Source organism: Girardinichthys multiradiatus, chromosome 19 (genome assembly GCF_021462225.1).
Source record: "Girardinichthys multiradiatus isolate DD_20200921_A chromosome 19, DD_fGirMul_XY1, whole genome shotgun sequence".
Classification (NCBI taxonomy): domain Eukaryota; kingdom Metazoa; phylum Chordata; class Actinopteri; order Cyprinodontiformes; family Goodeidae; genus Girardinichthys; species Girardinichthys multiradiatus.
This window is the reverse complement of record NC_061811.1, coordinates 36,042,648-36,111,124: the sequence shown is the minus strand read 5'-3', so window position 1 is coordinate 36,111,124 and position 68,477 is coordinate 36,042,648. Positions and strand designations below refer to the sequence as shown.

Here is a 68,477-nt window from a genome sequence, read left to right as displayed (position 1 = left end):
AAAAAAAATGGTTCCTTCACATGTAGGCACGGTCCGGTTATTGGTGTCAAGGTATGTGAAACCACCATTGCACTAGAAAGGATGGGAGGCACAACACCTTAGGAAAACAATGCAGTATCCCCTTCCTGTACATTTAGCACACTCGTGTGCCTGGTCAAATCTCAAATCACCAGCTAGGCCAGTCTGCTTTGGATTTTCTGGACATGGACCATGCATGTATCACATGTTGACAAATTATACAGAATCAATGCAACTGTGAGTAAGATATCGCAGCAATGACCCAGTAGTAACATTACTTAATGTCACACTACACTATGCTATGTCTGCACTAGTGAAGAGTCACTCATCTCTGCATGCTGGGTGCTTAAAAAGTTATATTGATAGCTTGCTCTATTGTGTTCCCTAATTTGGCCAATAATTATCTGAGCAGGTGAGGGCATTCATGGTGCATAGTAATGTTGTGCTGAGATGGTCAGTTGATTCTTATTTTTTGTCCATTGGACACAAGCAGAACCAAAGGAAACACCTAGTGGGAGCCAAGCAGGAGACTTTTCAGTCTGTTGTATTCAACGTCTTCTACGTTGTTATGAGTGACTTTCGTCCTGTGTGAAGTTTTACCAGTTCACTCTCTAGAATTGTGCCTGTAAAGACAGGAAAAACGTTCAGTAGTGTTAAAATGCAGAAATGTGCTGTGTGCTTCACCAACATCTTCATCATTTCCAACTCTTAAGTTCCTACTGGACTTTCACACACTCAACTATTAAAAATACTCATAAAAATTGTAAAAATGAAACTCCTTGCTTGAGACAGGGAGTCTCATACTGAATGGTGTGAAAACTAAAGCAGAGCCACCCATCACTCTTAATCCCAGGTTTTTAATTACTGCAATTTCAGGGAGCGTACAGGACTTGAATGCCTCACACTGTGCAAGCTCAGTATGGGATAAACTCTCAAAATGCATGATGGAAGGTGCTGCATAACATGCTGCTGCAGCAGAATTACTGATTACAGAATCAGTCCATCAGTTAATTAACACCAGGTTACAGGTCTTCATCCTCTGGTGCCAGACACTATTTCCCCCTTCCATGGGCTCTACTTTGGCCGGCTCCACTCCACTCTGCCTGTTTTGCGATCGCTTCCACTACTGGCTTTTCCAACTCAGTGCTGGCTTTTTTGGTACCTGCTCGGAAGCAGGTTCTGTTGGAGCTGAGCAGGGCCAAAATGTCTTGTGAACAGATTGCTGTTCACTGATATGCATGGACGTGGTGAGCAGTATGATTCTGACTGCAATATTCAGCACAAAAAAAAAACAACTAATGGCCGGAGCGGGTCAAACTGAAAGCCGTGGCAGTGGTTCGAAATTATGGTCGCCATTTATGGCCATTATCCCACAAGCTGTGTTCGGGAGGGTGGTCTGGACTCCACAACCTCACTGTTGGAGGACATGATGTGCAATGGTGACACAACAGGTTTCGTGCCGAGTAGAGCGATGTGGACCGTAATGGAGCCGTAATGGAGCATTGCTGGAACTGTGAATAAAATAGGAAGAACAGGAGACATCAATAGAAGTGTTCAAAGCTGGGCAAAAGAAGACAAAGGACCGTACATAGTGGTAGTCTGCAACATTTTCCCAGGAAATATCAATCTTGATATTTGTAGAAGTTCATCTTTGGTTGAGAGGCAACTAAATTGGTGCATGTGTCACGCTGAATTATCACAGAGCACCGATTTGAGCTTGCAACCAGAGTTTTCCGCTTATTTGATCTTTCAGAAAGTTTTTCTTAAAACAGCGGATAATCACACAGTGAGAACCTGGCTTTATAAGGCTAACACTGTTTAAAAACTGGCTGCAGGTTGGCTGCCGGAACAGATAGCCCAACTAGTTAGCCTCCTGATATCAGCCTGTGTTATTCTATAAAGAGCACAACAGCTAAACGGTAGAATTTTCTGGATAATAGGGATGTGACACAACAACAGAATATAATGGGTGTTTATTCAAAAAATTACTGTGTGTATATCAAAAGAACATCTCTCATAACCAATGGTATTATACCTTTAATAATCAACATGTTTTTAGCAGCAGTAACAATAATTGTTGAGTGTGTGTGTGTTCCTGTTTTGGCATCACAGTGAGAGCCAATTTGTACCAAAGTGAGGACAATTTGCTGGTCCTCACGACCTGTTTTGCTAACGGTTAGGTTTAGGACTAAGGTGTGAATTGAGTTTAGGTTAAGGTCAGGGTTAGGCATGCACTGGTAATGGTTAGGTTTAGGGTTATTGTCGGTTAGGGCATAGAAAGGGTTGAAAATGACTGAAAATCAATGGAAGTCAATGGGAGTCAACACATGGTCCTAACTACATATAGCAAAACAAGAGTGTGTGTGTGTGTGTGTGTGAATGTGTGTGTGTGGGTGGGTGGATTGCAAGCAATCAGCAAACTAGTGGAGCAGTTGACCACTTGTGTTCATTATGTGTTTCATTGTTCCAAAGACTACATATATATTTCTATATGAATCTGTACCATTTCAGAAAGTGTACAACAATCAATTTCTCCTTTTGTCTGTTTCTAATAAATTATATTTTTAATGGAATTATTTAGTTAAGATGGTAGAGAGCCCAAAAACAACTTTCTCTTAAATTCCTGAGGTATACTGAGCAGACTGTGCTAAAAACAGAAATGTCATATAGAAGATTTTTAATTGTTTATTTTCCCTCTGAAGTATTTAATCTTTTATTTGGTTTTGCATTGGGTTTTTTTAATCAATAAAACATTCCTGTCATTAAATGGTATTTTGGAGATTTCTTGTATATTTTGAGACTCCTCCATGAATATGTCATGGGTTAAATTATGAATACATTAGAAAAATAAGAATATCCTTCCCCTTATCTCATAGTTTCTAGGTGGCTGATTTAAACCGATCCAAGCAAATGATAATTTAAAACACAGTTTATTGTAAAAATATTTCCTGCTCATTCTTTAAACCAGTAGCCATGTGTTGTTTCTGAGAACCAGTAAAACCCCGCAGCTCTGATTGATTCTGCTGCAAAAATATAAAGCAACATTCAGATGAATAGGAAGACTAAAGGGTTTCCAGCAAAACTTTCCCATATCTGTGTTCTTGTTGGTGTTCCAGCAGACAACCACGAGAGCATAGAAACATTCTACTAGAACCACATGTTCATATGTATTTAACTGTTTAAAGAAAACAAAAACATTTTTATATTTCAACTATATCAGATTTTTTCATCGTATTCCAAAAAATGTATTCAAATACAAGTCTTTAAAGTGTGATGTGCATTTGTTGGCACCCCTTAAATCTTATGCCTCTAAATAACAAAATGGTGGTAGTAGCATTATGCTATGGGGATGCTTTTCTTCAGCAGAGACAGGGAAGCTGGTCAGAGTTGATGGAAAGATGGATGAAGTTAAATCCAGGAAAATCCTATAAGAAAACCTGTTAGAGGCTGTCTAAGTCTAGAGGATCCCAGCTGTTCTTAATCCAGTCTGACTAAGCTTGAGCTGTTTAGCTCAAGCAAACATGTTTGCACCTAAATGTAATTAGTGCAAATGCTTAATGAATCTGGTGCAGAACAGTTCCAAGTGGGGTAGGCACTTTGTCAGATTACTGCAGAAGACTTGGGACAGGGGTGGAGGTTCACCTTCCAGCAGGACAATGACCCTAAACATACAACCAGAGCTACAAGGGAGTGGTCTAACTCAAAGATATTCATGCGTTAGAATGGCCCAGTCAAAGTCCAGACCTAAATCCAATGGAGAATCTGAGGATGCTTAGGGTTCTCCATAATATTCTTCGTTTTATGAAGAATCCTTCTTTCCACAATGATTTCCAGAGGTTCCAGAGGAGTCCCCAGAACAGAGCCAGCCTTCTTTATCAGCTTGTTGAGCTTTTTTAAGTCCCTGGCTCTGATGCTGCTTCCCCAGCAGATGATGGCAGAAGAAGTCTCACTCTCCACAACAGACTTATAGAAGATATGCAGCATCTTGCTGCAAACACCAAAGGTCCTTAGCTTCCTCAAGAAGTACAGTCTGCTCTGTCCCTTCTTGTAGATGGCTTCACAGTTGCATCTCCACTCTAGTCTGTTGTCCAGGTGAACACCGAGGTATTTATACTCCTCCACCACCTCCAGTTTGTCTCCCATGATGGAAATAGTGTTTGACCTATTCCTGCTTCTCTTAAAATCTACAATCATCTCCTTTGTTTTATTTACATTCAAGATGAGATGATTGTTTCCACACCATGCCACAAAGCGGTCCACCACCTTCCTGTACTCAGTTTCTTGTCCATCTCTGATCCACCCCACGACTGCAGAATCATCCGAGTATTTCTGCAGATGACAGGAGTCTGTCTTGTACTGGAAGTCTGAGGTGTACATGCTGCTGACTACCTTGTTAGATCTTCTGGTGTTTCTGACAAAGCAAATCAGATTGGATTGTATTAAATGCACTGGAGAAATCAAACAACATGATCCTTACAGTGCTTCTGGCTTTGTTCAGATGACATTGGGTTTGTTGAAGCAGGTTTATGATGGCATCTTCAACTCCAACTCCATGACGATAAGCAAACTATAGGGGGTCCTGATAGATTATTCTTTGCTTACTCAGGGAGGTCAACAGCAGTCTCTCTAGGATCTTCATAATGTGGGATGTCAGGGCAACAGTTCTATAGTCACTGAGGACTGATGGGTGAGTTTTCGTTGGTACCGGAACAAGACAGGAGGTCTTCCACAACACTGTAACCTTCTTCTGGGTTGAAGGGGTCCTTCAGAATCCCACAGAGCTGCTCTGTACAGACATGCAGGACTCTATAGCTGACACAGCAGCCTTATTCCTGTTCAGTCTCTCCAGTTATCTCTTCACTTGACTTCTAGAGACGCAAGGGTGGAAGGGGGTGGGGGTGGTGGCAAAGGGAGCAACAGCATCTACACATTTGGTTGAAGACAAACATGGATGAAACATGGCTCAGAGTTTATCTGCTTAGCTGTCTTTCTCTCCTAGAAGAAGCCACTAAAGGAGCTACTACAGCCTTTGACATTTTATTTTTCTTTAACATAGAAAGTATTCCTGGATTAGTACTTCTGTGTTCTTTTTGTGTGTATGTTCTGTTTTCTGGGTCTCCTTATATAGAAGACTTTTTAACCAATTTGAATAATAAACTGAACTTGGGCTGTATAAATAAACTGAATTTAATTTCATTGAATTTTTGCTCCACTGCCATGGCTACCTGTTCAAAATTGATTTTAAAACGTTGTTCGTTTTTAAGTTTTTGCCCTGTATATCTTTCTGAGCTTTATGAAGCAATTTCAAACTTTGTTTTAAAAAGTGTTGTAGGAATAAAGTTTTTCATTACATTATTACTATTATTACCCCTCCTTGGACCGCCACCAGCCCTTCCTTGTACCGCCACCCTAACGAGGTGGTTTGAGTGCTCAAATGATCCTAGAGGCTATGTTGTCCGGGGCTTAAATGCCTCTGGTAGGGTCTCCCATGGCAAACAGGCTCAGACAGGTCAGACAAAAAGGGGATCAGACGCCTTCATCAGAACCACCAGAACGAGGCACGGCAGAGCTGAGGTCCCACCCTGGAGCCAGGCCTGTGGTCTAGACTCGTTGCCAAGTGCCTGGTGGCCGGGTAACTCTTTGCGGGACTCGGCCAGGACAAGCCCGAACAAGAGGCGTTAGGCCATCCCCCAGTGGGCCAACCACCTGCAGGGGGAACCATGAGGGACCGGTGCAAAGAGGATCGGGCAGCGGATGAAGGTGAAGACCTCAACGACCCAATATCCGGATGCTTAAACTGGCTCTAGGGATATGGAATGTCACCTCACTGGGGGGACAGTGCCTGAGCTTGTGCGGGAGGTCGAGAGATATCAGCTAGAAATAGTTGGGCTCACCTCCACGTATACCGTGGGCTCTGGAACACAGGTCCTCAAGAGATGTTGGACTCTCTTCTACTCTGCAGTGGCCCGTATGGAGAGGTGGCGGGCTGGGATAGGTTTTTCTTTGTGGACCCCCGGCTCAGGCGTCTCGTGTTGGGGTTTAACCTGGTGGATGAGAGGGTCGCATGCCAGTGCCTTCGGGTCAGAGACAGGTCTCTGACTTTTGTTTCGGCCTACGAGCCGAGCGGTGGTGCGGAGTACCCGGCCTTCTTGGTGTCCCTATCGGGGGTGCTGGATAGTGCCCCTTTCGGGGACTAGTATAAACAACGCCCACGTGAGAAATGATAGTGACACTAGGAGGGGTGTGATTGGGAGGAATGGCCTCCCCGATCTGAACCCGAGTGGTGTTTCCTTATTGAACTTCTATGGCAGTCACGGGTTGTCCATAATGAACACCATGTTCAAGCAGAAGGGTGTTCATCAGTGCACTTGGCACCAGGACACCCTAAGCAGGAGGTCAATGATTGACTTTGTAGTCGTGTCTTCTGACCTTCGGCTGCATGTCTTTGACACTCGGGTGAAGAGAGGGGCTGAGCTGTCCACCGATGAGTTGGATCCGCTGGAAGAGGAGGAAGCCGGACAGACTTGGCAGGCCCAAGCATATAGTAAGGGTCTGCTGGGAACGTCTGGTGGAGCCCTCAGCCAGGGATGCATTCACCTCCCACATCCGGGAGAGCTTTGATCAGATTCCGTGGGAGGTTGGAAACAAAGAGTCCGAGTGAACTATGTTCTTCACCTCTATGCTGCTGCCCATAACTGTGGCCATAAGGTCTGCGGTGCCTATCGCAGCGGTAATCCCCGAACTCTGTGGTGGACACCAGCAGTAAGGGATGCTGTCAAGCTAAAGAAGGAGTCCTATCAGCTGTTCTTGGGTTGTGGAGCTTGTAGGATGGGCTGTGGCAGAGGCAAAGACTCAGGCCTGGGAGGAGTTTGTTGAGCCCATAGAGAAGGACTACCAGTCGGCCTCGATGCGATTCTGGCAAACACTGTTTACAGTGGGGGTGGGTGAGCTGCGGACCTCAACTTGGGGATTGTATCGGGTGGTGAAAGGAGTACTTCGAGGATCTCCTCAATCCTGCTGTCACGCCTTCCCTGGTGGAAGCAGACTGTGGACTTGGAGTTGGACTCTTTCATCACCCAGGCTGAAAACACTGAGGTGGTTAAAAAGCTTCATGGTGGCAAGGCTTCAGGGGTGGATGAGATTCCCCCCTGAGTACCTCAAGTCTCTCAATGTTGTGGGGCTGTCGTGGCTGACACGCCTCTTCAACATTGTGTGGTGGTTAGGGACAGTGCCTCTGGACTGGCAGACTGGGATGGCAGACCGGGGTGGTGCAAGAAGGGGGACTGGAGAGTGTGTGTTTCAACTACAGCGGGATCACACTCCTCAGGCTCCTTGGTAAGACTTATACCAGGGTTTTGGAGAGGAGTATCCAGCTGATAGCTTCAGATGGAGCAGTGTGGTTTTCGTCCCGGCCGTGAAACACTGGTCCAGCTCTACACCTTCTACAGGGTGCGCAAGGATTCATGGGAGTTTCAAGGGGTTTGGTATGGGGAACAGTGGATTTCATCTATTCTCAAACCACTCAGGTTTTAACACTAACATCTAGAATGTTTCTGCTTTGACAACATATTTTTATGATAGTCATCAATTAACATTATTTTACATTATTTCTCTTAAACTCACTTCTCTCTCACTGTAATTATTTGGAGTGATATTTTGCAGGTCCAGGCCTTGGAACCCACTGTCCTGCATGTTTTGGATCTTGTTTCAACACCTGATTCAAACTGAGGAATACAACAGGAAAACATTACAGAATACCAGGTACCAGTTAAAAGAGCCATAATAGTTTATCCAACAACCTGGACATTTTGTCTTCTTGGTTTAGGATTATGGCAGATACACAGTAGCAGGATACCTTACCCCATCCTCCAGCCAATAACAGCACACTAATTAAGTTATGTTTATTTTTTTTCCACAATGGCATCAGTGAATGAGTTAACAGCTTCATCTCCAGTATACCGCAAAAACGGTCTATAGCATGTTTATACTATAAGTCTTAGCAGAGGAAAAACCTACTTTCAAACAAATAAAAACAGTATGTTGATGGATGCTGGTTATTTTTCCCTTTTGCATCTTTGGTCAATTTATACCCGACTGTTTCAGAAAACGGAGTGCTATGTTAGGAATATATGGGACAATCAAATCACTGATGTATGATGAAGCTTGATCATTAAGTGCTTTATATGTGAGAAGGAGAATCTTAAATTCTATTCTGGATTTAACAGGGAGCCAGTGAAGGGAAGCTAAAATAGGAGAAATATGATTTCTCTCTTTTTAATTTTCATCAGAACTCTTGCTGCAGCATTTTGAATCAGCGGAAGGCTTTTAACTGCATTTTGTGGACATCCTGATAGTAAAGAATTACAATAGTCCAGCCTTGAAGTAACAAATGCATGGACTAGTTTTTTTTAAACTCCTGGATAGGATATTTCTAATTTTGGCAATGTTCCGGAGGTGAAAGAAGGAAATCCTAGAAACCTGTTTAATATGGGATTTAAATGACATGTCCTGGTCAAAAAGGACACCAAGGTTTCTTACTATATTATCGGTGGTCAATTTAATGCCATCCAGGTTAAGTGATTGACTAAGCAGTTTCTTTTTCAAAGACTCCGATCCAAAGATGACAACTTCTGTCTTGTCTGAATTTAGAAGCAGAACATTTAAAGTCATCCAAGTTTTTATGTCTTCAAGACATGCTTGTAGTCTATCTAACTGGTTGAGCTCATCAGGATTTATGGATAAACAAAGCTGAGTATCATCAGCGTAACAGTGAAAATGTTATCCCTTGCTGCCTGATAATTTTACCTGTTCGAAGCATATATATAGTAAAGAGAATTTGCCAAGCACTGAACCCTGTTGTACTCCACAATTAACCCTGGAGTTTAAAGTAGTTTAACATTTACATCTTAAAAAATGAGTGGATGGATGTTCTTTGTAGACTGAAAATAAAATGGGCTTTTGTTTTACATTATTTATTTTTCCATTCACTGCTTTCTGCATGGTACCTTCATTGTGTGCAGTTCTGCATTGTTTGAGATTATGTTAAGTTCAGGAAATGTTAGCCAACAACAGTTGTGTCCAACTCCAGTCCTGGAAAGCTACCATCCTGGAATTTTTAAATGCATATCTTGTCCAACAGACCTGAATCAGATGAATGGTTGGTTACCAGACCCTGCAGAGTTGGATGATTAAAAGCTGATGAAGGAATTTTGCCATTTGATTCAAATTAATTCTTCAAATCAAGTTCTTTCAGTTCCCCACAACTGCCTTTCAGATAATTGTTCCTGTTCCTCAACAAAAGCTGGGATGATGAGATCCACTCCAAGGCAGGCAGTAAAATCCTTCTGCATGGTGAATCTGCGGTCGGTAAGAATCTGGTCACCATAGCGATGTTGCTTAGGACTCAGAAACCCAAAGTCCCTGACAAGATTGATGTCACTAATTTGACCACCATAACCTTCCAAAGGTAACGTAACACAGCCCAAGCTGTTGGAGGTAATACAGACATTTGCTGCGGTGTGCTTCTGTGTGCCTCTCCATGTGCCATCTGTAGACTTGGTTTCTCAATTGAAACCTCAAAGCAATCTATGAGCTCAGTGAACTTGAGATATTTGTCCTTTATGTTTGTTGAGATCGTTTTGAAGATGTTCTTCCTCCTCTGCAAGTTTGGTAAAAATTCTGGCTTCATTGCTGTTATCCTCTTTTAGATACAGCTCTTCTCCAACAGACGGGTGCTGGACGGGTTAACTATAGCCAGCTATGTGTTCAAACCTTGGGCTGTGTTTCAACTTAACTAGTGTGAGGAAATACAGGTCAGTGTAGGAAATGATGTTTACAGACATAAAGTTTTTCTGTTGAAGAAGTACACAATATGCCTAATGGACAGTGTAAGATTCTATACATGTGTAATATTAGGATTTAATCTCATCTCCATTTATTATGTTGGCACTGGGGTGTATAAGGTCCAGTTGTCTGTGTAGTCTCCAACCCCACCAACTGGGCACTGTTTTCCTAGGGGATTAAGTTAATTTCTTCCTCCATCATTTCATCCCAGTTTGCTAATTCCCTGTACTTAAAGAGTACCGGGAAGCATGAGAAGAACAGCCATAGGACTGAAGACTGACATACAGATACATCTAAAAGAAATGTTAAATCGTGGAAAAGTTCAATATTTTTGTCACTAATTTTAGGAAGTGAAACTCATATCTCACATAGAGTGAAATATTTCAACCCTTTATTTCTTGTAGTTTTGATGAATATGACTTACCCAAAATTCAGCATCTCAGAAAATTAGGATATTACATTAGAAAAAGAATATTTTAAACAAAAATGTCAGGCTTCTGAAAAGTAGTTCACTCAGTACTTGAATGGGCCTCCTTTTGCATGCATTACTGCATCAATGCAGCGTGGAAACAATCAGCCTGTGGTTCTGCAGAGGTGTAATGAAACAGTGCTTTGATAACTGCCTTTAGGTCATCAGCATTGTTGGTTTTGGTGTCTCTTACCTTCCTCTTGACAATACTCCTTAGATTCTCTGTTGGACTCAGGTCAGGCCAGTCTACTAGCCAATCAAGAACAACAACACCATGGTCATTGAACCAGCTTTTGGTACCTTTGGCAGAGCGGACCAGTGTCAAGTCCTGCTGCAAAAGGAAATCGGCACCTCCATAGAGGTTGTTAGTAGAAGGAACTATGAATTGCTCTAAAATGTCCTGGTAGATGGCTGTGTTGAATGTGGACTTCAAAAAACCCAGTGGCCAACACCAGCAGGTGACATGGTACCCCAAACCATCACTGACTGTAGAAACTTCCCATTGGACTTCAATCAACATGGATTATGTGCCTCTCTTCTCTTCCTCCAGAGTCAGGGACCTTAATTTTTAAATGAAATGCAAACTCTATATTCATCTAAAAAAAGGACTTTGAACCACTGCCCAACAGTCCAGTTTTTTCTCTTCTTAGCCAAGTTAAGATGCTTCTGACATTGTCTGTGGTTCAGGAGTGTCTTGACACGAGGAACGTGACATTTGTAAGATGCACCTGTGTGTAGTGGCTATGATGCACTAGCCTCAGTCCACCTCTTGTGAAGTTCCTAAATGGATTTTGCTTGGCAATCATCTCAAGGCTCCGGTTATCCCTGTTGCTGGAGCACATTTTCCTATCACACTTTTTTCTTTCACTCAACTCTTTATGTATATGCTTGAATGAAGCACACTGTGAATGACCAGCTTCTTTAGCAATGACATTCTGTGGCTTATCCTCCTTGTGGAAAAATTACACCAAGGTTCTTGACAGTTGAACTACTACTACTACTGTAAAACTACTGTAAAGTATTTGGTTACATCCACTATTTTCGGTCTATAAGACAAACCTGTAAGTCAGTCAAAGACTCTGAGCCATCTGGCCTTATGGATCAATAAAGCTGGGTATAATTAGCATAACGGTGGAAATTATTGTTATGTTTTCTGATAAAACCACCCAACTGGGTTAGGGGTTAGGGCTAAAAAATAAATAAAACTAAACCTAGCCTGGAATCTCAACAGATCAATAGAGACTCTGGTAAATGTGGTTGACACTGTGAAAGTCAACAAACTAAAACCTGCCAGATATACACTGCTGGTCAAACGTTTTGGAGCACCTTTCTCATTTAATGGTTTTCCTTATGTTTATGACTATTGTACATACTTGTACTATACATTGTACGTAGATTCTCACTGAAGGCATCAAAACTGTGAATGAACACGTATGCAATTATGTAGCAAACAAAAAATTGCAAAAGAACTTTAAACATGTTTTATATTTTAGATTCCTTAAAGTAGCTGCCCTTTGCTGTGATGACTGAAATATTGACCTTTGGCCGTCTCTCGTTGAACCTCTGGGATGTTCTTTCAAGACTCTTTGGAAAACTATTCCAGGTGACCACCTCAAAAGTTTTATTTCACACTTTTTTTTGCTATATATTTCCATGTGTGTTCATTCACAGTTTTGATTGCTTTGGTGAGAATCTACAATGTAAACAGTCGTGAAAATAAAGGGACGCATTAAGTGAAGAAGTTTGTTTAAAACGTTTGACCTGTAGTGTATATGATCTATAACGCTGCAAAGCATTACCCTTGATTTCAGCTGGTTGCTCCAGTCCCTGTAATAAAATGCTGTGGCAACTAGGATTGAATGCAGCATTAGATCTAACATCTAGTAAGACAAGCACTGAAATAAGACCATTGTAGGCTACAATAAGTAGGTTGTTTGTTACCCTGATTGATGCAGATTCAGTGCTGTGATGTGCTCTAAATGCAGACAGGAAATCTTCAAAAGGGTTCTTCTGTAAAGGTGAGCAGTCAGTTGTTTTAACACTATTTTTTCAAGGATTTTGGAAACAAAAGGTAGATTGAATGCTGCGGAGGAGTGAATGCTGCTAGTTCAGTGCATCTGCTTAGTTTCCTTAGATAGAAAACTTTTTTACCAATTTGAATTAGAAACGGAACCTGACTGCATTGTTTGATAACTGGGATCAATTTGGGACGTATGTAACTGACATGAAATCTGTCTGTATGATTGAACTGAGTTGATATTTTTGTCTGTAAAATGCCTTGAGATGACATATATTGTAAATTGGATTGTATACAGGTGGTTTAATTGCAGCCAACCTTAAAACCTTTGGTATATAACCAATTAAAAGAATCAAATTGATCTGCTCAAGTACAGAGTTGGTAATGAAAGGCAGAACATCCCTAAAAAAGCATAGTTGGTATTGGATTTATAAGACAAGATTTGGTTTTCAAAGTCTTAATTGGGGGCAACTATTCAGATAAATCAGTGGTTAAAAACAAAATTGAATGTAATCAATAGTATAGCTAAGTGATTTATAATGCTTTTAGATATCAAAAGTCAAATGTTTCCTCTACTTGTATAAATGTTGTTAAATTGAGGAGATAGCCTCTGCAGAACTCTGGGGAACAAGGTTTTAAGAGTTTTGCAGTTTCCATTAGTTTTTGTTTCTAATTAGGTTTGACTTCAGATTTTCATTTCTATTTTATAGTTTTAATTTTTTAGCATTGTTTGCTAGTTTAGTTTAGTTTTTATGTTTTTAAAAGGCTTTGTTTCAGTTTAGTTTTTATTAGTTTCAGTTATAGTTTTAGTCTTGTTTGTAATACGAGTTAGATACCAGAGGCAAGACTGAAAGAAAATAAGAATAGTTGTGTGTAACAAAATCCCAGAAAACGATCATACATACAATTGTTTTTTATTAATTTTAGGAAGATGAACAACCATACATACCAGCCAAGTATAAAAGCCGGGCAGAGTAACCTTCAAAATTTCAGTTAACACAATAACAGCATCTGCAAAGCAGGTAGTCTAAATTACCTAGATTATCTAACTTAGCCATCTCTAACATAATTTGGATATATTTTAATTTGATTAGGAAGCCCAACACTAAATGCAGGTGTTACAGTTCTGAAAGAAAGAAAAAAAAAAACTAACCGACAACATAAAAGCCAAGCCATCATGAGTACAGTAATGTTTCGGATACTTTTTGTATATTTTCTGGTAGTACACCAAAGCTGGTGTGATTTGAATTTTGTAGTGTTTAGATATCCCTTAATAAAACAACGTTTAAAAAGAAAAGCACTCAACTGAACTGTGAGTGTGGATGGGTGAAAAGGAGAAATACATCAGTCAACTAATATTTTTTTTGTGTTGATTTTGAGAAAAACTCATTGCGCCAGAGATGTGGGTGTTCTGTTTCTCACTCCATATGACAGCAGTTCACACACAGAAAAGATGTGTTCGAGAAATGTTTGTGAAGCAGGGTCACTAAAAACATCCAAAGCTACAGAGGAAAGTTTTGGATAAACAGCCTGTCTTGATTTCCAGAAATGCAGCACTGTCTCATGAAACACACCCTGTTTGACCTCAGTGATATACTTCTCAATCTCAGTTAACAGACCATCTTTATTTACAGATGACAAGTTGCCTTCTATACAATATGCAAGGAATCTGTGTTTCTGATGGACAGAAGAAAACTGTTACAGTTTCTGCAGTGCCAACACCATCCTGAGAAGTAGTGGCTGGATTATACTGAGCTGCAAAAGTTTGTACAAATGCTATATCTGGTGACTGAAAAATCAGCGAAACATGTAGGTCCAACAGACAGGCTCCTGTTGGTGTAGCATCAACCTGTGTGGAATCAAGATTTAGAATACCAGCAAACCGTTCTCTTAAAGTCTTCAGCAGCACTTGAGCTAAGGGATTTCTCAAGGGCTCATCAGCACGTGTGCCTCAGGGTTGAGCAGACATGGCACTACTTGTGAGAGTGACTGGCTGTCACTCTGAAGCTGGTCTGTATGAATTGCAAAGGGTTCAAACAGCTTGACCAGGTTCTCCATCTTGGCTCAATCGCTTGTGAGAAGTGTGTCCATCCTTAACTCCTCAAAAGTTGGATAGGTTCATGTCTGGTTTCTAGCAGTCGTCTCAACATGTCAAAAGTACTGTTCCAGCAAGTGGTACAATCCCAGATCAGAGTTTGTGATCATTTCTTCATTTGCCACTGATTATTTTCTTACAGCATGTACTGTTTTTCTTGCTTTTGTTATGACTGAATCAGCAGTTGGGTTTTTCATGGCATCTTTCATTTTGAGCTGGAGGGTGTGTGCTAGGCATGTCATTCTGTGGAACTTGCTGTTCTCCCCATCTTCTCAAAGCTCAAGGTCTTAAAAAAAGAAAACAGGTAAATTGTTATATTTCCACTTAAGGTATGCATTTGATTTAATGCAGAAATATTTCAGAACCTATTGGAATTAGCTCTAGCTAATTCCAGATTATCCTACAGGTCTCTCAAGTAAGCAGACCTGTTCAAATACATTGTACTTATTAATACTGATCCAATAATGATCCAAATGGCCTTCAGTGAAACATAATCAATTTTTAATACTAAACAATAAATTATTCATAATAATTTGAAAATAAAAATAATAATAACATCAAGAAAAGTTGTCAAAGAGTGGACTAAAAATCGAGCTTGGCGAATTGGGCTAAATAATGTGACCCAGCATACAAATGTTGACGAGGCTTGTGAAGGATAACTGCAGAAGCATTGATTAAAGCTTTTACTTGGGATTCTGAGCAAAATGTTGTAGCAGTCATATGTGAATAAAACATAAACAGTATTAAATATATTTTAATGTAAAAAGAAAAAAAAGGTTGGTGACGTTTGTATTAAAAACAATGGACCTATAATTTCTGCAGCATATATCTATCAGCAATATAGCTGCAGAAAAAAAGAAGTTGATTTTTTCTACATATTTTCATATGCATCTGAAAAGTCAATTGGGAATTCTAACATTATAGCTGTAAATGGTTTTGACTAATACAACGGTTTACATAAGTAAAATGGAAAATAACAATGTAAAGGTCCTTCTCAAAATATTAGCATATTGTGATAAAGTTCATTATTTTCCATAATGTCATGATGAAAATTTAACATTCATATATTTTAGATTCATTGCACACTAACTGAAATATTTCAGGTCTTTTATTGTCTTAATACGGATGATTTTGGCATACAGCTCATGAAAACCCAAAATTCCTATCTCACAAAATTAGCATATTTCATCCGACCAATTAAAGAAAAGTGTTTTTAATACAAAAAACGTCAACCTTCAAATAATCATGTACAGTTATGCACTCAATACTTGGTCAGGAATCCTTTTGGAGAAATGACTGCTTCAATGTTGCGTGGCATGGAGGCAATCAGCCTGTGGCACTGCTGAGGTCTTATGGAGGCCCAGCATGCTTCGATAGCGGCCTTTAGCTCATCCAGAGTGTTGGGTCTTGAGTCTCTCAACGTTCTCTTCACAATATCCCACAGATTCTCTATGGGGTTCAGGTCAGGAGAGTTGGCAGGCCAATTGAGCACAGTGATACCATGGTCAGTAAACCATTTACCAGTGGTTTTGGCACTGTGAGCAGGTGCCAGGTCGTGCTGAAAAATGAAATCTTCATCTCCATAAAGCTTTTCAGCAGATGGAAGCATGAAGTGCTCCAAAATCTCCTGATAGCTAGCTGCATTGACCCTGCCCTTGATAAAACACAGTGGACCAACACCAGCAGCTGACACGGCACCCCAGACCATCACTGACTGTGGGTACTTGACACTGGACTTCTGGCATTTTGGCATTTCCTTCTCCCCAGTCTTCCTCCAGACTCTGGCACCTTGATTTCCGAATGACATGCAGAATTTGCTTTCATCCGAAAAAAGTACTTTGGACCACTGAGCAACAGTCCAGTGCTGCTTCTCTGTAGCCCAGGTCTGGGGAATGCGGCACCTGTAGCCCATTTCCTGCACACGCCTGTGCACGGTGGCTCTGGATGTTTCTACTCCAGACTCAGTCCACTGCTTCCGCAGGTCCCCCAAGGTCTGGAATCGGCCCTTCTCCACAATCTTCCTCAGGGTCCGGTCACCTCTTCTCGTTGTGCAGCGTTTTCTGCCACACTTTTTCCTTCCCACAGACTTCCCACTGAGGTGCCTTGATACAGCACTCTGGGAACAGCCTATTTGTTCAGAAATTTCTTTCTGTGTCTTACCCTCTTGCTTGAGGGTGTCAATAGTGGCCTTCTGGACAGCAGTCAGGTCGGCAGTCTTACCCATGATTGGGGTTTTGAGTGATGAACCAGGCTGGGAGTTTTAAAGGCCTCAGGAATCTTTTGCAGGTGTTTAGAGTTAACTCGTTGATTCAGATGATTAGGTTCAAAGCTCGTTTAGAGACCCTTTTAATGATATGATAATTTTGTGAGATAGGAATTTTGGGTTTTCATGAGCTGTATGCCAAAATCATCCGTATTAAGACAATAAAAGACCTGAATTATTTCAGTTAGTGTGCAATGAATGTAAAATATATGAATGTTAAATTTTCATCATGACATTATGGAAAATAATGAACTTTATCACAATATGCTAATATTTTGAGAAGGACCTGTAGATACTCACCGATAGCTCCACTTTCCTCACATTCCGATTCTGACTCCTCAAACTCACACTCAATCCACATTTCCTCTTGGCTCTCTGCAGCAGCTCCTTGCTGATCCTGCAAAATGTTTTTATCTTCTGCTCGCCTTCAATCCTGAAGAAGTCATCCGGCCATTACAATGTTAGTGCCGTTATCTGTAACAATGAGCAACACCTTCTCTTCCACTATACCCCACGCTTCCAATGTCTGATCAATGCAGCAGGCAATGGCCTCCCTGGTATGTGGGTGCTCCATTCGTTGCAGGTTAAGCAGAGCAGGGTGGACTTGGCCACCAGGTGGGTGGTAAAAACAAGGTAACACACCCATGAAAGATGTGGTTAATTCAATTTCAATTCAATTCAATTCACTTTATTTATATAGAGCCAATTCACAACACATGTCGTCTCAAGGCATTTCACAAAAGTCAGGTACATACATTCCAATTAATCCTAATCATTGAACAGTGCAGTCAGGTTCAGTTATTTATTCAAAGTGGATAAAAAGTTTTTATATCTAAGGAAACCCAGCAGATCGCATCGAGTCAGAGATTTGTAGCAGTCATTCCTCCTGGATGAGCATGTAGCGACAGTGGACAGTCACTGGCGTTGAATTTGCAGCAATCCCTCATACTGAGCATGCATGTAGCGACAGTGGAGAGGAAAAACTCCCTTTTAACAGGAAGAAACCTCCAGCAGAACCAGGCTCAGTGTGAGCGGCCATCTGCCACGACCGACTGGGGGTTAGAGAGAACAGAGCAGAGACACAAAGAGAACAAAGAAGCACTGATCCAGGAGTGCTTTCTATGGGAAGGAAAAGTAAATGTTAATGGATGTAGCTCCTTTAGTCGTTTCATCTAGAATGAAAGAACAGATAAACTTTGAGTCAGTTTTCAAAGTTAGAGTCTGAAAGAGAGCACATATAATTAGTTACAGTAAAAGCTCAGTCAGTAGCTATTTCTAGGAGAGAGAAACGGTTAAACACTAAAAGACAGGGCCATGTGGATCATCGGTAGAGGGTGAGCATTAAATTGTTGCCAGCAGAAGCTTGGACGATGCCCCTCTCCAGGAAGGTGTCACAGGTAGACACAGAGTCAGGCCAGGTGTAGCTTCTAGGAAGATAAAAGAGAGAGAACATAAAGTTAAAAGCTGAAAGAACAGCAAATAATGCAAAATTGGAGAGTAGTGTGAGAATGTAGTGAAGAGGGTGAAAGTGGTCATTATGTCCTCCAGCAGCCTAAGCCTATAGCAGCATAACTACAGAGATAGCTCAGGATAACCTAACCCACTCTAACTATAAGCTTTATCAAAAAGGAAAGTTTTAAGCCTAGCCTTAAAAGTAGACAGGGTGTCTGCCTCACGGACTAAAACTGGGAGCTGGTTCCACAGAAGAGGAGCCTGATAACTAAAAGATCTGCCTCCCATTCTACTTCTAGAGATTCTTGGAATCACCAGTAAACCTGTAGTCTGAGAACGAAGTGCTCTGTTAGGAACATATGGAACAATCAGATCTCTTATGGAGCTAGATCATTAATAAGTGAGGCTTTATAAGTGAGGAGAAAATCCCCTTTTACCCCAGCCATCTACACAAAGGGTTAGCTTTAACTTCCTTCATGAGGTTTTTCAATTTCTGCTTTGCTATATCCATCTTCGAAGCCATGAGACTCCTGATTCTTACAGCTGCAGATGTTCTGAGTTTTGGTTTAAGTGAGGTGCTGAACTTCTTGAAGGCAATTGACTCACACAGCTGTGTAGATATCTCAATAAACATTTATTCAGTGCTTGCTCTGTCTTGTCATGCTCCTGCGAATTAACTAACCAGCACTTATTAGGTCACCACAGCCCTCGGAAGCACTGCGTCAATGTTTTTTGTTGGGTTGTCTCGAGATGCATCTCGTTGCTTTGCTTGGGGCTGCCTTAGGATTGCTCATGCTCCTTTACCTTCTCAAAGTAAACTAGGTTAGCCGTCTTGTGCGAGCCTTTCAAGTGAACTCTAAAGTGCCAGTGACATCGAATTTTCATGATAAATCCAATTACATTTGTGTGGTAGAGGAAACATTGATAAAATATTTCTTTCATTCATTCATCTTCTATACCGCTTATTCCATAGTGGGTCACAGGGGAGCTGGGACTTAATCTCCAACAAAAAAAGGTCGCCTATACATCACAGGGCAAAATTAAAATACTTTATCCTGTGCATATGTGGGTTCTCACCAGGTACTCCAGCGTCCTCCCACAGTCCAAAAACATAACTGTTAGGTCAGACCAAGGACCAGCTTCTAACAATAGCTGCTTGAGCCTAGGAAGAAGCGGATTCTTCCTCTGGGTCCATTAAAAAATTTATTTTTGTAAAGGTAAGTGCAAAGTAAGTGTAAAGGTAAGAGTGGATGATTATAGTTGTGGATGAATCATCTTAGAAACTGGCAAAACCATGGAAACTGATTCCTTGTGGTCAAAATGGGCCATTCAACAACTGCTTTTACTTTTTCCGGATCTGTCTTCACCTGTCCACCCCTCAAAGATGTAACTGAGGAAGGTGCAGAATATGGGACTCGCACTTCTGCTCTTAAACAGAGCTGGTTTCCTAGGAAACGCTGGAGAATATGCTTTCAGCATTCTTGAGTAGTTTGGAAAACAGGAGGGTGTGATCAAGATAGACAAAAATGTTTAGGGATTCACAAAAGATGGTTTTAACTTCATTAATAAGTTCATCAAATGAACAACTTGTCAGTGTATTTTCCTTAAATATTACTTGCTTATATATCAGTCCAATTTATTTATATAGTGCCAATTCACAACACATGTTGTGTCAAGGCATTTAAAATTAAGGTCAGTACAGTCCAATCATGCAGACAGATTAAAAGTCAGATACAAAAAATTCCAAGTTGATCCTAGTCATCAAACAATGCAGTCAAATTTGGTTTATTGTTCAAATTGGCTAAAAGGTTTTTTATCCAAGGAAACCCAGCACATTGAATCGAGTCACTGACTTGTAACATTCACTCCTCCATGTTGCGACAAAGGACAGTCGCTTGCATTGTGCTGTTGACTTTGCAGCAATCTCTCAAACTGAGCTTGCATGTAGCAACAGTGAAAAGCAAAATTCCCATTTAAGAGGAAGAAACCTCCAGCAGAACCAGAATCTGGCTCAGTGTGAGCGGCCATCTGCCTGGACCGACTCAGGATTTGAGAAGACAGAATAAACACACACACAAAGACAAAAAACAAAACACAGAAGCACTGATCCAGCAATACTTTCTATATTAAAGAAAAGTGAAAGGGTAATGGCCGGAGAGAAACACAGCTAAACAGATAAGCTCAGAGCCAGTTTTTAAGTCTATAGGATGAAAGAGAGCACATACAGTTAGTTGCAGTAAAAGTTCAGCCAATAGCTAAGTCTAGGAGAGAGACAAGGTTAAACACTGAAAGACAGGGCCAAGCGTATCATCTATAGAAGCAGAACATGAGGTTGTTCACAGCAGTAGCCCAGCCAATGCCCCACTCCAGTGTCACAACCAAACAGAACACCAGGCCAGATTTAGCTTCTATAAAGAGAAAAAAACAGAGAGAGAGAACATAAAGTTAAAAGCTAAGATAATTCCCTTTTAACAGGAAAAAACCTCCATCAGAATCAGAACCTGGCTAAGTGTGTAAATAACAGCAAATAATGGAAAATTGGAGAGCAGTAAGAGAATGTGGCAAAGCCGGGTGACCAATTTTTTTACATGTCTGTAGATAACATCTGAAGCCAGGTGGTTGCACTTTATTTCATTAAGGGGTAGCAGAGTTAAAAGATTTGAATACAACTGCACGCCACACTTTTCAGACTTTTTGGTAAAAAAAAAAAAAACACTGAAAACCATGTGTAAATTATTTTCCACTTTACAAATTGTTATACAGGTCAGTCACAAAAACCCTTGAAAAAAATTATCGTTTGTGTTTGTAACGTGACTAAATCTGAAAAAGTTTAAAAATATTAATGAGTACTTTTGCAGGGCACACTATATGAGAGAACAGAGGCGGAACCGTTGCAAAGACTACTCGCACACTCCACACTTTGCTTTTCGCTCGGGTCTTTTTTTCCTGTCCCTTCACCTCCACCTAACCAGCGGGATTCAGAGCTTATTTCCCTCTTTTCTTACTGGCAAGCTCCTTCAACCAATTATAGGCTTCGACACTGCGCAGCGCAGCCAATAGTCGTCGACCGCAGAACTACACCCGTCTAGCATGTTTATGTGCATTTATGTAATGTGTGCCATGGTCTCGACCCAGCAGTGTTGACAATAGGCTGAGTTGAAGCAGCCTTAAATCAACAACGAGCAACGGAAAACACGACAAATTTAGGGTGTTGTTTGAGACGTAGAGTTTAACCGGTAATAGGGATGTTAATAGCGTCAACATAATCGTTGCGTAGAGCCGTGTTTTGTTCTTAACGGGAGTATAAGGATTTTCCATTCGGATGGAAAGCTGCTTGTGGGTTTGGCTGTTTTAGGCCGAGATTTTGCTGCTGGGAGAGGCTGTTAGCACCGAGCTGGAGGCAGCCGCACAGTTAGCCTGACAGTTATCCCGACACAGGACAAACCACCGCCGCAGCCTCCACTTCAAGTTGTGGAGGATCAGAGTGAAGTACCACGACGGAAGAAGTTCCAGCCAGTCGTGCTCAAGTCGGGACTCGGGTCAGGACTCAGAACGTTGTGTGTGTCTTCCAGCCCGGTCACTGTCAGTGTGTGATCTGTAGCTAACATTTGCATCATTAGCTCTGTCTCTGTATTTACATCCGGGATGATGGGTGATCGCCCGAGCCCGCCCAGGTAATGTTATTCCACCAACACACATTTAAATTCAGGTTTCATACAGCTCGTTTTTAGCCTTCTTCACGTGTTCCTTTTGCACTCTGCACACAAGTTGGCTGCCTTTTGTAGCTTTTAAATTACGGCTACACGTTCAACTTATGCTAGCTCCCCATAGCTGCCGTGCTATCGGTAGCTAATGAACTAAAATACTATTTTTATTATGTAAGCTTAAGCCTGTTGGTACATATGTTGCACTGCCTGAATGTGTGAAATTCTCCTGCATCCTTGGGAGGCAGCTTACGGACATATGTGATGCTCTGTATAGGTTAATTTGTAAGCTAACGCTGCTAGCAGGCTAACGCTTGGCTAATGCGCTGTCAAGTTTGCTCCTGCAGGCCCAAGATGGCCAAATTGACGCCTGATATCTAATGGCTTGATTTTTGACCCTCTGTAGCACAGGGCCTCCTTACTGTGCCAGCTCATGATGGAAAACATGCATCCTTCCCGCTATTTTACGTTTTACGTAATTTGATTCAACAATAAGCAAGAGAGACTGACCAAAAATGGCTTCCACAGGAGAGCTCCAAAGCCAGAACCACTGCTGACCCAAGACAACACAAAGGCCCATCTCACATTTACTAAAGAACATCTTGATTATCCTCAAGACTTTGGGGAAAACGTTCAGTGAAGTGATGCGACAAACGTTTTTCGAAGGTGTCCAGCCTATTACATGCGCTGCAGGACAATGATCCAAAGCACACCAGCAACTCCATCTCCAACAACAAACTCTTGAAAACTACCAGTTACTTATTTGCCAGGCTTTGGTTCTATAGTTTTGCTTAAGTCGATGTATCAAAATAAGTGTTACAACATTTTAACTGAGCTGCACGGTATCAGGAAAATATGCAATTGTGATACTACTCCTGAAAGTTGAGATAATCGATTCCGATTCATTTTGATTCTTTTGACTTTTCCATTTCTTCGCCATTACACGATGTCCCCACAGCACTCCATGAGCTTTTGTATCTGAGCCACAAAAATAAGGATCGGCTGTAGACATTACTGCCGTTGGAGTCCATCCAGTTGGGCAAACACATTATAAATATGCAAATGTAAATGCATGACTCTTGAAATATATTCTACCAAATATGTCATCTAAACAGTCCTTTGCAATTGGGATTATTGCACACACTGATATTGCGATGACGACTGATTCCATATGTTGTGCAGCTTGAATTTAACCTGTAATAAAAATGTTTTGCAGCAGCATGAATTAGGGCTGCACACCATTGCAACTTTATCGTCATTGCAATATTACTCCATGCAATTTGTGTTGCAAGAAATGTTTGGACTGCAATATTAGCTGATTATATAAGTGCAATGCATTCATTCTCTCTATGCCATATTATTATACCTTAAGAATCACATACCAGCCCATGTGTGATAGGGCCCTAAAATGAGGTGGACTGGGTCGAGTTTGAGTTGTCGATGCATCCAGACTTTGTGAATCGCTGTCTTAAAGTGGATGCTGTTTAGTGCCTGGGAGCAGCGATAGCCCTGCCAACCTAGGCACAATCATGTTTAGCTTTCCTGTTGAGATGCAAGCTTTTAAAATAATCGGATTTGAACTTTGACTGCTTGTGATACAGTGGTAGAAACAGAACCATTGGACTCTGGACCCTGCAGCTGTCTGTGGTGTTGTTTTGTTTTTCCTTTCCTGTTTCTTTTAGTTTTCTTGCTCTGCCCCCACCCACCCTTCAAGTTGTGTGATATTGGTCTATGTGTGTATAACAAGATGTAGACACCATTATGACCGATACTGGTAGTCTAATGTGGGAACCATGTTTGCCACTGACTGGTAGCCTTCAAACCTTTTTAAAGGTTGGGTTGTCCCAGCTGTTTCTGTAGAGCAGAGGGCTTGTTAGAGGATGCGGCTTTCTTTCCCTTAAAAACAAAATTTTATAAAATCAAATTCAGGGAAACGAGTGTCTCAGATGAAAATATTTAACCATTACAATGTTTAGCTTGATGCATACCAATGTATTTTATTTTGATGTCATCAATCGTTCCTAACAAGCAGAGAAACTAGTGTAGTATTTCTCCTTTTAAAATAAAGGGTCAGAAACAAAACATAAAACACTGTTTGATGTATTATTGTGAAAATGTAAAAGCTCTAACTATATTCAGTTTTGCATAAAGTAAACCTTTAGGTAGACTAGGCCTGTATGGACTGGTATGACATTCTTGTGGCATTATAACACACTGTTTTATGTTATTACTGTATAAACCAAAAAGGATAGCTTATTAATCTGGTTTACCTACAAAAACAAAGCAACAATTGTTGGAGGTGATGCTAAAATACCAGCAACTTGACCCGCCTTACCTGCGGAGGGTGGTCAATGGGCCCAGTGGCGCCGATTGTATGGCACCCCCACTTCTGTCAGTCTGCCCCAGGGCAGCTGTGGCTACAATGTAGCCTGCCACTGTCGTTGTGTGAATGGGTGGATGACTGATCGTAATATAAAGCGCTTTGGAGTCCGTGGACTTGATAAAGCGTTACACAAGTGCAGGCCATTTGCCATTTTATTGAAGTTATAATGGTGTGAATAGTGTCGGAGTGCCCGACGGTGTGCATCAACAGGTGGGGGAAGGGGGGTGTTCTGCTACTTCATGCTTCAAACAGGGATGTCATTTAATAGATTTTAAGCAGTAGGAACAGTATAAAATGTTAGTGGTTTTGAAACTTTTTTTAAATCTTTGTATACCTTGAAAGCTGTATGTCTACAAGTTCATGCCTAAACAGCAGAATGCTTTAAGATTTATATAGCTGTTGTGGAACAGTTGTATACCATATATATATTTGTTAGTATATTGATGGCACATTATCAAACATCTCAATGCATTCAAATATATATTCAAATTTATGTATTTTTTGACTAAGATACATTAGCAATATTTGGAATGACCATAGGGCTGGGCCCAAAATATTCATACCTCTGGCAGATCTAGGTTTAGAAATTTTAGAAAGTTTGTTTCTGATTGAAACAGACTAGCGTTTCTCAAAAGCTAATACAATATAAAAAGAAAAACTAAACAGTTTTTATTTCCATTTAAATAAAAAATGGCATGTTAATTAAAACTTTTCCAAATGCTTTATTAATCCCATTGGTCGCTAAAGATTGTGATGGCTGTGGGCAGCAGTGGTCTCCTGTAACAGTCTTTTAGAGGTACACCTTAAAAAGGTAGAATATTGTGAAACGTTTTGTCCTTTGAGGCGCAGGGGTAAAGCAAGCAGTCCTTTTATGGAGCCTACAGTCGTTGACGCAGCCATCACAGGTCCGCGTCCCGACCCGTTGACCTTTTCTGCATAACCCCCACCCCACCCCATTTTCTATCGCTCAACCTACAAAAAAAGGCCACTAGTGCCAGGAAAAAAACAAACATTCTAATGATTATGGCTTACAGATCATAGAAACCTAAAATTAAAATATAGTGGAAATGTTCAATATTGGACTTGTACAGGTTGTACCCTGCCTCCCGCCCATAGACTGCTGGAGATAGGCACCAGCTCCCCCGTGACCCTGTATGGAAGAAGGGGCTATGGAAAATGGATGGATGGATGTTCAATATTGGAATCCCATGGTGTCACACCCTAAACAGCTAATTAACTCAAACACCTGCAAAGGTTTCCTGAACCTCTAAATGGTCTCTTAGTCTGGACTGGGCTTTTTGTCTGGTTAGGGCATGGCTTATCGACCTTTTCAATCTGAAGAGCTACCAAACAAAAGTTGTCTGGAGCTACAAAATCTTCAGAACCCTTGGAAAAAAATATCAGAAGTTTCTAAATAATTTACTACAAAAACATTTCTTGTGAAATTAAAGAATCATCATTCTATTTTATTCTCTTCAAAAAACAAAGAAACATTTACAGTAAGGGAAAAAAGTGTATCATGAGCCCACATTTATGGAAAATAAAAAAGATAATTGGTGTACTTGAAAAACAAAAGCAGATAATGAGTAAAAGATGCAGTTCTGCAGTTATTGCCGTGCTAATTAAAACATGCCTCATTTCTCCATCTATTTAGCTCAAAGTTGTTAGGAGACACCATGAAGGGGTTCCAGACCCACAGGTTGCAGCTCTAGTTTTAGGTACAGAGATATGTGTAAGTCTTGGTTAGAGGTCTCAGCCTAAGCGCAATAGTGATGACTGCATGCATGAGGGAGACAGAATAAATGTCTTGTTTAGGTCGTTCAGAATGCCTCTGCTTGCTCGGATGTCTTTTGTCATCCAAGAGGTTTACTTTTACTTGTCAGGAGCCAAATTCAGTCTAACCTATTACAGGGTGGCATTTACACTGCCTGTGCATTTGTTTTGTAAAGGCATGGTTCTGGTTTTGGTGTTGGAGAGGGATCTTTTAAATTTCACACCATGTTGAGGGCAGGCCTAACCCTGCCAGAGACCGCTTAGTGTCCCAAATCTTGTATAATTGGAGCCTTATATAATAATTGTCCCCCAGAAACAAAAAAGTTCTAACATCAACATTTAAGAAGGTCAGCCCTTTCATGTCGACTTACCATTTGGGGTACATCGATCAATTGGCCGACAGATCAATTGACCCCGATTTCCTCAATAAAGGGTGATCTGCAATCGGGCGATACTTGCACGTAAAATCGATCTTATTCACTGATCTTATCTTCCTCCGCAAAAGTCTGAAAATGTAAAAATTGATGGACTAAACAGATTTTTTTTAGTTTGGTTAATTTCGTAGTTTGGACAGCAATGCTCTAAACCTCTCATTTATATTTGAGAGCACTGCCTTGTGCAGTTAAAACAAGTTTGTATTGTTTTATGGGAATTCAGTGTTTTTCAATAAACATGATTGGAACATTGAAGGTGTATTGTGTCCTTATAACACCTGACAAATCTGTATCGGCAAAAATTGAAATTGGCAGGTCAGGCTTTTAAAAGATCGCTGATCGGACAGAAAACTGCAATCGGTGCACCCCTACTTAATATCAGTACAGTGCTAGCTGCCTCTGTAGTGAAAATGGTGACAAATAGAAAAGTGCATAACGGATCCCTTGCATTTTGCATTCTGGATTTTTTTAAACATCAAGAAGTAGAATGTTATCAAGATAAAACAGAACCCTTGTAGTGTACTTGGGTGCCACATTACACTGATCTTTTTTTTTGGTGCAAAAATGGAGAAGAAATAAAAATATCCTATCATCAAAAAGGTAAACATAATCAAGCTGCTTGGAAGATTTTTCTTAGAACTTTACCTCAGTAAGATAAAAGTTATTCGCAAAGCGACTTGTGCCTGGTTAACACGGCAAGATTTTAAAATTGATTTTCAAAACCTGAGAGACTATGACGATTAAATAAAATTGTAGGTATATCATGTTTGGTTCTACAGTGTGTGGTATACAGCTACACAGCAAGCACAACACACACCACTCACAGATTTCACTCACAAACATTCAGATGCGAGATGGGAAATCTTGCAAGCTTTCTTGGAATCAAGTGTAAGTTCAGAGTAATTCCCTTCAGTGTGTCACCTCGCTTTCTGGTTGACTATATGTAACATTCAACAGGCTCTGTGCTCGTTTGTTCTTGGGGAACATCCCACATGGTAGGATATCGGGCCAAGACAATTCAGCATGTTGAATATCCCCAATTTGAGGTTGGGGAGATCCTGACGTCCTTCTGAGCAGACTAGATCACTCTTAACACACAGCAGGAATATCTCATAAGATTTTCTTAAAAAAGCCTCCTGTGTGAACCAGGCTTTTGGCCTTTTGAGAGCTCCTAAAGTGAACAAATCTTAAGAGTAGTGACAAGGACTTTTATTGAGCCTAAGGGTATGTCCCATAAAGGGGCAGCATCCTTCGAAGGACCCGGTCTACGTGGGCTGGGTCCTTTGTCGACCGCTAAAACCACGGAGGCTGGAAGTGAGCAGCTGCGAATTGGTACGGTCTAGCCTCACTGCCGGGAAGGCTGGCGAGGCCAGGCGGCAGTTACTACGGCGGGAGCGGAAAACTCCAAACACGGAGCACATTTGAAATTAAGCGATGTCTTGTTAAATCACGTCTACATAGTTATATTCCCACGCTAAAAACATTGTAGAAGTTCATTTGTGTCACAGAAAGTGTAATTTTTCACAATTTAATCACAGCTCTTGCCACTGTGGTCCGCCATGGCTTCCCCTGCTTGACCAATCCGCTTCGACCCGCAATGAATCATGGGAAATGATGGACCGCGAAGGATACTCACGACCCATCCTTCAAATCTGGCAAAAGAAGGACACATTTGTCGGCCGCATTTGAAGGAGTCTCAGAAGGATTCATGAATTGGGACAGCCTTCGTCGCCGCGGTGCGACGTAATCGGCCTACAAATACGGCCTTCAAAGGATCCAGCTCCTGAATTGGGACAAACCCTAAGAGTGTCTTAAGCAGAGAAATGGGAGAAACACAGAGAGAAAGGACAGATTATGTGTTCAATGAAAAACAGTGAATAAATAAAACGCTACTGGCTCGACGGCATAAGGATCCACCCCCTAAACAGTCAAGTAAATGAACACATAAACTTCTATGGCAATCATACGATTATTATTATAGAGATAAGATAAACTTTATCATCCCTCTGTAAGAAATTTCAATAGTTTCAGCAGCAGGAAAGATTAAAGCTGCACCTCTAGTGAGGTAATGTTAAGGAAGGGCAAATATATAGAAACAATAATAAATAACCATGTATCAAAAGTGAGCATAATTGACTAACAATATAATACAGAATTATTTAAATATTCACAAACTGTAAAATGTTTTCAAAAATTTAAATTTGGAAAAAATCGAAAAACAGTTATACATAAATACAAATTCTAGACAACATGCAGAACAATAATCTAAAAACTATATACGAAGAAGGAAGGAAGACCTAAATGAGGTGAATAAGTATTTCCTGTATTGTACGTGATGACGTCTGTAGCCTTAATGGTCATCTATAACACTCCCCTGTCTGTGGAGAAGTTTGCTGGTGTGCTGCTATCTCCTCTCCAGATTCTGATTGCAGCAGGTACCAGAGCTTCTCAACATTCCAGGCTGCTGTGTGAAAGCAGAAGGAATGACCTACTGATCTGCTCGGGAATGCGTTCCCAAGTCTGCCTGTTTGTTCGCACCGCGATCCCAGAACCAAATGTACCTTTCAACACTCCTCTATTCTCCTCCAACAGTTGTGCCTACAGCAGGCTCTGCTCCTCTGTCCAGTTCGATTTTCTCTACATTTTTTCTCAACTTAGTTGTTTTGCCAAATCAAACCTCTTTATACTTGAAAACATTCACAGTATTATGCTGACAGCAATTAATTAAAATAGATGAAGTAGGGAAATGACCAACAGGGCGAATAAACATGATAAGCAAATCAAAATAATGGTGAGCATGTAAAAAAAAAAGCTCATTAAAACTTTTTGATGCTGTGTGACGGTTGTTTTAATTTTGCTTTGTATCAGAGTTTTATCATGATTTACACATTTGTTAATCCAGTCTAGATTCTGTGATTGGTTAATTTTTCTCCATTGATTACTAGGAGCGCATTTGTTTTTTGTTTTATTTTTTTGACTTTTGGTGTTTACCAAAGTGGTCGGTCAGTAAAATATGTCTTTCTGGTGTGCTGTCGAAGTGTGACTTGATAATAAAGCCTTGACTTAGTTGTGGGAGTCGAGGGGGGTCCGCCGCTGCAGCGCCTGTTTCCTGCTCAGGTGTTGCAACATTGAGGACGTGTTATAATGGAATGCCGGTTCAGTTTTGCAGTCCACAGCACTGTGCTGTTTTCTATTTATCTGTTAAGTTTAAAATCATTCGACACTTTTGAAACTTTGTCGTTTTCTCAGCACTTGTTTGTGCCTGTCTCCGTCTCCCTAGTAACCGCATGTGGCATCCACATATCAGCAGTGTAGGCTTTTATAGGGGTAGTGAGTGCAACACAACCAACCACCCGGCCAGAACACACTGCAATGAGTAGTTAAACTGAATTTAAACTCTACCTCAAGGAATTTTAGTATTCAAGGTACTTGTATCATTTGAGGAATCGTTTCAGCCCTATTGCCATGTGAGCTGTTCTGCATGCTGCTGAGATAAAGGTGTAAGGAGAGCTGAGCAAAGTGCAGGTGAATTGCTGGTTATTAAGTTTTATGGCTTTCATAGCAAGCTTATGAAGCAGGAAGAACTATGGTCTCTGTACGTTTTGCACACACGATTAACTGTAAATGCATTTTACTATCTTATGAGCTGAATTATCAGAAAGTCAGCAAAATCTTTTAAGATTTTTTTTAATTTAAAAATAAACATATACATGGCATTATTTTATCAAGTTTAATGCCCATTTCCTAATAATTTGATGGACTAAATATCTAGTTATCAATCTAAGAAGTAGAGTTGTTTTGGGTGGCTGTTGAACTTTATTTGATTAGCTCAATGTTCTCAGTGTTGTCTCTGTCATCTCTTAACACTAGTTTCTTTGGAGTTTTACAGCAGAAATCTTAGTCATGCTACATTTGTACGATGCCACCAATATTTTTAAACATATTTTGAACACATTAAATTCATTGCATGTTTGAACAAATCACAGGTTATGCAAGTTTTAAAATGTTATAACGTTTGTATTTAAAAAAAAAAACATAACGTTACAGTATTTGAACAAAAGCTGTTTTTAACCATTTTGCGCAATATTTTGGTCAATAGTTTGACACTGGAACTCTAAGTGAGTCTCGTCAATGTGCATCTTTTAAGGCGTGTTCTGTGTTTGTTCTTGATAAGGTTCATGTCAGAAAAAGCATATTCATTGAGATGGGTTGAACAAAAAGGGCAGCCAGCTTTTCAAACTGCTGCACACATCTTTGTACTTCTAGGGTTTTGTGGACACAGGTTTTTTTCTTCCTGATGGGCTTCGAAGTCATTTGGGAATGTTAGGAGTTCATTCTCCACCTGTCCATTGTACAAGTCAACATTAGGTACTCAACAATGCATCTATAATATCCACTTAAATAAAAAATGTCAGAAATAAATTACTATTCTTTGGGCCCAATGAATTTCATCCTATTTTACATTTTTTGAGTTCCATTTTTTCCCCCAGCATAAGTGTACAGTGTCTTGTTTTTTTTTTTACTTGACGGGTGTCTTATCATATGATTAATATTACATTTCAAGTTTAACAGGAATACATCAAAATGTAATGGGATTAAAATAAAATTAATAATAATAATAGAGTAATCCGTATCCTTACACACACACACACACACACACACACACACAAACCCCCTTGATGGTAAGGTACAAATTTACTGGGCTATACTTTGTCTTTTAATCGAACACGTTAAATAGCATATGCTATCTGCTTTGTACACAATGGCACATGGGTGTGTATTGAACAGCAGTGTTCTGCCTTAGCATACTCCCAGATCGCAGAACTTTGGACCTAGAAGGACTATTACAGTTGTTTAGCTTCTTCAATGTTGCATGGCAGACAGGAAAGCACAGGTAGAGTGGCCAACTGCTGTGGTGGTTTTAAAAAATTGAAAACAGGAGGGTTTTTTTCTACCCATGGAGTATCACATTTCTCAGCCTTCCTGGGAAAGTTTACCTTGGGGTGTTTGAAGGCAGGCTAAATTGCAGATTTAGGAGGAGCAGTGAGACTTTCATCCTGGCTGGGGAACAGTGCACCACATCTTTACTCCCTTGGATGTGCTAAGGGGTCATGGGAGTTAAGTTATCCAGTCTACATGTGTTTTGTGGAAGACTTACAACCATTTTCCCTGAGGCAATATGTGTGGAGAGCTGCTTGAGTCTGGGTTTACAGGCAAGGGATAGCTTGTCTTTGTATGAACAAAGCATTAGTGGTGTCTGCATTCTTGGCACAAAGTCAAGCTAGTTTTCAGTAGGTGTTTGACTCCGTGGGGACAACCCCTTGACCTTGATCTGTTTGTAGTGTTTATGGACAGGATCTTAAGGCGTAATGCTGGAGGTCTATTCCCAACCAGGTGTCTAGTTTAGGGATAGAGCTGGACAATATATTGCATATAGATATGTCGGTGTGCATATTAATGTTGCAAAGGATTTTGTTGGCTTGTATATTCCAAGTATCTTGAGCTTACATATCATATCTTGAGTTTACATATCATTGTAACATTCAGTCGGTTTCATGGATGTTTGCTTTGTGAGGATTTTGTTATGTTGTCATCTCCAAACCTTTAGCCCTTCAGTCTGCACTGGAGTTGTTTGCAGCTGAGTGAAGCGGCCTAGTGCATTTTTGTAAATCTCAAATCATGGTTCTCACTTGAAAAAGGAGGGCATCTACTCCAAGTTGGAGTTTAGTCTTTAACTAAGGTAGAAGAGTTCAAATGACTTGTCTTTCTCATGAGTGAATGTAGGATGGTGCAAAAGATAGACAGATTAGGGCTTTGTTTGCAGTAAGGAGGCTGCTGCTCCAGTCTGTTGTGGTGAAGAAGCTTAGCAAAAAAGCTTTCAATTTATCGGGTTATGTTCCGACCTTCCTAGGGCTTGTCCCCTTAAAAACCTGGATATAAGTGGCTAAAATGAGCCTCCGCTATAGAGTGGCTGGAGTCACTCTTGTAGGTAGGATTTTGAGCTCCATTATCTGTGACAGCTGTTGGTCTTCTGCATCAAAAGGTATCAGGTGAGGTGGTTTGGGGATGTGATCTGGTGTGTCCTGGGCACCTCCCTTTCTATAGGTGTTCCACGCAAGTCCTACATGGAGGAGATGGAGGGACTAATCCCTTCTGGACTGGGGATGTGTTGGAAATACAGGGGTTGGACAATGAAACTGAAACACCTGGTTTTAGACCACAATAATTTATTACTATGGTGTAGGGCCTCCTTTTGCAGCCAATACAGCGTCAATTCATCTTGGGAATGACATATACAAGTCCTGCACAGTGGTCAGAGGGATTTTAAGCCTTTCTTCTTGCAGGATAGTGGCCAGGTCACTACGTGATACTGGTGGAGGAAAACGTTTCCTGACTCGCTCCTCCAAAACACCCCAAAGTGGCCCAATAATATTTAGATCTGGTGACTGTGCAGGCCATAGGAGATGTTCAACTTCACTTTCATGTTCATCAAACCAATCTTTCACCAGTCTTGCTGTGTGTATTAGTGCATTGTCATCCTGATACACGGCACCGCCTTCAGGATACAATGTTTGAACCATTGGATGCACATAGTCCTCATGAATGGTTCGGTAGTCCTTGGCAGTGACGCGCCCATCTAGCACAAGTATTGGGCCAAGGGAATGCCATGATATGGCAGCCCAAACCATCACTGATCCACCCCCATGCTTCACTCTTGATACATCACAAAGACTTGCTGTCTTGGTCACAGATGCGCCAGCAAGACGTGCACCAACAATTTGTCCTCTTTTGAACTCTGGTATGTCACCCATAATGTTGTGTGCAATTCAATATTTTGAGCAAAACTGTGCTCTTACCCTGCTAATTGAACCTTCACACTCTGCTCTTACTGGTGCAATGTGCAATCATTGAAGACTGGATACCAGGCTGGCCCAATTTAGCCATGAAACATCCCACACTAAAATGACAGGTGTTTCAGTTTCATTGTCCAACCCCTGTATATCTGGGGTTCCCTCCAGGACCTCCTACCCCCACAACCCAATGTCAATTAAAGAGAAAGTGGACGGACGGACGAATGAACCCTGCCCCACACTTAGACAGCCTTGTTGAGGAGACCACAGCAAAGCTGTGAGGGTCACATTAAACAAGATGGGTGCTGCAGCCACCGATACATTCTCTGTTTTACTGCAATTTTGTGTGAATGTTATTGTAAGAGGTGGAAGAACTCAGTTTGTCTGTGAAAGTGAATTCTGCCCAACAGTTTGCAGCAAATATTGTCGAATCCAATCTTTCCGCATCTTGATTTTCCTCAATGGAGAAAAACCTTTGGCCCTACTTTCAAACTGGGTTTTGAGTTTTTTGTTTCTTGGCATTCAAATAGGCATCCTTCTGTAGTTAATTGCACATGTAGTAATTGGCTTCAACAAGTCAATAAAACGTGAATGAAAACTAGGAACAGTAATACCCTCTAACACTTCATGCGTCTCTCCCAGCAGGGCTATGTCCTCGGCACCCACCTCATCTCCGTCTGTGGACAAAGTGGACGGATTTTCACGGAAGTCTGTAAGGAAGGCCAAGCAAAAGCGGTCACAGAGTTCATCCCAGTTCCGCTCTCAAGGCAAACCCATTGAGCTCACGCCCTTGCCACTGATCAAAGGTGAGAAAAACTATGTAAATGTTTAGCTAAAAAAAGGATATTAATTATTACAAAATCCTAACTTATCTAAAGCTGGGTATTACCACCGGTTACAATCAAATGATCGAATGATGCTGCATCTGCTTGTTGCTTCACTAATAAAGATTGTGTCCGCTGGTAATGCTGTTTCAAGAATAACAAATGTACTGGTCTGCACAGTTAACTTTGATGTTATGCTAAGCTATCTCACTTCGCTGTAGAGAAAATTTTCAGTTTGATAATGAAGGGGATAAAGTCCCAAGCTGCTTTGGGTTTATGACTTTTTCCCTCTCGTTGTCTCCTATCTTTCTCTGTCTTTACGTAAACAGAAGCATGTTGTGCCACTGCAATAACTGTCCCCCATGAAACACATGACTGTGTCAGGGCAGAACTATAGTGACCACTGCACAGTAAGCAGTCGTCTGAATTAAACAAAGTGTCAGGCGGCCCTTGATTAGAGTAGCTGTCTGATATAAAATGAAAGGAAAAATAGTACAGCAGTTTAAGTGAATCCTAGTGGATTCTGACTCCTTTCGCCATGTCAACACCCTGGTTTTGGTATATAGAACCAGATGGTGCTACTTTAAAAATACACATTACCTCTCATTGCTCTGAGCTTCTGACAATACAATCACAAAGATACATACAGTGACAACTTGTGCATCGACAGGTTTCATATGGGGTAAAGTGTTTATATCTCAGCTCAACGGCTTCTCTGTTTATGGTCTGCCTAGCGTGCCCTTCATTGTTCAATAACTGATATCAAAATTGGCAGCTGACAAGAGATTAATAATTGTCTGATTTGCTGCTTTTAGGGATTGTTTGATAACTAGTTATGCATGATGGCAGTAGGCAGAAAGGTCTCCTTTAGAGGTCAGTATTACAGTGGATCTGAAGAAGCCTTTAAATGAAGACTGTTGTTGCACGACCATTTCATGAAGAGGATACTCAGGGTCGTCCAGTGTTCTTAATTTTATGAAGAATCCTTTTTTGCACAATGATCTCTAGAGGATCTACAGGAGTCCCCAGAACAGAGCCAGACTTCTTTATCAGCTTGTTGAGCTTTTTTAAGTCCCTGGCTCTGATGCTGCTACCACAGCAGATGATGACAGATCACACTCTCCTCAACAGACTTACAGAAGATCTGCAGTGTCTTGCTGCAATTACTAAAAGATCAAAGCTTTCTCAAGAAGTACAGACTGCTCTGTCTCTTCTTATAGATGGCTTCACAGTTGCGTCTCCAGTCCAGTCTCTTTGACTTTTGTTGGCATCCTCAACTCCATGACGATGCGTAGCAGGGGTCCTGATATGAGCTTGTTTTCTTACTGTGCCATCAGGAGTCTCTGCAGTACCTCCATGATGTAGGATGTCGGAGCAACAAGACTATAGTCACTGAGGACTGATAGGTAAACTTCCTTTGATGCTGGAACATGGTAGGATCTCTTCCACAGCACTGGAACCTTCTCCTAGGATAGGCTAAGGTTGAAGAGGTGCTGCAGAATCCCACAGAGCTGCTCCATACAGGCCTTCAGGACTCTAGGGCTGGCACGATCTGGACCTGCAGCCTTATTCTGGTTCAGTCTCTCCAGCTGCCTCCTCCCCAGACTTCTAGAGATACACAGACTAAGGGGGAGAAAACAGGAACACTAGCATCTCATGATATGGTTGAAAATAAATATGTAGTGAAAGAAGGGTGAATGACTAAGGTGACAGATTAAACATTTGGATAGGCACAGAATAGGAGGATGCTGGACTTAGAATTTCATCTATTTGATCCTCATCGTGTTTGAAGCCTGTAATCATACCCCTCGAACCGGTATACATTTAGCTACGTTACAGCCACAAACTGAAACGTATTTCAATGAAAATTTGTGATAGATTAACGTATGGTGGTGCACAATCGTACACACAATCCTTTACAAATCAAAATGTGAAAAGTATGGTATACATTTTTATTCCTCCCGGTGACCAATGCGTCCTTTGTCTGCACTATCAGTTGCAGGTCTTTCGTGGCATGTCTCTGCCAGCTTTGTACATGTGGAAACATAATTTTTTTTCTCATTCTTCTTTGTAACACAGCTTAAGTTCAGGTTGGATGGATGGAAAGTATCTGTGAACATCAGTTTTCGAATCTTTCCATACTCCCAGTTGGTTTTAAGTCTGGGCAGACTGGGTAATTCTAACACATAATACTTGGCTGATTGTTGTTGGCCGTTGTCCTAGCATCCGTTTTATTCTCTCTTGTTATCTTTGTTCATAAACTGTCTTTTTAATGGCTAAATCCCCAGAACAACTGTTCTCATTTGCATTTTTATTAACAGAAATGTAACATTTTGACTAAAAAGTGGCCATTTAGACCAAATGCGATTAGCTTTTTTCCCCTTAAACTATTATTGCACAGTGAAAACCCACAGTAATAGTGAAAAACTGCCAAATACTAAGAGTTAAAGTTGTCTTGGATAAAAGTACTCACTTATTGCACATTTTTGATAATTCTACATCCAAAAATCAAACTACTCTCAGGTCTTTACATAATTTTGGCCACAAAGGAGTTAACCCATCACGATGTTCCCATTTAAGGAAAATCCTGATTATGTTTAAGCACATTAGCTGGCAGAATCTTCAATCCTGTAAATTAAACACATCTCTGTTGATCTGGCCTGCATGATGGTTGGAGGGAGGAGTTCAAAGCTGCAGCTTCTCTTCTCGTCTTTGCTCCATTTCCTGTCCATAAACAACAACAATCAGGCAGCATAAAACCCCTCAGAGTAACCTGACAGTTTTAAAGGTTGGAGCTTGAGTATTTCATTTCCTTATGTATTAAGTGAGGCGGAAGATGGCAGAGTTAAGTTTAAAGTGAAGGGAGAAGCATAGGCCCAAATTAAAATAACCAAAAAAGTTTGCTGCTAAAAAATACACAGTACATCTTTCACCCCATACACAGTGCTGTATGAGATCTATCCACGTTCCTCACTTAAAAAAACAACATTGTTTAGTTCAATGTTCTCAAAAATAGGAGCTCCACTCATGCCCGCATTCATTTGAAAAGTGACGGTCACCCTGTGCTCATCCTATAAATTTAATGTTTTAAGGCCCTACCCATTTCCAATCTTTTCCATATTGCTGTGGATGCTTAATCTCAATAGATAGTAGATCCAGCCTGTTGAGTCCACATTTAACACCAGCCTGTCTCTATTGTGGCGCCATATTGTTGTGTTGCTAATGGATTTTCAGGATTTCTACCCAGATTTAGTGTCCATACATGTCTCACGCTCATGTAGGAGTGTAGCTCTGTCTGTAAGCTAAATGTGCAACATGCTTAAAAACTGAGAGGAGCAAAAAATAGGTGTACAATGCTGCCCAACCCAGCCTCGCTTCTCTCTGGGGCTTCTGTCCAACTCTGTGTGGCCAATAAAGACCACCGACATGCTGCCGTCTTCCCAGCCATGCTCGTCCTCCCTTCAAGAGAAACCCGATCCACGTGGTGTCTCTTTACATTTTTCCAACTCCACTCGCCACAAACAAGTCACTAGAGGAGACTGGATTATTTAAGCCTCTTGTCCATATTTTGCACAAATTGATTCCCACAGTCACATTCATGACTGTCTATTTCAGCTGTTGGTTCCTACTTGGGGAAGGAAATCAGATTAAGTGAGTTCCAGTTTACATTGAAGGAGTCTTGTGAACATGTAACTGCCAGCATAGCATGGTGTGTTAAAGTTAGCCTCTGCTGCCAGGGGCTGTTTTCTACCACACAACCCTGTCTGTCTCTTGTGTGTGCAAGGTGAACTTGAAAATGACTGGTGATTGGAATGGAAAGCTGCTGCTTTTTTATAATGGTTTAAAAGAAAAATCAAAAGCTGCTGTTCTTATGAGGAGTGCATTTGATCAACATTCCTGTCTGAGAAGGTTTTAGTTTGGTGCCAAGCATGTGGAGCAAGACATCATCTTCATCTTGTAGGTAACCATAAAAATTGCCTCAAATTATTAAGACATTTGTTCACATGCCTATTCATTGCCTTTTTAATCATTTTTACAATAAAGAGGTTTACTTTCCTGAAACAGGCCTATTGCTTGTAGGCAGTTAAAATCAAAACCTTCCTCTGACATTAACCTCTGCTAGCTCATTCATCAAAGGAAGGTGTCAATATAACCAGGTTTTGATCCAAAATAGGGATTTAAAACCTATCTGTAATGAATTGCAGTTTCATAAACCTGTACGTAAAGGAACTGGAATGACATGCCAGAGTTTACAGACTTCTATCTAGTAAAAGTTATTAGGCAAGCTGAACATGATTGAATATGCTAACTTGAGTTGTTTTTGTATGTGGTTTGGTCCAGCATAAAAAAACAACTCTCAAAGGGGTGTTTAAATTTTGAAATTGATGATGCTAACTTTTTCAACTTGTGTATTTCTCATTTGTCAAAGAGTTAATCACATGCTTCTTTATGAGATATTTGCTTAAAAATTCTAAGCCTAAGCTGAATTAAATATATCTCAGCAACTGCAAAGGCTACTTGAAAGATTTTGCTACTATTATAAAGGTCACACTCGTACATAGAAGCTGCCGCAGAGGTGTAATACTCAATACATTTGTTACTTGGTCAGGTTAAATTACACACAATGGAAAATAAAAACTTATCTTCCACCTGCCAAAATTGTACACTTTAAATTAAATATTTTGTTTTTAAATGAAGTAGCAACCCGAAACATCTACTAAAACAATGTGCACAATCTGCCTGTTAACAGCACCAAAATGATGCTAAGAAAACTCATTTTAATCATGGTTCTACAATAAACAGTCAAGCACAAACCCTCCATTATGGATCATTTTGTACTTTCACATAGTACATGGCTGTGATGATGGCCCGTGTAAACTTTCAGCTCATGTACCTGGGATTGCACAATCAAAGGGGTGTGACTTACAACTAGCAACCTTAAACCCCAGGGGATTTCCCCAGGGGTGAGCTCTGTGTTATATTCCTTCTGCGCACTGTCCAAAAACATTTAGTATTTTAAATACAAGCAAAGTTGTCATACATCATCCTTGGCATAGTTATCTTCAACTGATTCTGCTGATTAACACATTTTTCGCTGCAGATGGACAGTAGAGGATGATAGGATCTCTTTTCCTTGTGTACCTGCAGACTGAAACAGTTCCTGCTGCTATCTTTGCTTTGTCACACTCACTCTGCAGTCCTGTATTACAGATCATAGTGGTCAATGGATAATTATTACCCCCTAAGTTGCCTCAGGGACATTATATTGGGACAGTTGCAACCCTGCTATTCCATGTCGGGATCTTTCAGTTGATCGCGAAGCATGCAAAACACATGTAAATCACAACACAAAAGGATGATATGAAAGGGATAAAGGTAAAGAAGGGAAGTTTGAGAGCTGTATTAGTCAATGAAAATCTTAGCATACCCTCTAAAACAGCCATTTGTGACATGTTGGCACCATATGTACCCTTTTTAAAATTTAAGAGGTACCACACAAGTGCTTTCTTCTTACATCCCCAAACTTTAAAAATGTTACAAAATGGACTAGATGTACTCATAATGTAATAAAACAAAATTTGTGAATAAGCTGTTATGCCGTCTGAGAGAAGGGGGATGCCAGTAACACAATATAATTCACACAGATACATGTTCTGCTTCGTATACTAACTGCTTACCAGAGGCTGAATGAGCTCCCCTCTTGTTCAGCTGGTGGTGCACACATGCATGTAACTGCATCCATGGAACAGCTCATGCCAGTGTATGTAAACACAGAGCATGTGCAGCTTCTGTGTCTCACTCCATGCCAACTTACCACCTTCTTTGTCACACTATTAATGTGCTGCGGACAATGCAACAAAGCAAAATTTAAACTTAAGAAACGCTTGCTGTTTCTCCAGTATAAAAACACAGTTTCTAACGATGACGGTTTTCAAGGATTTAGCTCTGAACCCAATGGTGGTCAGAAGCTATTGCTAGCTAAACTACAAATAACTAAAGGCTTTCCTATGAAACAATGCATGTTTTTCATCTAAAATGAACATCTTGTGTTTAACCAAACAAATTTAAATGTCTATGAAAATTATTTTGAAATCTTGCTGTTTTTATTGGTGCATCTTTGCAAGAAGACGATGACACCAGAGCTGTGCGTCCCAAAGATATGCCTGTTTAAATATTGGTGTGTGTGCCATCAGGCGATATTTGCCTTTTCTAAAGTGTCGACAATTGGTCCTGCCTGAGGCTTAATTGTTATTTTTCAGTTTATTTACTAATCCTTTTATTCTTTTTCCTATTGGTGTCCATAAGGTTTTTTGCACATTTTAGTTTAAAGGGCATGTAGCCTCTTGGCGTTGTCCTGCAGCTGTGCTAATGGTGCTGTGCTAGTGATTTGAGGACCAAATTTGTAGTCAAAGTATGAGCAGGTCATAGTCAATGTAGAGCATATTGTTGATGTTTCGTCCTGATCCCAAATAAGATATTCATCCAGGTGTTACTGGTGTTATTGGTTACATTGCTACGACTTGTCAAGCTAAAGATTGTATTACCATTTTAAAATTAAAAGACCTTGAAAATATTCCATGATTTTTGCACTGCTTGATTGTGGTAAAAAATTACTATCATTATTTTGGTGAATATTGAAATCAAAAAAAAAAAAAAAAAAAGATTAATTCAGTTTACAACACGTCGTCTCTTCACAAAGTTCAGTTAATCAAGTCACAGATTTCAAGTCAAGTGCATACATTCAATTTGCTCCTAGTTATCAAACAATGCAGTCAAGTTCAGTTCATTATTCAAAATGGTAAAAAAAAAAAAAAATGTATCTAAGGAAACTCAGCAGATTGCATCGAGTCAGTGATTCCAGCATTCACTCCTCCTGGATTAGGCTTAGTGACAGAGGACAGTCGTTTGCATTGACTTTGCAGCAAAGTCTAGAAAGAGAGCACATACAGTTAGTCATAGTAAAAGCTCAGCCAGTAGCTATGGCTAGGAGAGACAGGGTTAAACACTGAAAGACAGGGCCAAGTGGATCATCTATAAAAGGAGAACATTACATTGTTGGCAGCAGTAGCTCCACCGATGCCCCCACCATGAAGGTGACGTAGCTAAACACAGAGCCAGGCCAGATGTAGCTTCTAGAAAGAGTGAGAACATAAAATTAAAACTACAGCAAATCATGCAAAACTGGAGGGTAGTATGTAGCAGAGGGAAAGTGGTCACCATGTCATCCAGCAGCCTAAGCCTATAGCAGCATAACTACAAAGATAACTCAGGATAATCTAAGCCACTCTAACTATAAGCTTTATCAAAAAGGAAAGTTTTAAGCCTATCCTTAAAAGTAGACAGGGTGTCTGCCTCACAGACTAAAACTGGGAGCTGGTTCCACAGGAGAGGAGCCTGATAACTAAAGGATCTGCCTCCCATTCTACTTCTAGACACTCTAGGAACCACCAGTAAACCTGCAGTCTGAGAACGAATAGCTCTGTTAGGAATATATGGAACAATCAGATCTCTGATGTATGATGGAGCTAGATCATTAAGGGCTTTATATGTGAGGAAGATAATTTTAAATTCTATTCTGGATTAAACAGGGAGCCAATGAAGGGAAGCTAAAATAGGAGAAATATGATCTCTCTTTAATTTTCATCAGAACTCTTGCTGCAGCATTTTGAATCAGCTGAAGGCTTTTAACTCCATTTTGTGGACATCCTGATAGTAAAGAATTACAATAGTCCAGCTTTGAAGTAACAAATGCAAGGAATAGAATCCAGTTAATGAAAATGCACAAAATTAAAATGCGTGCCTTAATGCCATTGGCATAGGCACCCATAGTAAGGTCATTAAGATAGCGTTATCAGTGCCGTAATCGTTTTTAATGCTAGACTGAAACTTTTCTTGAGTACAGTTTTCTTCTAAAAAAGGTGGTTGAAAGTAGTTTTTTGGAGAATCTGAAGGTTGAGAGGAAAGGAGCGACTAAATGTTCTTTGACTTATGTGGCTGCACCACATGTTTAAAGGTAACTGGGACACAGTCTGAATTTAAGTGTTTAATAATATTTTAATGATTAAAAAAGGCACGTATGTACAAAAAGGAGTGTTTGTGTTGAGTGGGTGTGTGTGAGCGCGAGTTTGTCACCTGGAAGTGTGCATTTGTAAGTGTGGGGCATACGGTAGAAGAACATTCCCAAATCCCTCCCCCACATCTTCTAACTTCATGATACTCGGGATTCTGAACATTCATGTTGACTCTCCCTCCTGTCATTTTGCTGTGGAATTCATTTCATTGTATTTATTTGTATATTCCTTTTAAAAACTGCAGACCAGGGAAAGAAAGTGCTTTACATTACAGTTGTGAAAGAAGAAACATAAAAAAAAACGAAAATAACAATAAAAACAGTAAGGAAACTGGAATAAAATGCCACCATGCTTTTGAATATTAAAGCCTTTCTGAATAAAAAAAGGTTTAAGTTTAGATTTAAAAAGCCCAGGTCAGTGATGGAGAAGGTCCGGAGGGAGCTGGTGTCAAAGTCAAGGAGCCGCTACTGAGAACCCCTGGTGTTTATACTTAGAATGTTAAGTTCAGTGAATTTTTCAACTTAATGGACTGCTGTAACCTTTGGCAGCACATTGATGTTCCCACTCATGTCCGAGGTCATACTCTGAACCTGGTCACCCCTCACTCCATCTCCATTGACAGCCTTGTAGTATAAGACCTGAGTGTGTCCAACCAAATTGCTGTCTCATGGAGCTGCCCTGCTCATCCTCTCATCAACAACAAATGCCTTATTTCTTTAAGAAACATGAAAAACATTATTTCCGAACCATAAGAAAAACATTGTTCCAGAAACTGTGGCAAACTGTGCAAAAAATAACTGTGATTTTGAGTGCTGAGCATGTTTTAGCAGAGTCAAGGATGGTGGCTTGAGCTAATTATTAAAATTTCCATTTTCCAACTACAAGTTTTCAAGATACACAAGGCGTTGACCCTCTGTACCGGTATCAAACTCCTCTACAACCCCAATTCCAAGGAAGTTGGGACATTGTGTAAAACGTACAGTGGGGCCAAAAAGTATTTAGTCAGCCACTGATTGTGCAAGTTCTCCTACTTAGAAAGACGAGAGAGGTCTGTAATTTTCACTATAGGTACACTTCAACTATGAGAGACAAAATGGAACAAAACAAAAAAAAAATCCAGGAAATTACATTGTAAAGAACTTATTTGTAGGTTTTGGTGAAAAACAAGTGTAACCCACTAGAAGGGTTACTTTATTTAAACCTGATAATAGTAGATGGCAGGTAAATCAATTTACTTTGATGACTAATACCAACACTACACAAGCATAGAGAAAACTGGGCCTGATCAGAAGATTTCTAAATTCACGGGAGCCTAGGTGTGAGTAACAACAGAGGAGAACACACAATGTCTATGAAAAAGAGTAGAGTTTAATATAGTGAACATTTGTGGATCCACATTTACAAATAAACAAAAATTGCGCACTTTGTTTTAAAAAAAAACAACAAAATAAAATAACATAAATAACCCAGTCTTTTCGATACATCTGTCAAATATTCATTCAATGTCTCACAGCCAGTGACCAGTCGGGTCACAATCTACCAGTTCACTCGGTCCTCTGGGCTGGGGCTCGCCATCCAAGTTCAGAAGAGGATGATCTGGTGGTTTCGAGGCACCACAGGCCAAAGGTGCACTATAACCAAAAAACCTGACCTGGAACAAGGCCAAAGTAAAGCATCTTAAAATACAGGATGCTAATATCAATAAAGCTTAAGCTACATTTCAAAGAGATCTTTCATCATTTCTCAAGTTTTTTTCATGTTGTACAACAATATTCAAGTTATCAGAGTTCAATATTACCAACATATCAGTAAACTAAAGAAATTAGCTTATATGTGGTAAAGAAATATATATATATTTCAATCTAAAAGTGCCAATGAGGTACATCTATAACACTATATTTAACATCAGAATGTGAATTTGAAGCTCATATTAGCTCTGACTTACTCAGAACAGAAAGTTCCCAAGCAATGCCAACAGAAAAGCACATTACAGCACCATGAACCATAAATTAGCACCATTGAAATATTAGAACATGTGCTAATAGAAAAATAAATGTAACTGCATAGAAAAAATACAACATACACAATAATAATAATAATACAAAAACTTACAATACAATTATATTTTTATTAAATTTGATCAGTTACTAGGTATTTTAGCCAATTTTCAGCAATTTTACCGAGCCAACTGCCGAGCGCGTGCGATCACTCACCGATGCTTCGATGCTACACGACTACACAGGGATTTTTCCGTGCTTCAGCCGTTCACAAGGGAAGCTTTCGGAGATTTAATAAAACGGATTTACTATTTTGAATTATATATTTTGCGAAACTATTTTAAGATTGTTTTTCTTACCTATTTCCAAGATTCTTCATCGAATTTGACAAGATTTCCAGGCTATTAGCGGAAACAACCATCAGCTCTGAGCTCTCAAGCGTGTCTAACACAATCTGAGCAAAATCTCAGCACAGCCGTTAAAGGGGCGGGACAATCAACCTATTGGCTGATGTGAAATCAGACTGTGCCAGCTATTGGTTGTTTAATACGTCACTAAAAGCAATTACTAAAGGCATATTTCACAGTTTTTAAAGATTTTTAGCATTTCTTATCTATACTTATGAACTTATTTTTAACTTTATTACTTTTCAACTCTTATTGTAGAATAAGACATGAAATCCATTTATACTTTTTAATCTTGTTGTAGAAGAAAACATTAAATCAACATCATTCATTTTTTTCTTGTGTTTTTAACACTGGGTTACACAAGTATTTGGTCACCCACAAACAAGCAAGATGTCTGGCCATGATCTGTATTGATGGCACCTGTTTGAACTCGTTATCTGTATAAAAGACACCTGTCCACAACCTCAAACAGTCACACTCCAAACTCCACTATGGCCAAGACCAAAGAGCTGTTGAAGGACACCAGGAAGAAAATTGTAGACCTGCACCAAGCTGGGAAGAGTGAATCTACAATAGGCAAGGAGGTTGGTGTGAAAAAATCAACTGTGATTGTAAGAAAATGGAATACATACAAGACTGTCGATCTGGGGCCCCACGCAAGGTTTCCCCCCGTTTGGGTCAAAATGTTCATGAGAACGGTGAGCAAAAATCCCAGAACTACATGGAGGGACCTGATGAATGATCTGCAGAGAGCTGTGACCAAAGTAACAAAGGCTACCATCAGTAACACAGTATGCCGAGAGGGACTTAAATCCTGCAGTGCCAGGCATGTCCCCCTGCTTAAGCCAGTACATGTCCAGGCCTGTCTGAAGTATGCCAGAGAGCATATGGATGATCCAGAAGAGGATTGGGAGAATATCATGAGGTCAGATGAAACCAAAATAGAACTTTTTGGCACAAACTTGACACGTCCTGTTTAAGAAGAATGCGGAGTTGAAAATTTGTGGAGGGAGTTGAAAGTCAGTGTTGCCTAGCGACATCCCCCAAAACATCACTGCTCTAGAGGAGATCTGTATGGAGGAATGGGCCAAAATACCAGCTACAGTGTGTGCAAACCTGGCGAAGACGTACAGGAAACATTTGACCTCTGTCATTGTCAACAAACGTTATGCTACAAAGCATTGGGTTGAACTTTTGTTATTGACCATATAATTATTTTCCACCATAATTTACAAGTAAATTCTTTAATAATCCTACAATGTTATTTCTTGTATTTTTTCCCCTCATTTTGTCTCTCAGAGTGTACCTATGATGAAAATTACAGACCTCTCTCATCTTTCTAAGTAGGAGAACTTGCACAATCAGTGGCTGACTAAATACTTTTTGGACCCACTGTAAATAAAAACAGAATACACCTGTTCAACCTATATGCAACTGAATCCACTACTAAGATAAGATATTTATTGTTGAAACTGATAAATCTTGTTTTTTTGCCAATATTCACTCATTTTGAATTGACTTTGTAAAGTGCCTTGAGACGACGTGTTGTGAATTGGCGTTATATAACTAAAACTGAATGGAATTGAATTTTGAATTTGATGCTTTCAACATGTCCTGAAAAAGCTGGGACAGGCGTGTGTTTACCACTGTGTTACATCACCTTTCCTTTGGGTAAGTGTTTGGGAGTCGAAGACACTAATTGTTGAAGCTTTGCAAGTGGCATTCTTTTCCATTCTTGCTTGATAAACAACTTCAGTTGCTGAACAGTCCAGGGTTTTGTGCATCGCAGGTTGAGTAAAGGTAATTTTTATTACTTGTGATTTATAAATTCCCACAATGCTTAAGGGAATTGTTTAGTTGATGGTAATTTTGCAAAAAAAAAAAAATTGTTATTTATGTTTTATTTTTGAGTTTGAAATTGGTTGTCATTATCAAACCGTTTAACACAGAAAAAAGTATTGTGATATTTTTGGTCCATCCTACCCCACTCTAGGCTGGTCACATCATTTTATTGGTTTAATTTTTAATTTTAATTTTCTTAACATTTTACAATGATGTTCACATTGACAGACTGTACTCGCTTCAGCAATCTCCTGTAGCTTTTTCTGTCAGTTTTGTCCACATACTGTACAAATAACTGAAATTATGCACAGTTGTGATTATTCAATTAATAAATTAGTTGATTATTTCAATAACTGAATAATCACGATTATACTGATCAATTGTTTCAGCCCTAGCTTGCTTACTGGTGTGTTGTGGGCCATTGACATGCCCTCCTCTTGTATGCAGTAAGTTGGCCCAACACCATAGTAAGAGAAAAATCCCGATGTCATGATGCTTGAACCACTGCTTCACTGTCTTCAGAGTGTACTGTGGCTTCAGTTCAGTGTTTGTGGGTCGTTAGGGGGTTTTGACAAACTATCTGAGGCCATTGGACCCAAAGGGAACAGTCTTTACTTTCATCAATCCACGAAATGTTTCTCCATTTCTCTTCAGGCAAGTTGATGTGTTCTTTGGCAAATTGTATTCTCTTCAGCACATCTTTTTATAACAGTTGAACTTGTCGGGGCTTCCTGTCGATAGATTAGCTTCACACAGGCATCTTCCAATTGTCACAGCACTCAGTGTTACCTTCAGAACTTCCTTAATCAGCTTGGAGCCGATCTTGGGCTGAGTCTTTGCCATTCTGTCTATTCTTCAAGCAATTTGAATGGTGGTCTTTTGTTTTCTCCCAGGTCTCTCTAATTTAGCTTCCTGTTTTAAAGCTTTGGAGATCATTTTAGCCAACCAGCCAGTTGCATTTCTCTGCATGTTTTCCACTCTTCAGTCAATGCCTAATCAAAGTATACTGCTCTTCTGAACAATGCTGGAACTACCCAGAGAAATGCATGAGCAGTATGTGCTGGCTTCATCCTTAAGTAAGGGCCACCTAATTGATACCATTTGTCACAGAATGAATAATTGAACTCCACGCTGCTATTGTTTTAGACATGCCTCTTTCAATCAATTATTTAATTACGCAGATTCAGGAGCATACATATTATGAAGGTTGGTCTTCTTTGACTCCACTACACCCACTAGTGAATTATTTGACATCTGGTGATATGATTTCTACCAAAAACAGTGATTGATCTGGTTAGTTTAGTCGGACTGCTATTATTTTCAGCAAGAAATATGAGTGCCCAAAAACCGCAACAGTTTCCGTGTCAATATTTATTAAAACCAAAGCTGAAATGGAAAACTGAAAAACTATTGATTTGTCTCAAGATTTAGGACGGCAAGTTAGCAGCCTGATGTTTGTAATAAAATGCCCTTTATTCACTGATCATTAGCTATTGTGTCCAATTCTGTGAAAATGGTGTCCACAAGTTTTTTGATCTGCAAGTGTGTTAACACAATCCATACGATACAGACATCAGTAATGCCCTGGAACAGTAACTGTATTTGCCCATAAATTCAGACGTTGTGCATGACCGATTCCAATAAAAATCCATCATACCTTTCAACGCCCAGAAAAATTTCAGTAAACCCAAGAGCTCCATCTCAGGCCTCACATAGCATGTTATATGTCTGTTATTGACAGGAATCAGAAAAAGAATGTAGAGCTTATTTGGTAGGGCTGACAGGAGAAAGCAGATTATCTCTAAAAGGAATATGGTAACAAGACTTGGTTTTTATACATGCAGCTAAATAGACCAAAATATTCTTGAACAATGTCTTTGCACAAATGAGACCAAAGTTACAATGTTTGGCTTGATGCGCAGCTCCATGTTAACCAAACAGTGCATCAATAAAAGCACATTATACCAGCTGTTAAGCATGGTGGTGGAGGGATAATGATTTGGGTTTAATTTATAGCCATGGGACTTAGGCACCATATTGCCGTATAGTCAGCTATGAACTTCTCTGAATTACCAACTGTTCTAGAGTCAAATTTAATGTCATCAATCTGTTTTCTGATTGGTTTGTACCCATTTTTCTCCTTTTAGCTTTGCTAAAAAATGTTCTTCCTTTTTTGAGCTGCCCTTATCTGAAATGTTTTTAACAATTACTCAGTTCATTTGAGCCTACAGTGGAAGTGTCAAAAGGTTTTTGTTCTGCTGTGATGAAATCTTTGTTGTCCTTCAGTACTTGTATTAATAAAGACATATAATAAAAGGCAGAAACCCGCTGCCACTTTATTAGGTCTGAACATCTAAGGTTTTTGACACCTCAACCTCTGCCGTTACAAACACGTCAGAAGGTTGTCACACTTGCTCAACAGCAAACTTAATGCAGAGCACGAGCTCAGCTTCTTGACAGTTTGAGAACGTTTGAAATAAATGTTATGAAGTGTTTTAATTATTTTATTTTTTTTGAGTTGAAACATCCCAAATCTTTGACTTAATCCACTTGTGCACTTCATTCTTTGTTGTTTCTTCATGCTTTTTGTTATTTGTCAATGTTGTTTTTGTTTTGTTTGTGTTTGTAGACGTTCCTGCACCAGAGCAGCCGGAACTGTTCTTAAAGAAGTTACAACAGTGTTGTACTGTCTTTGACTTCATGGACACACTGTCGGACCTCAAGATGAAAGAGTATAAGCGCTCCACGCTCAACGAGCTGGTGGATTATGTGACTGTCAGCCGTGGCTACTTGACAGAGCAGGCCTATCCTGAAGTTGTCAAAATGGTAAGCAGGGCCAAACACACGCATACAAAACTCACGCATCCACTTAGTACACCTAATACTACTCATACCCTTGAACTTTTTTCACATTTTCTCATATTAGATCCACATTTCAGTTCATGTTTTTTAGGTAGAAATAGAAAAATTTATAGAAATATCAACCCATAAACTGCCAGTATGTCATCCGGCTGGAATATTTAGAAAGTTTACTTTATTTCACTACAAATATTTTCTCAAAGCACATAACCAAAAAAAGAAAAAAGTCATTTCAGTCTAATCATACATAAAGATTCAGTCAGTTACAGTACCGTGCGAAAGTATTCGGCCACCTTGAACTTTTCAACCTCTTGCCACACTTCAGGCTTCAAACATAAAGATATAAAATAAAAATATTTTGTGAAGAATCAACAACAAGTGGGACACAATTGTGAAGTAGAATGAAATTTATTGGATGTGTCAAACCTTGTTTAACAAATAAAAAACTGAAAAGTAGGGCATGCAACATTATTCGGCCCCCTTGCGTTAATACTTTGTAGCGCCACCCTTTGCTGCAATTACAGCTGCAAGTCGCTTGGGGTTTGTCTCTATCAGTTTTGCACATCGAGAGACTGAAATTCTTTCCCATCCTTCCTTGCAAAACAGCTGGAGCTCAGTGAGGTTGGATGGAGGGCGTTCGTGAACAGCAGTCTTCAGCTCTTTCCACAGATTCTCGATTGGATTTAGGTCTGGACTTTGACTTGGCCATTCCAACACCTGGATACGTTTATTTGTGAACCATTCCATTGTAGATTTAGCTTTATGTTTTGGATCATTGTCTTGTTGGAAGATAAATCTCAGTCTCAGGTCTCTTGCAGACTCCAACAGGTTTTCTTCCAGAATGGTCCTGTATTTGGCCCCATCCATCTTCCCATCAATTTTGTCCATCTTCCCTGTCCCTGCTGACCAAAAGCAGGCCCAAACCATGATGCTGCCACCACCATGTTTGACAGTGGGGATGGTGTGTTTTCAGGGTGATGAGCTGTGCTGCTTTTTTACACCAAACATATCGTTTTGCATTGTGGCCAAACAGTTGGATTATGGTTTCATCTGACCAGAGCACCTTCTTCCACATGTTTGGTGTGTCTCCCAGGTGGCTTGTGGCAAACATTAAATGAGACTTTTTATGGATATCTTTGAGAAATGGCTTTCTTCTTGCCACTCTTCCATAAAGGCCAGATTTGTGCAGTGTACGACTGATTGTTGTCCTATGGACAGACTCTCCCACCTCAGCTGTAGATCTCTGCAGTTCATCCAGAGTGAACATGGGCCTCTTGGCTGCATCTCTGATCAGTCTTCTCCTTGTTCGAGATGAAAGTTTAGAGGGACGGCCGGGTCTTGGTAGATTTGCAGTGGTCTGATACTCCTTCCATTTCAATATGATTGCTTGCACAGTGCTCCTTGGGATGTTTAAAGTTTGGGAAATCTTTTTGTATCCAAATCCGGCTTTGAACTTCTCCACAACAGTATCTCGGACCTGCCTGGTGTGTTCCTTGGTCTTCATGATGCTCTCTGTGCTTTGAACAGAACCCTGAGACTATCACAGAGCAGGTGCATTTATATGGAGACTTGATTACACACAGGTTGATTCTATTTATCATCATCAGTCATTTGGGACAACATTGGATCATTCAGAGATCCTCACTGAACTTCTGGAGTGAGTTTGCTGCACTGAAAGTAAAGTAGCTGAATAATATTGCACGCCCCACTTTTCAGTTTTTTATTTGTTAAACAAGTTTGACACATCCAATAAATTTCACTCCACTTCATGTTTGTGTCCCACTTGTTGTTGATTCTTCACAAAAAATTAGAATTTTATATCTTTATGTTTGAAGCCTGAAATGTGGCAAGAGGTTGAAAAGTTCAAGGTGTCCGAATACTTTTGCAAGGCACTGTACATTCTTAAAACAGTGTAGTAAAATTCTGTTTATTATTGAAATTGGTTAAATAGTTTGTGATCTAAGGAAATCTAGCAGTGTGCATCGAGTCATTGACTTGCGGCATTCACTCTTTCTGGATGAGCATGTAGCTAGAGTGAAGAGGAAAGCTTCCCTTTTAATAGGAAGAAACCTTCAGCAGAACCAGATCTTGGCTCGGTGTGAACAACCATCTGACACGACCCACAGGGGGTTTGAGAAGTTAGAGTACACACGTCTAATTTTGGCCATATTCTGGAGGTGAAAGAAGGAAATCCTAGAATCCTGTTTAATATGGGATTTAAATAAGATGTCCTGGTCAAAGATAAGACAAATGTACTTTATTATATTACTGGAAGTCTGTTATTATTTATTTATTTTTCACAGGCACTGATCTAAAGATGAGAACTTTTCCAAACTGAAAAGCAGAAAACTTTAAGTCAAACAGGTTTTAAGTCTATAAGACATTCCTGTGATCTAACTGGTTGGATTCATCAGGTTTTATGGATAAATATAGCTGCGTATCACCAGCATAACAGTGGAATTTTATCTTATGTTGTCTAAACATTTTCCAGTGAAGGGCATAAACACTGAACACTGTGGTACTCTACAAATAACCCTGGAGTGTGAAGGTTTATCATTAACAAGAACAAACTGGACAAATAAGATTTAAACTTGTCTGGTGCTGGTCCCTTGATCCTTACAGCATGTTCAAGCCTTTCTACGAGAATAGCGTGATCAACCTTATCAAATGCAGCACTGAGCTCTAACAGGACAAGTACCAATGCAAGTCCATTATCTGAGGCCATGAGAACTGGAGAGGAAAATCACTGTCCTTCTGCTAGAACTTTCATCTGAGATAATTGTTTACAGAATATGGATCTAAGTACCCTTTTCTTTGTTTTCTGTTTGTCTAATCTAGGTGTCTCATAACATATTCCGGACCCTTCCACCCAGCGACAGCAATGAGTTTGACCCTGAGGAGGATGAGCCCACACTTGAGGCCTCTTGGCCACACTTACAGGTAAAATTTGTGTAATAGAAAAATTAAAATAAAATTTTGGTCGTGTTTTCTGACTAAAATATTCTGAGTGAAAATGTGGTTTTGAAACTCTTTTAAAACCTTGCTACACCTTGATACTGGTATTTGGCCCATGTCTAGTTTAAAATGAAAAGGAAAAAAAACATGAGCAGGTGTCATGCTCAACACACCTGCTTAAAGAGGTTTCAAGTTTTTAGTTATAATGTTTGGTTTTTCTTGTCTTTTTGTTGCAATTTTTGTTTTCAGTTGGTTTACGAGTTCTTCATTCGGTTCTTGGAGAGTCAGGAATTCCAGCCCAGCATTGCCAAAAAGTACATAGACCAGAAGTTTGTCCTACAGGTGAGTTTCTTAGCTCAAACATTTACCTTTACCACTATTTCATTCATCTTTTTTCCCTTCTGTTAATCTTACTTTCTTTCATATTCATCGCATCACTGCTTTTCTTACCCTCTTCCAGCTTTTGGAGTTGTTTGACAGTGAGGACCCTCGAGAAAGAGACTATCTGAAGACAGTCTTGCATAGAATCTATGGAAAATTCCTGGGGCTGAGGGCTTTTATACGAAAACAGATCAATAATATTTTTTTACGGTGAGTATTTGTTTTTACATTTACCTCTATTTATATATGATTTGCTATATTGGGACATCTTTCTTCCTCAAAAAAAGCTGTTTAGCTTTTTCATTTCTTTATTGGCGTAATAAATTATGGTAACTACATGTCATAATACACCACATTCCATCAAAACCAATAAAAATATATCAAAGTGTTTTAATACAATGAAACAAAATGTTTTTGTGAAGTGCTAAAACTTGTAAGTCATTTTAAAATAACTGTTTTATAAAGTAAAGGAGATTAAAAAACAGACCTGTCTTTTCTAAAATAAAAGTACTTTAGATGAAATTCACACCACATTTTATATGGTCTAAGTCACTGTTATTGTGTCCTATACTGACTCAGTCACCAATGGTTTTTAGATTGCTTTCAAGGTGCTGCAGTCTTTTCCGGATGTCTTGACAGTATTTTTTTATGTTTTAACTATCCTAAGGTTCTGACAACATTTTACCTAAAACATGCACAGTTTCTACTGTTGCAAAGATAAACTCATGTTCCCCATAGGATATTTTCATCTTTATTTCCTTTTTGTTTTTGTATGACTCTTTGGACATGCCTTTATTCAGTTTCTATTAATTGTTTACAGACGAAGCTTACAAAATGGTGTTTCTCCCAGTTTGTAAATGTAGAGCCTTGCTTTAAATGTACGAATTTTAAAAGACTGATGTTTTACTGTTGCATTCTGCACTCCTTTCCCCAGTTTTGTTTATGAGACAGAACACTTCAACGGAGTGGCTGAGTTGCTGGAGATCTTGGGAAGGTATGTGGAAATCTGCAGTGAAAGTGGTCTTTAAATTATTTGTTAAATTATTAATTTTCCCTAGTTATTTTTGTAATGCATGTAGGTCTTGCACTTTTATCAGGAGGGTCTTAAAAAGCTTGAAGTCTAAAATTTTCACTGAAGCTTACAGAAACCCTAATAAACACATCTAATATGACTAAAATATTTCTGTGTAACCTAATTTGTTTCCTTAATGACAGATGTGAAGTTTAACAGATCATATACACTGGAAATGTGAAGTCTGTAACATAACTGATACATTGGCCCTCAAGAAACTCAAGAGGCACATCAAACTAGGAGAGTGCTAATTGCTAGTTTAAATAGAATTGTTCACCATATTATTTAATTAAAGAGTGATATGATGTTCTAGCATGGTGAAGGGGTTTCTTATACAGTAATAAACATTTTTTTACAGATCTTGTAGGAATCCATAGCTGTTTGTGATGGGGTAGAAAAAATCAATGGGTGCACTGGTTGGTAATACTGAGGAGATAATGTTGATGTATTCTTTAAAAGTTCGGACAAAATTGTCTGATCTACTTTACTAAAATTCTCTTTGGTTGTACAGGTAGTGTAATGATACTTAAAATTGATTTTAAAAATAGCCACTAAATATTAGTTCTTCACAGTCTGTGCCATATGTCAGCAGAAGATCAAGAGTATGAAGACAGGAGTAAGTACTGTAGGTCGTACTCAGTCTTAATCTAATTTTTCTTCTGATTAATATGTTGACAAATGTTTAGATGAATTGATTTTTTAAACAATTATATTTACTCTGCTGCAAGTTGCTATCTGCAGCATGAAAAGGATAATAAAATCAAGGTCTTAATATCTGTATTTAAAACTGGAAATAAAAAAAAATTGAGATCTTTTATAATTGAATTTATTATGTAAAATCTAACTTTAAAATCACTGGTATTGTATTATTTAGCAATTCATTGTGTTTAATTTTAGATATTTTCAGTATTTGGGCAATTCAATGTGATTAGGACCAAATGAAGTAAGCGTAATTTGGACTTCAAGCATAGGCAGAGTCAGGCAGCTAATTAGCTGAATATGCAGGGAAAACATAACAGAAGGACAGCATGCCTAAACTTTAAAACAGCCAGGTATAACGTGTTTTTTTTTTTTTCTGGCTCATCAGTAGCCCCTGTTTGGTCTCTACAGCTTTTCATGTACAGCCCTATGCTTCTTACATTCATAACGTATCCTTTCAGATTGTCCAAACCTACATTTATCATCTTCTAATTTGAAGTGCTTTAGACAACTTTGGCCCTCGAAAACTCTGACAAACTTTTATTGCCTGTCTCATTAATGAGTAATTAGACACTCCATCCACTATTTTTGTTCTGGAACTGCTTCACAGACAGAGCCAGCCAATGACTAAAGCTGAACTCCTGAATTAAAGGCACAGACAAGCACACATGCTGCTGTAGACTGCAAGGAAATTACTCTTGACAAATATAGTGATTTAGACGAAAGCTGTTGCAACATTTGAGAATTTCAGGAAAATATACAAGATCTAATGATAAGAATTATGTGTTGACTAAAAATACTGATATCAGCAGATTATCATAGTCGTAGCAGCTGTACTGTATAGTCGTTTTGCCAAGGGAGCCTAACATAGAATAAATGCTACATTTAGTTGTACCTTTTAGTCTATATTGACTATCAGAAAGTAATACTAAATCAGGTCTAAGAATTGATCTATAAATCAGAGCAAAGGCCTGATTGTTGATAGAAAACAAACTCAAGACTTTTTGGTGTTTTTCTGTTTGGAGGAGAAATTTTCACCGAGGCGATATTAATCACATATTGTTTTTACGGCACTCAATTTTACCATGTTCAATATTTCACACCTTCAATTCATTTCAAGTTAATTTTTGTTACTTTGACCCCTCATAATCATTTCCATAGAGCTAATCAATAAAGATGTTTGAAATGGTTGTTACTCCTAATCCCCTGCCAGTAGTTTGAGAAAAGTGAAAATTTAGTTAATTAGGCGTTTACCCATTCATGTCAAATTAATCTTCCTAGGCATCCCGGTTTCTGTTAAACAGTTATTTATACTCATATCTACCACCACAGTCTTTTAAGTGAGTTTGGATCTGGATGACTTGTATGAAGCTTCAGATTTTGAACAAATGCTATGGTATTCAGATCAGAATCAAATGATTCAGATACTAGTGACCTAGTGCTCATGTCATGTGGCTGTGAAACAAGTACAAATCATCAACCCTGCACCACAGTTCTTAACACTTTTGTGTCGGCTATGACGTGTTAGGTTTTTCTTTATTTATTGTTTTCAAATCTGCCACTTTACATTTTAAATGAGGCTTAAGGAATACATCCTTTAGTATTTCATAGTTTTTCTGAGTGTCCTTTTGGAAGAGTACTGGACCAGCTCCAGGTAGTTTGCAGGTACTTTCCAACTCTTCTGCCAAAACCTTTGCTGCTATAGAGCTGCCCATGCCTTATGATTGTCAAGTGAATTTTATGCGCAGCATTAGAGCACTTATTGCGTTCTCACTTCGTAAGGACAGGGAATTTTGCAGAAAACAGATTCGTTTTCCTTATATTTCATATACAAAGCTTGAGAATTCAGCACAGGTAAATATTGTGCTCACTATGGATGTTCATATTTACCTGGCGGTATCATGTGAGGGTTTGATTATAAGAGATTTGATGGTGATCACAAAGTTTCATTTTTGGGGATTTACTTATAGCAGATTTTATTTATTTATTTATTAGCAGTTTTAGACTTACAATAGATTTGGTGTAAGATTTTTTTTTCTTCTGACTCAAATAAATAAATCTAATATGAGAATGTAAATTTAAATCGTCACATTTTCTGATCTTTGTGTTCTCCGGTCTGCATTACTCAGTGAAACCGTTGTTTTTCATAACTGACCCTTTGCTTTATGGCCTGATAACATCTTTAATGTTTTACTGTTTTAATGTAACATTTTGTCTCTTCTTTCTCTTCCTGATAGTATAATCAATGGTTTTGCTCTGCCACTGAAAGCAGAACATAAACAGTTTCTGGTTAAAGTGTTGATCCCCCTTCATACTGTGAGGAGCCTGTCCCTGTTCCATGCACAGGTAATCTCTTTCTGGAACATTTGAGGGATAATGCTTTCTTCTTGTTGTGAGTTTGACATTGATTGTAATGTTAGTTCGTGTTTTACTGTACTATTTTAGTGTTTTTAGGATTTTAATTGATTTTATCTGTGTCTCGTGATTTTCCTGTTGTGTGGCAGGTCGGTCAACCGTGTGTTATTTTAAAGTCCTATATGAACTACATAGTCTTATGTGATGCCTGAACACTCGTGTATTTGAGGTTAATCACTAGTTAAAACCTTAAATTGTTGTTTTTGGGATTTGTTAAAATGGTAAAAGATGCTGGACCATTTTCCAGAGATGGAATGGATTAAAGGTGTACAAAGAAGGGAAACAAACAGCCTCTGAATCTTTTCTGATTTTCTCTAATAGTTTTATGTTTTATCTAACCAAGCTGGTATTTGAAGCTCTGTAACCTGCATAACCTATTTAAATTAATTCATATTAAACTTTTGTCTCTACTCTTTTTACAGTTGGCTTATTGCATTGTACAGTTCTTAGAGAAAGACCCAACATTAACAGAACCAGTAAGTATCACTACGTTCCTTGTTTGATATCTTAACTGGATATACAGGATATAACATACACCAGCTGGTCACTATGCGTTTGTCATTGCTAAACATCATCTAGTATTACTTCTGTATAAATGATAAAGAATAAGGGGGATATAGACTTCCATTGTGCTGAAAGCCACCTGGATTTTTGATCCATCTTTCTGCATGGATGGACAGACAAACATCATTTCTCCCAGAAACCCTCTTCAGCTTGTTCTGGAAGATCCCATTTTTTTAGATAAGGTCCCAATCTGTCTTTGCATCTGTTGCTCCACCCTAGTATGATTCCTGAACAAACTCAGAGACTCGCCCCCAACCTAGAGTGAGGCCCACCTTTTTCCTGGTTGACAACCATGGCCTCAAGTGCAGAGTAGCTGACTTGAGTTGGTTCCATTGGCTTGAAGAAACCAACAGAAGTTAATCATCTGCAAAATGTAAAGATGACACTCCGAAGTTCCCAAACCGAACACAGAGAATATCTGATGTCAACATCAGTATAGTGTGCTCTGGTTTCTGTTGACTTGCCTAAAAGTCCTCTACATTTTTAACACACATGTTCCAGTTAAAATAAAATGAAGCTGAAACTGAATTAAATTTCCTGGAATCCAAGTCATCTTCTCTGCCTTCCTCCTCAGGTCATCAGAGGCTTACTTAAGTTCTGGCCAAAAACGTGCAGTCAGAAAGAGGTCAGGCTTCCTTTTCCTTTTCAGTAGATGTTTGAAAAGTGCTACCTCTTAATACACCACACACACTCTGTCAATAACTTACTCACACTTCTGTTGTGGTATAGGTGATGTTTCTTGGAGAGTTGGAGGAAATATTGGATGTCATAGAGCCCACACAGTTTGTAAAGATTCAAGAGCCGCTTTTTAAACAGATCTCCAGATGTGTTTCCAGCCCACATTTCCAGGTTAGTGATGTCCTGTAAAAATTCTAAAATACAAACGTGGCGGAGCTTTTTTTTTTGTATATCTAGGAGGATGTGTTTATGTGCTTCCGTCCAGGTTGCAGAGCGAGCTTTGTACTACTGGAACAATGAATACATCATGAGTCTGATCGAGGAGAACTCCAGCGTCATCCTGCCCATCATGTTTGCCAGTCTGTACAGGATCTCCAAAGAGCACTGGAACCCGTGAGTAGCCCTACAGACCATCTTTCCAACATGATGCAGATTCCTACTTATTTACTAAGAAACAAACATGAACAAACGGTCTGTTTGTGTAATTGTTACACAGAACATGAGAAGAATCTTATGTCTGCAAATTAAAATGGGATACACTCTACTACAAATTAGTGTTCCCCAAAACAAAGTGGAGTAAAAGTAGCCATCTACACCTGAGCTACAACTGTGACCATATATTAGCGTAAACTAGGCTGAAAACATACAATAACACTCCTTCTGTGTTTCCCATCGTATTAATATTTATAATAGTTTAAACCTAATAATTGAAAATAGTTTAAAACTTAAATTAATGCAGCTTTTCAACCTTATGTCATATTGTCAACATTGAGCGTCAAACCACATGATTAGTTTAGACTGGCCACCACCAGATGTTCTTTTTTCTACCTCCTAAGTGTCTGCAGTCTAACAACATGCTTTGAGATGCATTTTAACTCATAAGAACCCACGCCCCTTTATGGTTACAAAAATAAGGAATGTAGCACAGACCAAATGGACCTCATTCATTACATTTGTGAAAACAGATTTTCAATTCATGTACCTAGTGGCACAGATTTGTAATGTGACATGTTTGTCACGTTGGGTGTACAGGTACATGTTTGACGCTAATTTAGGTGATTATGCTGTGACGGCATGAGGTTCCAGTATTCAACTTTTATACAATATTCAAAGTTTTTTGTATCCACCCTAATTGCGAACTGGGTCATTTAGAAGAATATATCAACAAGAATTACAACCGACTCAGCCAAATGTGATTTACCTTAAGCACCCAAAAAATATCCCAACTTCTAATAAAGCCCTTGTACAACATCCTTCACATCACTGAGACAATATGCTGCACAAAGGCAACTGAAATCTTCATCTCAACTGGAAGTAAACCTTTGGAACTTGATGCAGATATCTCACTGAATGAAGTGTTACACTCAGAACTTCAGTCCTTTCTTGAAAGCTTGGAAATCAGCCGTCATCACTGTATTTCATGTCCTCAGAGAGAATATTTAGGACTTACAAGCATCCAGGGTAAGGAACAACTTGGTTTTCTCCAGTTTAACTGAAAGAATCCCCAGATGAGCTCTAAAACTGTTCATGAATTTTTACGAGACACAGTCAAAAAGGAAACAACCCCTTGGCACAGAAAACTGAGTCTATTCATACTTCGCCCTGAGGTCAGCACTTTTACACATATTTACACACACGTGCCCTTACACATGCACGTGATAGCCTACATTTCTAAAGAAAAGAAATAATAATGTCATTTTTTTTTTACTTGTCCATTTTAAAAGTTTCTAACTGCCCGGATCTAATATTGGGTCAGAACATACGAAACTATCGTACTTCACAATCTGCAGATACAGTAAAGTAGGTTAATGCATAACTTTGGTGATGGTGACAGCGGGGCAATACTGCATCAAATGTCCCAGGAATATTCATATTTTATTTATCCAGATAACTCAATCAGAAAAAAACTCTGAAAGCATTTAGCCCCTTACAATTTTCATTTGTTTTTGCTTTTTATCACACAAATTCTAATATTGGATTAAAAAAACATTTTAAATAATGATTTAATTGATTGAGGGAGAAAAGCTATCCAAACTATTCTGAACCCTTAACTCTGATTAAGCTACATTTAATAGAAAGCTCAATTTCACAAGCCAAACCCAGGTCTGATTAATACCTGACCTGCAGAAATAATAAAACATTTAAACAGAACTTCTCTGATGACTGAAACATCTCAAAGCACCATGTCATCTAAAGAAAAATTCAAAAACAATAAAAAAACAAATTCAATGACATCTATCAGTTTTGAAAGGGTTAAAAAGCTATCTCCAAGACTTTGAGACATCAGCAAACCCAAGTGAGAGCCATAATCCAGAGCTGGAGAAAACAGTTTACCCAAATTACTCCAAGAGCTCAACGACGATTCAGCCAGGAGGTCACAGAAGGACCCAGAACAACATCTAAAGCTCTGCAGGCCTCACTGCCTTGTTTATGGTCAGTGTTCATAATTCAACAATAAGAAAGAGAGACAGGACAAAAATGGCCTCCATGGGACAGTTCCAAGGCCAGAACCACTGCTGACCCAAAATAACACAAAGGCCTGTCTCACATTTACCAAAGAACATCTTGATGGTCCTTAAGACTTTGTGGGAAAATATTCTGTGGACTGAAAAGAACAAAAGATTAGTGTCATGTTATATTGTTATAAAACTAACAGCATTTCAGACACAGACAATCATACTGATAGTCAAACATGGTGGTGGTAGTATGATGGTGTGGAGTTGCTTTGTTTCCTCAAGACTTGGATTACTTGCCATAATTGATCATGAATTTTGCTCTCTACCAGAACGTCCAGCAGGAGAAAGACATAAAGCTGACCTCTGAATGATGAAAAAGAACAAAATAATGCGTTGGAGTGGCCTAGCCAAAGTCTGAACTTAAATCCAGTTCAGATATTGTAGTGTTACCTTAACCCTTTAAACCTGTGTCTCCCCTAATTGGGGAACGTTTAGAAGCATTTAGTAAACAGAGTTTAAAACAATGCATAACCAAATAACATGGTGCTGTTGCATATCAAATTCAACAGGAGAACTTGGGCTACAAGACCATCTAATCCATTTTTACCCTCTCCACAGCTCACGTAACAATAAAAAATTATTATGTACACTTGTATATCAAAAGGCAGTTACAAGAAACTGGTTGAAATGTCACTCTCCAACCTACGATCATTGGATGGACATTTTAGAGGAAATACAGTACAGACCAAACGTTTGGACACACCTTCTCATTCAAAGAGTTTTCTTTATTTTCATGACTATGAATATTGTAGCTTCACACTGAAGGCATCAAAACTATGAATGAACACATGTGGAATTATATACTGAACAAAAAAGTGGGAAACAACTGAAAATATGTCTTATATTCTAGGTTCTTCAAAGTAGCCACCTTTTGCTTTGATTACTGCTCCGCACACTCTTGGTATTCTGTTGATGAGCTTCAAGAGGTAGTCACCTGAAATGGTTTTCCAACAGTCTTGAAGGAGTTCCCAGAGATGCTTAGCACTTGTTGGCCCTTTTGCCTTCACTCTGCGGTCCAGCTCACCCCAATTGATCTCGATTGGGTTCAGGTCCGGTGACTGGGGAGGCCAGGTCATCTGGCGCAGCTCCCCATCACTCTCCTTCTTGGTCAAATAGCCCTTACACAGCCTGGAGGTGTGTTTGGTGTTGCTGTTAACCTGCGATTTCTGAGGCTGGTGACTCGGATGAACTTATCGTCTGCAGCAGAGGTGACTCTTGGTCTTCCTTTCCTGGGGCGGTCCTCATGTGAGCCAGTTTCTTTGTAGCGCTTGATGGTTTTTGCGACCGCACTTGGGAACACTTTCAAAGTTTTCCCAATTGTTCGGACTGACTGACCTTCATTTCTTAAAGTAATGATGGCCACTCGTTTTTCTTTACTTAGCTGCTTTTTTCTTGCCATAATACAAATTCTAACAGTCTATTCAGTAGGACTATCAGCTGTGTACTGTATCCACCTCCTGCACAATACAACTGATGGTCCCAACCCCATTTATAAGGCTTGAAATCCCTCTTATTAAACCTGACAGGGCACACCTGTGAAGTGAAAACCATTTCAGGTGACTACCTCTTGAAGCTCATCAACAGAATACCAAGAGTGTGTGGAGCAGTAATCAAAGTAAAAGGTGGCTACTTTGAAGAACCTAGAATATAAGACATATTTTCAGTTGTTTCACACTTTTTTGTTCAGTATATAATTCCACATGTGTTAATTCATAGTTTTGATGCCTTCAGTGTGAAGCTACAATATTCATAGTCATAAAAATAAAGAAAACTCTTTGAATGAGAAGGTGTGTCCAAACTTTTGGTCTGTACTGTACATTCCATGGAAAAAAATGACCCACTCTTTCAGGACTAACGCAGGGATCCACACAAGACTTTTTTTCTAAAGTGGCCAAGTATGAGTAGAACAATAGGTCAAATTCCCACTTTTAAGAGACCAGCTGAATCAGTCGGTGATAGACATGGTAAACCCTCCTGTGCGGATTGTGTGAAGCAGCTGTTTTGGAATGTCTGTATTGTACAAAAAAAGGAAAAACAAAGAGTTTAAAAAAAAGGAGACTCCACAAGTGTATTTTTAATAAATAAGGGGGAAACCTTTGTTCTCTCTTTGTTAGCCAGACAGAACGTATACTAAGAACTGGACTTCCAAAACATTCCAATAACTCCACTAAGAACTGGCTGAGGAGTAAGAAATGGAATGTCTTAGACCTAGTCAAAGCATAGATCTTGAGATGTGGGGTGGGGTACAACAATGGTACATTTTGGTGTACAAAATTTTAAAGATGAAAATGTCATGTGATACTTTGTCAAGACTCACTAGTTCATGTCCTAGCATGTAAAGGAGTTGATGTATTGACCTTTGCTCTCATTGCACTTTTGTCCACATTTTTCAAAAGTCTGTTCTGAATGCTCTCTGTCTCTTTTGTCTCAGGGCTATTGTAGCACTGGTGTACAATGTTCTGAAGGCCTTCATGGAAATGAACAGTACCTTATTTGATGAACTCACCGCCACTTACAAGTCGGACCGTCAGCGGTAAGAACCCTGTCAGCACTGATTGGACCACTGAACCTTCTTTTGCGTATATGGACCGTGTAGGAAGTAGCTTCACACAGAAAAGTGGAACCCAAAATCTAAAACATTGGCTTCAGAGCAGCACCTACAGTGCTGTGGTATTCACCCTCTCTAATCTATTCTCCAATATTTGTCGATTCAGCAACAAATTTGAGTATTTTATTAGAATTTTGTGTGATGGACCAACACACAGTACTGGATAACTGAATTGCAAGGAGAACTATACAAATATTGTGATAAGTGAGATGTTCTTCCCTAACGGCGATAACCATAATTAAATCCTGACCAATCAGTTGCCTTAAGAAATTAATCATCTAATTATTTAACAGAGTCCAGCTGTGAGTAATGTACTCTGAATATAACTGCTGCTATTATGTCTCTGGTCTCAGAGGTTTGTTAAAGAACATCAGAGAACAACCAGCATCATGAAGACCAAGGAACACTGCAGACTGGTCATGGAGAAAGATGAGAAGTTTAAAGCAGGGTTAAGTTCTAAAACAACATCCCAAGCTTTGAACATCTCACAGAACTCTGTTCCACAGCTCAGGTTCAAGATGCAAAAACTATTAGTTCTGAACTACATACATTTGTAGGAGATATAGCAAACATATGGAAGCTGGTCAGAGTTGATGTGAAGGTGGATAGAGTTAAATCCAGGATGTTCCTGGATGAAAATCTGTTAGAGGCTGCAGAAGACTGGGGTGGAGGTTCTCCTTCCAGCAGGACAGCCACCCTAAATGTACAGTCAGAGATGCAATAGGATAGTTTAGATCAAATATCCTAATTAAAGTTCAGACCTAAATCCAACTGAGACTCTGAGCCAAGACTTTGATGTTGACAGTTGATGTTCACAGATGGTCAGGTGCTCCACAGTTTGGCACAGAAACATGTGCAAATATGTTCATTTAAGCTGAACATATTTGTTAAGCTGGTAGAGACGTACCTCAATAGAACTGCTGCTGGCCCGCAGCTAAAATTGGTCAAAAAGCTTGACCCATTGAGGCTGAATACAAAAGACCACCACACTTTCAGACATTTTACTTCCACTTTACTGTCATGTGCTACTTTGTGTGGGTTTGTCCCATACAATCCTGATAAAATGCACTGCTGAAAAAAATAAAGGGAACACTTAAACAACACAAAATAACTCCAAGTAAATCAAACTCCTGTGAAATCAAACTGTTCACTTAGAAAGCAACACTGATTGACAATCAACTTCACATGATGTTGTGTAAATGGAATAGACAACAGGGGGAAATCTTTGGTGATTAGCAAGACACTCAATAAAGGAGTGGTTCTGCAGGTGGGGACCACAGACCACTTCTCAGTACCTATGCTTTCTGGCTGATGTTTTGGTCACTTTTGAATGTTGGTGGTGCTTTCACACTCGTGGAAGCATGAGACGGACTCTACAACCCACACAAGTGGCTCAGGTAGTGCAGCTCGTCCAGGATGGCACATCAATGCGAGCTGTGGCAAGAAGGTTTGCTGTGTCTGTCAGCATAGTGTCCAGAGCCTGGAGATGCTACCAGGAGACAGGCCAGTACACCAGGAGATGTGGAGGAGGCCGTAGGAGGGCAACAACCCAGCAGCAGGACCGCTACCTCCACCTTTGTGCAAGGAGGAACAGGAGGAGCACTGCCAGAGCCCTGCAAGATGACCTCCAGCAGGCCACAAATGTGCATATGTCTGCACAAACGGTTAGAAACCGACTCCGTGAGGATGGTATGAGGACCCGACGTCCACAAATGGGGGTTGTGGTCACAGCCCAACACCGTGCAGGACGCTTGGCATTTGCCAGAGAACACCAGGATTGGCAAATTCGCCACTGGCGCCCTGTGCTCTTCACAGATGAAAGCAGGTTCACACTGAGCACATGTGACAGACGTGACAGAGTCTGGAGACACCGTGGAGAGAGATCTGCTGCCTGCAACATCCTTCAGCATGACCGGTTTGGTAGTGGGTCAGTAATGGTGTGGGGTGGCATTTCTTTGGAGGGCTGCATGGTCCTCCATGTGCTCGCCAGAGGTAGCCTGACTGCTATTAGGTACCGAGATGAGATCCTCAGACCCCTTGTGAGACCATATGCTGGTGCGGTTGGCCCTGGGTTCCTCCTAATGCAGGACAATGCTAGACCTCATGTGGCTGGAGAGTGTCAGCAGTTCCTGCAAGATGAAGACATTGAAGCTATGGACTGGCCCGCCCGTTCCCCAGACCTGAATCCGATTGAGCACATCTGGGACATCATGTCTCGCTCCATCCACCAACGTCACGTTGCACCACAGACTGTCCAGGAGTTGGCGGATGCTTTAGTCCAGGTCTGGGAGGAGATCCCTCAGGAGACCATCCACCGTCTCATCAGGAACATGCCCAGGCGTTGTAGGGAGGTCATACAGACACGTGGAGGTCACACACAATACTGAGCCTCATTTTAACTTGTTTTAAGGACATTACATCAAAGTTGGATCAGCCTGTAGTGTGTTTTTCCTCTTTAAGTTTGAGTGTGACTCCAAATCCAGGCCTCCATTGGTTAATAAATTTGATTTCCATTGATTATTTTTGTCTGATTTTGTTGTCAGCACATTCAACTTTGTACAGAACAAAGTATTCAATGAGAATATTTCATTCATTCAGATCTAGGATGTTATTTGAGTGTTCACTTTATTTTTTTGAGCAGTGTATATTGAAGTTTACAGTTGGAATGCGACAAAATATGAAAATGTTCAAGTGGTATGAGAACTTTTACAGTCCTGTAAATACATATTTAGGTAGCAGTAACTTCAGGTCGTCTCTCTGGACACGTGTACTTCTCTTGTGTCTGTGGTGTATAAGCAATAAGACAGTTGGTGTCAGCTCATTCTTCTTCTGTGTGGTGGTGTTTCAGTGAAAAAAAGAAGGAGAAGGAGCGTGAGGAGCTGTGGAAGAAGCTGGAGGACCTGGAGCTGAAGCGGGGCCTTAGGAGTGATGGGATCATCCCAACTTAACAAAGACAGTGCCGTGCTCCCCTTCAATCCTCCATCCCTGACCTTCACACCCTGCCCTCCACTTCAGCCATGTCTGCCCAGACCTCCTGATACAGGCTGTGGTCTCTGGACTTACACAGCACCCGCTGGTTTCTTAATCCTTTTATTATTTCTGTTATGTTTTGTTTCTCCTGTGTTTGTGCGACTTACTTTACTGTAGATTCATCACATCTGTTTTCATTATTTCAGGAGCACTGTAAATAATTCTTTTCCCTTGAACGGATGTTAATGCAAACAGATAAAAAGAATAATAACAATAAACAAGAAAAAAACAGAAATGGAGAAAATGACTCGGTGTCTGTGACGGGGGATCTCAACAAAAAAAACAAGAAAGCATTGAAACAGGAGTTAGATTCATCATTTATTTCTGTTTAACTCTTCACCCCACTCCTCCTTTGTGCATCCCACATTTAACTTTTGTTTTCCTGGTTCTCCTTTTAGTGTCCTCTCCTGCCTCTGCCATGTGTGTTTCCTGGACTGATTTAGATTAAGCTTCACCCCCTAAAGAGAATCCCAAAAGTTTCCTCAGATGATATTTCTCTCTTTGGTTTCATTCACCTGTTGACAGGTTGTCCATCCTGTAAAACAGACTAACTCAGCAAGATTGGCCCTTTGTAGCCCTCTGAGTGTGTTTACATGCATGTTTAGGAAAAGCAGTGGTAGACTCCTACTTTATTCTTGTTTTCCCGTAGATTCAGAGGAAAAGTATAGTTTAACATGCAGGTATTTCTAATATTTTAGAGTAAAGTGAGCTGTATTTGAAGAGAAATTCCTGACTAGAAATCTGAGGGGTTCTGTAATAAACAGCTATGACTTTACTGAATCATTGATGAACAGCAGCATTTACTTGGCTGTAAGACAATGGAAGTATCAGTTCATATAAATGCCTTCAGCTTTTAACATGTCAAAGCCAGACTCAAATACTATTAAAGTTGGTGCTGTAGTTGGTTATTGAACAGTTAGGTACAGAGTTAGGTTGTTTTTTTTCCACTGCTTTAGCTCCATCTTGATGTGGGAACAGCACAGATGGCAAAAAAGACAAATTCCAATCACATGAATATTTTAAGATTAAGTGACAGATGTTGACAACATTGACTTTTAAAGTAGATATTACAGTTTTAAGTGATGCCTCCACTGGATATTTGACAATTTAAGCACTGTTTCTGTTTTTAAGAGTTAATGGCCAGCATTTAAGTTCATAATTTTCCTTTTTCCAGTGGAACTTCTTTCTCTGAGAGCATTGCATGTAAACACACTCTGATTTCCTCCTTGAGAAATATATTAAGTGAATTATTTTTCCCTTGATCTTTCCAGCTTTAGGAGACATATTGGTAACAGTCTGGCACTGGTACCAGCCTGCCAAAAGTGAGACATCAACATGCAAACAATACAAAATTGTGAAGTACACTAAAATCCTCTTCCTCCTTTTTGCCACTGGGGGGCAATGCGTTGACCTCACAGTATTACAGCAACAGTGACTAAAGATGACCTTGTACATTATTTAATGCAGTACCCTGATATTTCTGTATCTTGTAGTAATTTAGCATTTATTGTTTTGCTTAGGAATTGTGGAGAGGATTATCCAGTATATAAAGAGGTATTATGGAACAAGACTTCCGACTATACATGTTTGTGTGTTTTCCCCTTTTAGTATGTTAATTTTTTTTCGTCACTATTTCCTTCTGCTCTTGGTTTTTAATCTTGTTTTCAATATTTTGATGACATTTTTGTTCATTAGCTATATATGTATATCTTTTTTGGGGGAGGAGGGGGGTGAGAGTTTGTCAGTGGGGCAGCTAGACATGAGCTTGGAGCGAGGGGTGGGGGTAAGTGTGGTGAGGAAGCATGGAGCAGATTGTGTTTAACTGATGATACCTTCTGAGAGTGATTCGCCCCCACACAACCCCTTCCTCCCTTGCAGAATTGATGTGTGGTGTAGAACGGCCCAGATGTAATATGATTTAAAATCTGAAAAAAAAAAAAAGATCAAAAGGGTTGGAAGAATACAAATGTTTAATTATTTTAAAAAATAAAGAGATATTAAATTAAATCTGTTTTCTGATAAAGACTGGAATGCTGTTATTTTTTGTTTTCCTTTTTTTCCAGTTTTAAAAGTTTCAAATTAGTTACTACTGTGCAGCAGATTTCTTTGTCCATGGTTTTGTACGGGAAACCACCAAAGGAAACCGGTGAGTACATACACAAAAAAAAAAAAAAAGAAAGGGGAATCGTGTTAATCTGATTATTATTTGTCCTCAAAACTAAATCTACAGTTGATTGATGATCGCCACATGGAGTT

The 68,477-nt window shown here is 39.7% G+C and overlaps 1 protein-coding gene across 4 annotated transcripts; it reads left to right on the top strand.

Annotated features, from left to right (window-relative positions):
• The first annotated feature begins 21,214 nt into the window (after nt 1-21,214).
• LOC124855215 (serine/threonine-protein phosphatase 2A 56 kDa regulatory subunit epsilon isoform) lies at nt 21,215-68,228 on the top strand. Of its 4 annotated transcripts, none has more exons than XM_047344893.1 (14): nt 21,215-21,831; nt 33,945-34,108; nt 49,074-49,270; nt 52,142-52,243; nt 52,508-52,600; nt 52,719-52,849; nt 53,574-53,633; nt 56,648-56,756; nt 57,248-57,301; nt 57,964-58,014; nt 58,119-58,238; nt 58,333-58,460; nt 63,015-63,116; nt 63,545-63,638. In XM_047344893.1, the coding sequence occupies exons 1-14, from the start codon at nt 21,803-21,805 to the stop codon at nt 63,582-63,584; spliced, it is 1,380 nt and encodes a 459-aa protein (XP_047200849.1). In that variant the 5' UTR covers nt 21,215-21,802; the 3' UTR covers nt 63,585-63,638. The 4 variants fall into 4 exon arrangements, with proteins under 4 accessions (XP_047200849.1, XP_047200847.1, XP_047200848.1 ...); XM_047344891.1 differs by lacking the exon at nt 63,545-63,638 and adding an exon at nt 66,040-68,228 and having other exon boundaries at nt 21,222-21,831; XM_047344892.1 differs by lacking the exon at nt 63,545-63,638 and adding an exon at nt 66,040-68,228 and having other exon boundaries at nt 21,227-21,831; nt 33,948-34,108.
• Nucleotides 68,229-68,477: the final 249 nt, after the last annotated feature.

Coding starts and splice junctions, on each gene's coding strand:
- LOC124855215 (XM_047344891.1), top strand. CDS start 21,803: ATGATGGGTGATCGCCCGAGCCCGCCCAG. Junction 52,850..53,573: donor ATCAATAATATTTTTTTACG/GTGAGTATTTGT, acceptor TCCTTTCCCCAG/TTTTGTTTATGAGACAGAAC. Junction 56,757..57,247: donor TGTCCCTGTTCCATGCACAG/GTAATCTCTTTC, acceptor CTCTTTTTACAG/TTGGCTTATTGCATTGTACA.